Consider the following 72,089-nt stretch of genomic DNA (forward strand, 5'->3'; position numbering starts at 1 on the left):
CCAAATCTCGATTAATCGCCGGACTTTCTGCACCTACATTTTTCTTGGAGAGGGAAATGGTGTGTAGCAAGACGGGCTGAATTCGTAATGACCTGAATGCGTTGTAGAATTCTAAATTTTATTTTTTACTTGCACAAAGCGGGTCGCGATCTCCTATTTTTGCTCCTATCGAACACTTTCTCCTATCGAACGCATCTTGTTGAGCGTCCGACGTGTATTCTTACACAGAAAATGAAGTATCAGAAATATATAGCGGAAGTGTGTTCTACAGTTTACGTCGGCCGTTCTGTTATCTTTCGGGGCTTCTGCTCGGGGACATTCGGACAGTAATATTTTAAAAGCTGTTGAAAACCTATATGCGACTTGAATAGATTTGTCAGGTGTATTGACGGCCAGTGATTCTTTATTATGTTTTAGTAGGCAAAAAGTCTTCGGTCACTGAAAAGTTGCACAAAATAGTGCAATCTAAAAGTACAAATATTCATTATTATAGTTACAATAAACGTTCAACGCTAACCTGTTTTAGGTCTTAAAAATATTATTCATATATCGAGTATGTTTGGTCCACCCGACACTTTGCAAATTCCCCTGAGTGGGTAGCTGCCAATATTCTAAAGAGCATCACGATCATCATCATCATTCATTAAACAGACCGCCCTCCTTGCAGCGCTGCTGAAGTTTTTTTTGTTGTATCTATGTTTTTTTTTGTTCCGAAGAGGGCTGCGTATAAACAAAAAGTACCCTGACGGCCGTTTTTAACGGACTCATTCTGTGTTCACGTGATAGTCAGGCATATTGGCATGTGAAACGCTCGTTATGTGGCACTTTGAGCTGAAATAAAAAAGTGATGCTTATGTCCACCTATATACTGGACATTACGCGGTACAATTGATTAACAGTGCCGAGTTTTCTTGATCGATTCAAGCTTCAACTCTATGATGTGTCTAATATCCCTAAGGAACATTTTGTTTGAATATGTACCTGTTATTTTCCTGATTGTTGTAGTGTTCCACGTTTATTTTTTGTGTGTATGTTATTGAATGTTTCTTTGTACTGTTTCGTTATGTCTGTGTTATTGGTACTGTTTTGGTGTACATCTGTTATTTCGCGCCCTTCGTGGGCATTAAGTGAAAATGCCTAAGTTATTTAAATATGTGAAATTCATTGCAAAATACTAATAAAAATAAGCTGTGGCAATATTTTTTTTGGAAGTGGCAAAATTAATACTGTGCCGCTTTTTTTTTAACGCCAGATATAACGATTGCTTGGTACATATGCCAATAAGGACTGTTAAGTAAATTTTGCTTCAAGGTGAGGAAAAAAATGTCGAACTAGCATTTTTTTCTACTTAGTACATTACTAGACGACATTGAGTCAAATTATTAAACATTGTTTCTGAAAACTACCCTGGTAATGACGAATCCCCCAGCGCCAGTGTGTGCCACTGCCTAGTTCTACCCTGCTCTACTCTATTCGTCCTCCTTCCAGATTTTTTGTTCATTTTTGCGGCAAAATCTTCAGCGATCATTCTAACTCTCCAAAAGTCCCGCACTTCCTTTGCTGGATTCACTATCGTTACCATCCTGCGTCGCTTTCAAAACATTACTTCTGCAACATTAAGGTATGAAGTTGATTTGCAATTAAAAGGAATATCATTGCAATAAATGTCTGATGCACATGCAAAGGCAACATTTAATGGCCTGGTATTAATGTATTTCCATTCATATTCATTAAAAGTGCTAAATTCATGTGAAATGAGTTTTCTGCGCCGTCAATAACAACCGAATTAGAATTTCAGCACTTTGATAGTAAAATGTGTCATACACGAGCAATTGGAGTAGCGATCACTCAATTACACGTCGTCAGACTCCATATCTAAATATTTATTCACCCTACAGATGGTCTGAAAGCATCCCCTGAAATTTAATTTTGAGCAGTACAGGATAGACTAAAGCATTATTGAATTTTTGTTAATGAATATATTAACTTGTGCAAAATTAGCTTGAAGCAGTATTCTCACTTTCGTGTCAGCTGATTTTATCACTGCCTGAACTTGCTTTTTACTGCTCGTCCAGCCACAAATGACCGCTGACCACGCTCTGTATGTCTCCTCTCAAGTGAGTCAGGCGTCCATGCTGGTGTGTCTCGCCCATGTCGCAGTCAACATCGCAAAAACAGCATTGTCAGCGTCTCCTCTAGTTTGGTAGAGTCTCTGTTCAAGGTGAACTTTCAATGTCTCGTGCATACGCATCGAAATACGCACGTACGTTGCTTGGAATTTCCAACCTGCAAGCTTTTACAACCGACGGCAGGAGTTTTCCGCAAGCAAAACATTCTTTCTTGTGATATTTCAAATCAGTAACGCACATCTGTTTAACGACATGCTCGCACGTTCTGCTGTGGACATCGGTGCTCGAAATGTGATAAAATAGAACAAAAACACGAACGCTGACGTGCAAACGAAAGTTCGTTTCGAATTGTGTCGCTACTTCATTGGGACGCGGAGAACACCACATTTTAGACAAACAAACAAAACACAGACAGCAAAAGTGAAGCTGTAAGGTGTCACGGCCAGTCGGCCCCGTGATCACAACAATGAGATCGTTGACGTCTTTACTAGCGGATGGTCAAATAATAACTGGAGAGGCACTTGTGAAATCTCCAGACACGTCATAATCTTCTAGTTGTCGCAGGATGCTGAGACCCCGTTAGCTTGCGCGAGCTGTTCGCCCTCGAATTAAAATAACTTTACGGACCCATTTCATACTGCTCTTAAAAAGATTCGCATATCAAGCAATCAAGTGAGGATCACAACTCTAGCTTGAAATTTCACGTCCCACCACATTCAAGCAGTGCCTTACTCATCTCAGGATTTTTGGAATGTCTTTCATGTATAACTTGCCTTATGCAGCAGAGACTAACTAGACTAATTTATAATTTTCGCCAACCTTTGGCGTCCTGGCCAAGCTTCCACCAGCGAAGCCGCAGGTGGGGGCTAGCTGAGCCACGCGCCAACATGTCGACCGACAATGACCGCATGCCTGCGCGTGCTGGCTACGCGTGTAAACGGTAGAAGACGAAGAAGAGAGCGAGCTCTCACGCGCAGTTCGCACCACTCAACCGACAGACAGGCCGCCTGCTTAGACGCTCGTCTGAGGCTTGAAATCACTGCGGCAGGGTGCCAGTCCTCTGCGCAACCAACTTCGGCCACCGAAACCAGAGGTAAGCGTCGTCCTCTTATAGGGTAGGCGGAGTATTTGACTGCCATCATTGTCAGCACTCGGGCTTTCTTTCGTCCCGCATGCTGCTGAACGCAATAGCCGTCAATATTGAGGCCTTTAGAAGCACTGGACGTATCGCATACGCTGACTAGGCGGCTTACGAGCAATCTTGGGTGGATAGATCGACACTCGCCGATAAAATATGAAGGCTATTTTGTACGGCTGGGACAATTTTTTTCATCAAAAATTGTGGTACTGAATGAGCGCGCGTTCGTGGCATTCACGAGCCACCTTTTTCTTCCTGCACGTGTCACGATGTACGCGCTCGCAATCGGAACTCCAGATCGAACTACAGGTTTTCCCGCTCAATTTATTCCAAGCGCCAGCCAAATTGATCTAGGCGCCAGTCAATTTAATCCAGCCGCCACTGAAATTAATCCAGGTGCCATTCATTTTAATCCAAGTGCCACTGAAATTAATCCAACCGCCAGCCGATTTAATCCGGACGCCAGTGAATTTAATCCTGATGACATTGTGACTTCAAAACGACCCAGAATTTTCGGGAATGCATGGAGTGAATAGCCTTGGAGTGAATTTAACAGAGAAAAACCATGAATGAGTCACTAGTGACACAATGTGACTCGCGCGACTCTATCACGCCTATCACCCGCGTAAGCACTATTCACACCTTTGACATGCATATCAAAGGAAACGCCGTCCACACAGTAATAACTTGATACTTATTAACTAGGCCAATGCTGTCATCACGAGTGACTTAGGTGACGTCCTCGCGCATATCACCCACGCACACACTGTCTTAACCTTCCGTCATGCATATCAAATGAAACGTCTTTGAAAGGGCGGGATCTTGATACCTAAATCTTCGCCAAGTCACCGGATCACCAGTGACTCAGGGGACGTCATAACAAATATCACCCGCGCACGTTATTTACTCGCCTGCCGGCATGCATGCCAAATGAAATGTCTTTGAGAGAGCGATAACGTGGTACCTATGGCTCGGCCAACTGACTTCATCACTTGTGATTTAGGTGACGTCATCACGCCTATCACCCACGCACGCAATGTCTAACCTGCCATCATGTATACCAAACGAAACGTCTTCGAGAGGCTAATAAATTGAACGCCGTCAATCGGCCTAGTGACGTGATTACTAGTGACTCGTGTGACGTCATCGCGTCTGACACCCACGCACGCAGTGTCTAACATGAGATTCATATATATCAAACGAAACATCTTTGAGAGAGTAATTTCAACGCTGTCACAAGGCCCAGTGACGTCATCCCTAGTGACTTGCGTGACGTCATCTCGCCTAAGACTCACGCAAGCACACTTTAATGTGCCTTCATGCATATCAAACAAAACGTCTTTGAAAGGTTAATAACTTGAATGCTGGCACTAGGCCGAGTGACGTCATCACTAGTGACTCACGTGACGTCAACACGCCTATCACACGCACACGCAGTGTCCAAACCTGTCTTCATACATATCAAACGAAACGTCTTTGAGAGAGTAATAACTTGAACGCTGTCACTAGGCCCCGTGACGTCGTCACTAGTGACTCGCGTGGCTTCATCTCACCTAAAAATCATGCAAGCACTCTCTAACGTGCCTTCATGCATATCAAACAAAACGTCTTTGAAAGAGTAATAACTTGAACGATGTTACTAGGCCTAGTGACGTCATCACTAGTGACTCACGTGACGTCATTACGCCAATCACACACGCACGTGGTGTCCTAACCTGTCTTCATGCATGTCAAACAAAACGTCTTTGAGAGAGTAATAACTTGAACGCTGTATTTAGCCTAGTGACGTCATCACTAGTGACTCACGTGACGTCATCACGCCTATCACGCACGCACGTGGTGTCCTAACCTGTCTTCATGCATATCAAACGAAATGTCTTTGAGAGAGTAATAACTTGAACGTTGTCACAAGGTCCAGTGACGTCATCACTAGTGACTAGCGTGACGTCATTTCACCTAAGACTCACGCAAGCACTCTCCAATGTGCATTCGTGCATGTCAAACAAAACGTCTTTCAGAGGGTAATAACTTGAACGCTGTCACTAGGCCCAGTGACGTCATCACTAGTGACTGCCGTGACGTCATCTCACCTAAAAATCATGCAAGCACTCTTTAATGTCCCTTCATGCATATCAAACAAAACGTCTTTGAAAGAGTAATAATTTGAACGATGTTACTAGGCCTAGTGACGTCATCACTACTGACTCACGTGACGTCATCACGCCTATCACACACGCACGTGGTGTCCTAACCTGTCTTCATGCATATCAAACGTAACGTCTTTGAGAGAGTAATAACTTGAACGCTGTCACTAGGCCTAGAGACGTCATCACTAGTGACTCAAGTGACGTAGTCACGCCTATCACACACGCACGTGGTGTCCTAACTTGTCTTCATGCATATCAAACGAAACGTCTTTGAGAGAGTAATAATTTGAACGTTGTCATAAGGTCCAGTGACGTCATCACTAGTGACTAGCGTGACGTCATTTTCCCTAAGACTCACGCAAGCACTCTCTAATGTGCCTTCGTGCATGTCAAACGAAACGTCTTTGAGAGGGTAATAACTTGAACGCTGTCACTAGGCCCAGTGACGTCATCACTAGTGACTGGCGTGGCGTCATCTCACCTAAAACTCAGGCAAGCACTCTTTAATGTGCCTTCATGTATATCAAACAAAACGTCTTTGAAAGAGTAATAACTTGAACGATGTTACTAGGCCTATTGACGTCATCACTAGTAACTCACGTGACGTCATCACGCCTATCACACACTGATGGGGATTGCCCTAATAGAGGGCAATCCCTATACTTGTGATACATACGATTGCTATTTGCAAATGGCCATTTGCTGAGGCGCCATTCAATGCTGTGCCTGGCTCGTGCCTTCCTTTTTACATTCTACGCCACGCCGTTTCTTATAGGTTAGTGTGCTTGGAATAAGCGTACCTGTTTAGTGTAGAACGCCTGTCCGTTCACAGTACTGCGGCCTGTCTGCCCGCATTTTCAAGGCATTCTACGAAACACGAGAAGCAACAAAAAAGACGCGTACATCTACCCACACGACGAGCTGGAGTAAATACGTGGTGGAGAGGTCAGGGTATCGGTTGAATGTTGCGTAATTGAGTATGGTTTGGAAAATGCTTAATTGTCATTCCGCCTTCATTATTCCAATTTATTGAATGAAGGAGAAGCGTTGCCCTCAACGAGTGATGGGACGCTGTTGTTGGGTTGTACCCCACTGCTGCTTGAAGGTACTGTTGCTTCCATCGCATCTACTCGAATCAAGAAAAGCGTCAAGTCAAACAAAAGCCATGTAAAGACGCCTTTGACTGAATTCGAAACGCGTGATCTGGTGCCTACGTATTCTGGGTAGCTGGAGAACGGCTGTGCAGCGCGAGAAGTCAGTTTTTTACTAGCAGACGCTGCCTGTGACGGCCTTCAAGTTAATGTTCTCTCAATGACGTTTCGTTTAATATTCATGAAAGCACGTTAGAGAGCACGTTAGAGACTGTTAGTCGTGATGACGTCACGTAAGTCACTAGTGATCAAGTCGATTGGCCGAGTCATAAGTATAACATTATTGCTCTCTCACAGACGTTTCGATCGATATGCATGAAGAGAGGTTAGGACAGCGCGGGCGTGTGTGATAGACGTGATGACGTCACATGAGTCGCTAGTAATCACGTCGCTAGGCCTAGTGAGAGCATTCAAGTTATTACTCTCTCAAAGACGTTTCGTTTGATATACATGAAGGCAGGTTACAGAGTGCTTGCGTGGGTGTCAGGCGTGATGGCGTCACGCGAGTCACTAGTGATCACGTAACTAGGCCAAGTGACAGCGTTCGAGTTATTACACTCTCAAAGACGTTTCGTTTGATATTTATGAAGACAGGTTAGGACACCGCGTGCGTGTGTGGTAGGCATGATGACGTCGCTTGAGTCCCTAGTGATGACGTCACAAGGCCAGTTGATGGCGTTTGAGTTATTACACTCTCAAAGACGTTTTATTTGATATTTATGAAGACAGGTTAGGACACCGCGTGCGTGTGTGATAGGCATGATGACGTCATTTGAGTCACTAGTGATCACGTCACTAGGAAAAGTGACAGTGTTCGAGTTATTACACTCTCACAGACGTTTCGTTTGCTATTTATGAAGACAGGTTAGGACACCGCGTGCGTGTGTGATAGGCGTGATGACGTGACTTGAGTCACTAGTGATGACGTCACCAGGCCTAGTGACAGCGTTCAAGTTATTACTCTCTCACAGACGTTTCGTTTTATATGCATGAAGACAAGTTTGGACACCGCGTGCGTGTGTGATAGGCATGATGACGTCATTTGAGTCACTAGTGATGACGTCACCAGGCCAAGTGACAGCGTTCAAGTTATTACTCTCTCAAAGACGTTACGTTTGATATGCACGAAGACAGGTTAGGACACCATTTGCGTGTGTGATAGGCGTGATGACGTCACGTGAGTCCCTGTTGATGACGTCACTAGGCCTAGTAACATCGATCAAGTTAGTACTCTTTCAAAGACGTATTGTTTGATATGCATGAAGGCACATTGAAGAGTGTTTGCATGATTTTTAGGGAAGATGACGCCACGCTAGTCACTAGTGATGACGTCACTGGGCCTTGTGACTGCGTTCAAGTTATTACTCTCTCAAAGATGTTTCGTTTGATATATATGAACTCAGGTTAGACACTGCGTGCGCGGGTGTCAGACGCGATGACGTCACACGAGTCACTTGTGATCACGTCACTAGGCCGATTGACAGCGTTCAATTTATGAGCCTCTCGAAGACGTTTTGTTTGGTATACATGATGGCAGGTTAGACATTGCGTGCGTGGGTGATAGGCGTGATGACGTCACCTAAATCACAAGTGTTCAAGTCAGTTGGCCGAGCCATAGGTACCACTTTATTGCTCTCTCAAAAACGTTTCGTTTGGCATGCATGCCGGCAGGCGAGTAAATAACGTGCGCGGGTGATATTTGTGATGACGTCCCCTGAGTCACTGGTGATATGGTGACTTAGCCGAGTTTTAGGTATCAAGATCCCGCCCTTTCAAAGACGTTTCATTTGATATGCATGACGAAAGGTTAAGACAGTGTGTGCGTGGGTGATATGCGCGAGGACGTCACCTAAGTCACTCGTGATGAGATCATTGGCCTAGTTAATAAGTATCAAGTTATTACTGTGTGAACGGCGTTTCTTTTGATATGCATGTCGAAGGTGTGAATAGTGCTTACGCGGGTGATAGGCGTGATAAAATCGCGCGAGTCACATTGTGTCAATAGTGACTCATTCATGGTTCATGGTTTTTCCCTGTCAAATTCACTCCAAAGCTATTCACTTCACGCATTCCCGAAAATTCTGGGTCGTTTTGAAGTCACAATGTCATCGGGATTAAATTCACTGGCGTCCAGAATAAATCGGCTGGCGGTTGGATTAATTTCAGTGGCACTTGGATTAAAATGAATGGCACCTGGATTAATTTCAATGGCGGTGGATTAAATTGACTGGCGCCTAGAATAATTTGGCTGGCGCTTGGAATAAATTGAGCGGGAAAACCTGTATATCCTTTTAAATATACTGCCCAAGTTTTCCTTTATTTCGTCTGACGTACATCAGTGGGTGCTCTAAATGTGTTGTTAAAGGAGCACGCTTCGCCACAACATTAACGTAAGGGCTGTAGATGTTTGCCGCTGTCTTGTCGTTCGCACGCCTTTTTCTCCGTTCGGTCATTGCTCGGGCGCCACACGCCACGTTTTCCTGGAATATGCATTCCGACGGTGATTCGAATTTTAGTCACTTCCGTGGCCTTGATAGTTATGGACTTAGGTCAATCCTGCGCGCTTTATCTATATGAACATAAATATACGAGCCCCCACTTTTTGTTAATAAAAAATGTTTATACAATCGGCGGTGATAACCAACGTTTTTTTTCTGTATAAACTGACCACTGAACAGGCACCTGACTGTCACATAGTATACTTTCATTAGGAAATATAAATTGTGGGGAACATATGTCACGTATCTATTTTGATTACCAGTGCGGGCAATCATCTCGTATCTCAATGTCACGAGATGGCATAGTTTCAGCATTTCGAAACTATAGTGGGCCTTGACCAGTCCGAGTTGTCTTTCTCCTGCCAAGAACACAGCATATGGACTGCCATTCCACAGCTTCTTTTTCTTATCTATATTATTTGAAAGAACTGCAGAATATTCTGCGAGGATTCCATCACTCCGATCATTTTTTCTAAAGTCGCTGCAGTGCAATAAAGCCGCCATTTTGTTTGTCTTTTTCACTTACTGCTTCTAGATGGAAATTTTTGATTAGAATGGTGGATCTGTGAGTTTCTAACCCTGCGCCACTTCAATCCGATTCAAGATTTTCATATAAAAATTACAGTTCTTTGTTTTGCTGTAATATGGCTTGAGTCTACTCACGGGTGCTTCTCGGGGACCCTAGATCACTGGGATCAAGGAAGGTGCTGAACGTCTCCTAACTTCTTGTGCTCTTCACCGCGGTTGGTATGTTTTTTTCGCAATCCTAAAGTGTTTTTTTTTCACTATTGAGGTCAGCATGTACAGAGAGTTTCACCAATTGTGCGAGACGTGAAATAAATTTGACATTCACCTTTGTATATAGGTTTGCTCTAGCGGCAGCACTTATGAATTAGTGAAAATCTCGAATGAGACATTAGGTAAAAAACAACTGTCTCAAGTCGCGCATGTAAGAGGTAGGCTCAATAGAGAGAATCGTAGCCATTTCTTCGAAGAACTGCCTTGATCATTTTCAAATTTGGCCTCTGAGAATTTTAGCAATCTGGCCAATATCACTGTCAAAACATAAAACAAAGAGCGCAGCCGCGAAAGGTCACCATCTTCCTCGCCATCCAAATAGCCATAAGTACTCTACTCTTGCAACGGTCAAGGGATTGAAGCATGAAAGTGACACCTTATGCTGCTACATCGAGGAAAGTACAAAGCACCACCTGAACTTCTCATACGCCAAGTTAGGCGTTTGGCGGTGCACACTAAATTCATTGATAGCGGCGAGCCTGGAAGCTTTGGTGCAGTGCACAGGATGAGGTAAGAGTACTGTTGAAGTAAAGTGCCCATCAACACTGGTCACTCAAGGGCTTCAGGTAGTATACACTAAAGCGTACTTTTGCCTTGAATATGCCAATGAGAATCTGCAGTTAAAACAGACTCTCAGCTATTGTTACCAAATCCAAACGCAAATATCTGTAATTGGAGCTGAATACTGCAATTGTGTTGTTCGGTCGCCTCCATTTTCGCACATCGAGAGAATACCTCGAGACATCGGCCTTTTTGAAGGTGTGCTGCCACAGGCTAAGAAGTTTTTTAGCCATGTGATCTTTCCAGAGCTTTTCGTAGAGCGTTTTTTCAAGAAAGGAAACTGTGGACACTTCAAACAGAACTGATGCAGAAGCCTTCTGCTGCTGTGGAGGCCCTGAAGCATGCATGATGCTAGGATGTGATGGGGGCAAATACAGATATAAAAGGTTTCACTACAGCTCCCTAGGAATCAAGCGTGCTCCAAAGCTAAACACTTGGTTGTGTTCTGATTGTGCTACTCAGAAGAGTCGCAGAGAATGTTTCCAGCAGATGTCCAAAATACCAGTTGTTTGAAAGAAATAACGTTATGCATTTCGCTTAACAAATAAATAACCTTTGAGAAGCCTACCAACATATTGATGGTGACTTGTACCCACAGATGTCTTCCTCTTTATTTATGCATCAGTATAGCACGAGGCAGAGCCTTCCTGCGTATCACTCAGATATGGTAATTGTAATACATTCCGCAACATTTCGGTGCGAACAAGTACAAAATTAGTCGCACAGGAAGGAAAATGCATAGCCTCAACAACATGCAATGTATCTGCCATAGGTTTCTGCTGAAAAGCAATCACCTACGTTTACTTGACAGGCTTACATTTACTTGGCACCAACAAAAACATGATATAATAGAATGTCTAATGAAAACTTTTGCATGCAGCAAGTATTTTTAAAAGAACATTGGGGTGAGTTAGTGATTGCATTTGCAGCAACTAAAGATCATCGCTTTGGTTCATTGGCACTACAGATAGGCAGAAATTTGCAAGCGCGCAGCACACATTAAAAATCTTGTCCAATGCAGTATATTTGTCACCTGAATTGCTTGTGACAAAATCTATTGGCTGAACAGCTTTCACGATATTGAACTTGTTTCGAACTACACCGAAGACCCTATCCACGTGTATACGCACGGTGACAAGCTTGCGGGTGCTGGCAAATTCAAGTGCCGAGAGTTCAATTTTGCCTTTTGTGAAAGCCGGGATGTGAGAGTGGAACCATAGAGGCCCACAGTGTCTGTGATCTCAAAGCCCCTGTCTGGGAGCACGACGTCCCCATGTGCAAGTTTTCAAGTAGGCCACATTGCTGCGGGATGTTTTTGTCACTCGATTTTCCTCCCACCCTTCTGGAAGGAATGTTATTGCGTTTTGGGCACTAATAAAAATTAGAAATTTATTAATGTTACTCGCTTCATATTGGGACGACGTCTCGCTCCTTGTCAGCAAAGATGATGGCCGTTCAGTCGTAATATCAAAACAGTCTATCACGACAGCCAGCTTATTTCCAAAAGAGTCTACAAATGCCTGTGGCATTGTCCTCTGAAGTTTGCTTCTCTCTGGGCATACTATTATAAACTTAAGTCTCCAAACTTCCCCATGCAGCAATCTTTCCAGGATTCTGCTTGCTGTGGAGTGTGAGATCCCAAACAACAATGTCAGACAAAACTTGTTGCTGCCTTGGGGAAGCCAAAAAACTACAGGCCTGCGCGGAAGGCACAGCACAGTTACAGCAAAAGGTAGAAGAGCGGTCTTTCAGGGCCTTTTCAAAACACTCATTGGGTAACTGCTCCAAGAATGCACACTTGCTGGGTACCAACTACGGCATTAATGATAATTTCTGGGTAGTAGGCCGGCATTCGCTATGCTATTTTTCGTCATTCTTCTGAAAAGCGTGGTATCCGCTAAACACTTGCAAGGAATTTTGTGCCAATTGTTCATGCAGTGGCTGACGACGAGGAATAATGGTTGAAGTGGATATGTGCCACAGTTAATAGGGGAATGAAAACAAGCTTTTGTAATGGGTTGGAGCATTGAACGACCCACTCCTTCAATATTGGCATTGTGTGACAAGTGGTTGTTCTTTTGCTCTTCTAAAACACTTTATTACTCATATCCATGCGATTCTTTTCCTGACATCAAAGCTGCCTAAGGCAAGTTTGCAAACAAGTCCCAAGCACTGGCATGGCTCAGTGGCAGAATACTGGGCTGGCGCGCAGTGGACCAAGGTTCGAGCCCTACTGTGTCCTTAGGAGCAGGTTTTTTTTTACTTCATGCTATAGTGGTTTCGGACACAGGCGGCGGCAGTAGTGGACAACTATACGGCACCACACGTGACCCGAGTTGTGATCTTATGAAAACAGCTTTCGCTGTAAAATGCAAGGCAGCAACTATTAGCTTCCTTACGGAAGGCAACGCTACTATTTGAAACATTGGCTCCAACAACATTCGCTCCCTGTTCAAGGATTGTACATTTCCGTGTGCTCAGATTTGTGTGCTTGTTAAGAACCCCAGGTGGTTGAAATTTTTGGAGTTCTCCACTACGATATCTCTCATAATTATAAGGGGTTTTGGGACGTTAAACGCCATATATCAATCAATCGAGGATCGTACATCTCTTCAAGCCTCAATTTTCCACTGAACTTGTGCGTTTTCGAGGGGGGTTAGCAAATATAGTAACGTTCATTCAAGTGTTCGAAGGGATAGAATATTTGTAGGGCCTAATTTGCACCAGTCTCACATAGGCTATGGAGTGTAAAATGACACGCATGCAATGGCACAGCCAGAAATATTATTTTTGCAAGGGAAACCACTTGACTCCTATGGTAACGACGTGGGCTAAGTGAGCGCATTCACCCATCGCATTGCATCAAGCATCCCTGTTATAGACAAATTCCATAACACTGATCTCAACACATCTCAACACTGATCCCAGTTTCAAATGCATGGTCGCACTCTACTGGCACTCAGTCAGCCTCACTGGTAGCCCGAAACGGTTTCAACTGGACCTTGTTGGTGAATCATCTGATGGGTTGTGATGCGCACAAAGGATGGGACACAGAAGAAACACAGGTAGACAGACAAAGCGCCACTAACAACAGTTTATTGAGGCGAAATGAGACCTTTTTTATAGCAACCGCTAACACTCATTTCACATTAAGAAGCCAAGCAAACACGAAACTAACATATATGTGTCTTACTAGTGAGATATGCAATTTATTGGGCCGATAAAGAGACGGATGGCACAATTAGGCATTTATCTTTGAGAGATGAGACATTGTGAGCTTCAATATTTAGGCGTCTAATTTCACTTTTGTTCTTTGCAATTACAGTAAAAAGTGTGGTTGCAAACTTGAATTTCAACGTTCCACTGTATGTTACAGATCCCCCCCCCCCCCCGCTCTTAGCGCCACCGTGAGTACGGATTCGTAACTAGTTACTTCGCTCATAGTGGAGCAAGCTATCGACATGCTTCGAGTAATCTTGTATATCTATAATACATGCATCAGTGGCGGGCCTGCGTGACATTTCGATAAAAGCGATAATTCAAATAAATCGACTTCGTTGTAACGAGGATTTACTGTGTCATACAACTCGCACGGTACTCCGAAACATTAAAAACAACAGACACGAAACACAACACGAGCATCAATGCAATCTCATGCATTAACTATCCAAGCACACTTATGGACTAGAATGTTCGTCAAATGAATTCAGTCCAGAATTCTTGGAACAAAGCTTGAATGCTTCTCTTCCAGGAAACACTTGCTCAAAGTCGAGCACCGGTAGTCCTCCTGCTGTGTCCAAGGTATCTCTTCCTGAAAACTCTCGCGTCGTCAACTGACCGCACTTCAATAACAAAACTTGCTCACCGGCATCCTATCGGCCATTCACGTGTTTCCACTGCAGGGCACGCCTTCAACCACTGGCGGAATCATACACTTCATCTCCTGTTGCAACTCCCTCCGCTACTTGCTTATATTCACGAGCCGTTGGGTTTCTGAAACTTCTAGGCATACCGCACAGCCAAGGCTGTGGAAAGAGTGGGACCTTACTCGTAATTTCCCCGCCCCGTGACGCAACCTGAGAGTGACTCACTAACTCCTTCTTTCTCGATATTTGAGTTTGCTCGGCATTCCATCCGTGACTTGGTCGGCGTGGCAGCGGCTCTTTCAAGGAAGAGAGGGAGGTGCTCGCAAGGTGTCTTTTTACGCTTGTTTGTTCATTGCGCCGGCTTCTGTCATGTCTGACTAGCGCCTGCTTATTCCCGTAGGTGATGAAAATCAGAGGCGTGGGCTTTCTTGAACACTCATTTGTGGCAATCACATGATTAAAATACTAAATCATTTGATAGCGATGCTTCGACCTAAGCTAAAATTATCTGCAGCCACCAGTCTAAGCAAACCACAAATAAAAATATTTGATATGTGGGTTTAACGTCCCAAAACTGATTGTGAGAGACGCCGTAGTGGAGGGCTCTGAAGATTTCGACCACCTGGGGTTGTTCAACGTGCAGCCAAATCTGAGCACATGGGCCTACAGCATTTTCACCTCCATCGAAAACGCAGCCACCGCAGCCGGGATTCGATCTCGCGACCTGCAGGTCAGCACCATAGCCACTAGACCACCGTGGCGAGGTAAAAATGAAAAAAAAATAGGTGCCTTAAATATTTTCGAGAGCCCGTTAACTTCTTACACGAAATGCGACCCCCCTGGATCAATTTTTTGTGTGTGCGCTAATTTAAATTTTCCAGGCAAATATACTGCAGAACGAAATTGTGTAAATTTTGGGGGGGTGACCACAAAGAGACAAAAATTATTTCTGTTGTTATATACTCAGTGGCCCAGCCAGTTTGTCATTTGGAGCAAATTTGGAGCAGGAAAAAGTGCTTTGCAGTGGAATAAGATTGAAGCATGAGGAGCTGTTTTTTGGAGCATACTTGGAGCAGACAACACAATCATTTGGAGCAGAATATGTCTAAATTTCCAATTAACACCCTTCATGCACATGCTGGAAATGCTGCTGCAATGTAAACAAGGAGACGAAGCCGACGTCCACGTCTTAATCAAGGTCTTAGCACAAAAGAGTTTCGCACTCTGGCTCCACTGCACTGCACGAGATGTGAACTGAAGTGAAGCATTCATAACAAAGCAAACATGCAACAATGGTTTCTGCGAATGACAGGAGTCATAATGTCATTTTAAAAAAAGTCCTGACTGAAAAACAAGCTGTCAGCAATTAAAGGAGACTAAGAAAGCTTGTTGCAACCTAAAATACACTGTCTGAAGTTACCTGCAAACGTAGTGCATCAGTAATCGTCACAATTCACTATGAATGATGCTCCATCATGTTAAATAATTTTTTGAGGCATCAGCACCAAGCAACATGTTCCTTCAACTTTTAAGAAATTCGAATGGAGCACTTACTATTCTTGGTCTTCCAAATAATTAGCAATAGTCCTAAAGAAATAAGACTGGTACAAAGTAAACCACCATGAAAATGACAGGGTCAGTGGTAAATCTAAGAATGAAGAAGAGAAAGCCTCTTCTTCAAGGCAGCCTTGAAGAAGAAAAGTCTGCTAGTCAAAATGTTGGCTTCTGCGGTGACACCCCGTTTTCACGAATTTTTTCCCCCTAATATGCCATCGAGGTGCATACGAGTCCCCATGCTACTCACACGGTTAGGAAATAACCATGGCTTTGCATGAACAGGCCAGATGACAGAGGACAACCGACTGGTTCAGTGGGTGAACCGGGTTTTTTTTTGGGTGGGGGGTGGGAATGAGAGTTTTTCTTTCAATTCTTTTCGCTTACTCGGTAATGAATCTGCCTGACCGCGCTCTTTCTGGGCCCAAGGGACGACAACGAAATGAATTATATCAAAATTACTAGCACACACAAGACACTCATTCTTTTAGCATTTGTCTTGAGCGTTTAAATAAGCAGTCACAAGTGAATGAAACCACGGCATTGTTTAAGAACCTCATTATATGATTTGACCGGTTTGGCCAGTGAGCGACTCTTCCGACAATCTCGCCGCGCGTATGTTGACCTTGATGACCGCCGCAACAGCGCGCCCATTTGTTCTGTTAATTGTCATCTGCTCTCGTTTCGTCCGAGGCATCACCTGTTTTATCCACTGCCATGCGGAGAAGGGATCCCTTCCGCCGCTCTTCCTGAACGACGGTTTGAAAGTAAACAAGTCGCTTGGTGACATTTGAACGGAACGGAACGAGTCTGTTCCGCACCGTTTTACCATAATACTAGGGAGTTTTAGTGCTGGGTGCGCATTCTCTTGGGGCGTTGCGGGCTTGGGGTGCGCGGCGTTGCGTGCCAGTGTGTGCATTCCTATATAGATGTATTTCTATATATTGCTTATTGTGACATTGCTGGTATATGCCACAAAACTTGTGATGCCTTAAGTAGTGTATTTGGTTATACACTTGCAAAAACTTGTCTACCTCTCGTGGTAACCTGCAAGGAAATGCTATGCTATGCATGTTCTTAAGCCAGAGAGGATGCTTTAGGAACATTCTTATACTGCTTGAACCTAATCTTTAGACAAACGTATGTTATTCTCGGCTAGTAGATTGTTGAGGGAACTCTTCTGTTTTCTTTTGACTGAATAGGAATTGGATGTTCTTTCAGGCATTGCGTACATTAAAAATTGAAAAATGTGTCATCTTACTTGAAACCGACGGTTTATAATGACATTGTATTTAGTGGGAACGTTTCTTGCTGCACCAGCTTTTACTGAGAATTTCTTATTGGAATAGCCACATCTTTACACGTAGTGGTTATGCAAAAGCCAATTTTTTTATCGGAACTGGCCTTCAGAATCATTAAACAAGCTTTGAAAAAATCTTTCGTGTTAGTGAATCTACCATAAATATGGTGTTTCCAATTGTGATGCAGTGATGGACTGCTTTCTGGTAATATCTGCATGCATAAAAGAAATATATTGTGCAATGTACTGATTTATGCAAATTTACTTTTCAACTTGCTCTCTTGTAGGAGTGGTCAAGAGTGCCTAGTAAACAAAGCCTTTTAACCTATAATGCTTTGAATGAAGAATACCCTTTACAGTACCATGCATTTTTCATGCGCTTTATTCGCGTTTATTGGAATGGGTTGCGAAGATGCAGGCAGTCAAGCAAGTTCACGCCGATTTGTATCAAAGGGATGAATTGTTTTCATACTCCCGACACTTTCAGCCTGAAATGCTTTTGTACCCTACTGCTGGTGGTGCTAATTTTAGGTAGTTTTCATAGAAAACAAAACTCTTTATTTTTTAGCCTTATGTTCCATTGCTGTCTGTGCTTTTGTACAATCACAGTTGTTGCTAATATTTACTTTCATGGCTTTGCTGCTTTTATTTCAGACAGTTCTAAATTGAAAACATGGCTGATGACACTGAATATTTGAAGCTGTCTGTGGAGGACCGTTGTCAGCATAAGGTATTACTACTGTTCACTTCATTCACTACTCTTGGCTGACAAAACAAGACTCTACTAATAAGAAATATAGAAAGACAGGGCATTGTGCTTTTATACCAATTCTGTTTTGTTCGTATTCCTGGCACTGTGATCAAACTGTGAAAACTGTTTTCTGTGTTGACATCGATCTCAGCATTGGTAACTGTGATGCTAGTTTATAAGATAGGCATGCATAGTACTTCTAATAACTTGGGCATTGCACCGAAATAACAATGTGTGAACAAAGCTTTTTTGAATTCAATGTCAAATCAAGCATTAGTCGCATATTGACAGCTTTTTTTCAAGTTGTGTTGCTGACAGCATTGCACAAGACTGGAACACTGTACACTAACTACTGCCCACCAGTGGCATAGTATTCAACGTGATGTCACTACCTCCAAGTAAATTTGACATTAAAATTTTAGATGCTTAGAAACCACCAATGTCTATCAGATTGTTGGCTCCGTATCATGAGACATCCTCGTACTACATCCACAGGGTTATAAAAGCTTTACCTGTGGGTTATATTTTGATAGAAAAGGGATGTAAATTGAAAAAAAAATGAATCTTGCTTCACATGAAATAGACATACGATTTTGTATTTGAAAATTTCTGACATCTATACACACGTACAACACATCCTTGATATAAGTAGTAAGTACAGATTGTCTTTTGCATACTTATAGAGAATGTGAAGCCTAACTTCTTTGAGCAAAGTAACATATTCACCAATAACGTGTTTGCTTGCTTCTTCCTGTGTTTGTTTTTAAATGTGGTGGCACTTTTCACTATCAGTGTCTGTGTTATTGCTGAAAATGTGCAATGCTGTATCTGCCTCTTGCATTGTTGGGTTTAATTTTGCTTGATTTGAAGCCACTGTTCGAAAAGCCTGTTATTAACATTGAAGTGTATAGTCTGCCAAGCTATCGCTAAAACAAAGATTTCACATATTGTACAACCCCCAATGTTTCAAAAATACTTCCTTACATGTATTGCTGTTTAGTTCACTTACTACGATTTTTCTTTGTTCTTTCTTTCAGCTGTGGAAAGCTCGTCTTAGTGGGTATGAAGATGCCACCAAGCTTTTCGGTTCCGTCACAGACCCCAAGAGTCCAGAGTTTCAGAAGTTTTTGCCTCTCATAAAGAACTTCGTCACAGATAGCAATGCTGTGTCTCAGGAAAAGGGACTCGCAGCTGTCCTGTCGTTTGTTGAAAATGCCCACCTGGCCAATCGCATATGTGGCGACGTCCTCACCGGGCTCGTCACCAAGTGCATCGCCGCTCCGAAGCAGAAGACACGGGAACTGGCGCAAGAGATCATCTACATGTACGTCGAAATTGAGAAGCAAGATGTGGTTGTGGAGGAACTTGTCAAGGCACTGGATAGCAAGAACCCGAAAATAGTGGCGGCATGCGTGGCAACACTGCGAGAGTGCTTGCGTCTGTACGGTGCCCGCGTTGTAGCCGTAAAGCCTCTCTTCAAAGCACTTCCGAAACTCCTCGAGGACAGGGACAAGACAGTGCGTGAAAAAAGCAAGCTGCTGACTGTCGAGATCTATCGATGGATTGGAGATGCCCTGAAACCAATGCTGCAATCTCTGAAGCCCATTCAGGTGTCCGAGCTTGAAGCAGAGTTTGCCAACGTGGAGAAAGGCACTGCTACTGCCGAGCGTTACATCCGTTCGGAGCAGGCACGAAGGGCACAGGCAGCTGAGACTGGCACCAATGGCGTGGATTGTGTCGAAGAGGTAGAGGAGTGCGGTGGTGATGGGGGTGCCACTGTTGATGCGTACGAACTGCTAGAAGCTGTCGACATTCTCTCCAAGCTGCCCAAGGACTTCTACGAGCAGTGCGAGGCGAAGAAGTGGCAAGAGCGAAAAGAGGCGCTAGAGAAGCTCCTTGAGCTCGTGAGCAATCCTAAGCTCGAACCTGGTGACTATGACGATCTCGTCAAGGCACTGAAGAGGATTGTGGCCAAGGACAGTAACGTAATTGTAGTGGCGCTCGCAGCCAAATGCTTGGCAGGGCTGGCAGCTGGTCTGAGGCAGAAGTTTCACCCATATGCGAATTTGTGCATTTCGGCGTACTTAGAAAAGTTCAAGGAGAAGAAGCAGAACGTGGTGACTGCTCTGAGGGAGGCTCTGGACAATGCATTCCAGGCCACAAACTTGGAAGCAATCCTGGAGAATGTGACGGGGGCCCTGAGCAACAAGAATCCACAGATAAAGGCGGAGACGACCCTGTTCTTAGCACGTGTCTTCTCGAAATCTACGCCGGCCTTGTTGAACAAGAAGCTGCTGAAAGCATTAGTGACGTCGTTGCTCAAGACTCTGACTGACTCTGACCCAGCTGTGAGGGAAGGTGCAAGCATGGCCTTGGGGACAGCGATGAAAGTGGTCGGCGAAAGGGTGATAGCACCTTTTCTTGGTGACCTGGACAATCCCAAGATGGAAAAGGTAAGCTTAATATATTCGATAACTTTCTGTTCATTTCACAGGCACAAGGGGGGCATCCAACTGTACATACGAGGCCTGCTTTGTGCACGGCTGATACAGGGTAGGGTTGTGTAGCTGAAGTTAGGGATGCATGCAGCCACTCGCTCTAGGGGGAGGGTGCCTGAAGTAACATTAAAAAAGGAAGAGGGGGGCGTGGTCATGACTTTGTTAGCAGAAAAACCATTTCAGCAGAAAAACCATTTCATAGCTTAAATACTGTTTATGTGTGCCCCCAGTGGCTTCACTCATTTCTCCTAATTGCTGATAGGAGGTGGAGTACAAGCACTGAAGTGGGGGGGGGGCTGACACAAGCTTTGGGGGGATCGCTCCTACTGCCCCCCCCCTTTGGATCCGCCACTGGCTGAAGTGCTACAGTTGTTCCTGACTAGCCAGCCTTTCTCCCTCTCTCCATTTGTATTGTTTTCTGATAGCTAATATTTTTCATGCCATGAGAACAAATCAGTGTTAACAAACATAACCTGGATGACAAGGAACTTTATTACTTGGGAGGTATAGTCTGTACTTGAAGTCTGGATTGGTGTGGTAGAAGGCTTTTAAGGGTTATTGCTTTATTAGATGTCGCCTAACTAAACTGATAGTGACATCAACGGAGCCATGGAGAAAATTATTCATATAGTTTTTCAGCAGTGGTGTGGTGATTTATAGAAAAGGAAGTAAAGTGGAAGAAAAAACACCTCGCTGCTGGTTAACCTAGGCTTTAATTAGCAAAGCACACTTTTCCCCCCTTTGTTTTTAATGTATGTTTGCTATGTTTACCTCATTTCGTCCTTAGTTTTATTTGTTTCCTATTTATTTTATTACCTTGTTCTGGGTCAGATATAAGATTCAGATATACGTCGGCTCTCATCGGGTGTGCTCAATGTTTCTTTTACTTAATCTCCGCTATCTTGTATCGTTTTTTCCTAATTCATAATCCACCCAGCTTTCCACCGTATTGCTTAAGGAAGTACATGGATACCTCGGTAAGCCATCGCAAGATTTTCATGTGAAGCAATTTGCTTGGGATTTGGCTAAGAAATTTCTCATATAGCAAACAATTCATGCAGTTCCTGGTCTCTTTAGTTACAACTATATGTGTAGGCCCCACCACAGTACAGCAAAACTGTAAACGGGTGTTAAGCATAAGTACAGTAAAACCTCCATAATTCAAACTCGGTTATTTTAAAGTCATGCCTAATTTGAAGTTTTTCCGCGCGCCCGTATTTTACAGTGGAAGTTTAAGCAGATAGTTTGAAGCGGCGGTCAGCATAAGTTGGGTTAAGTCAAAAACTTCGGCTGCAGTGTGCCAATTCTTTCTGATCCTGATTCCAGCGCAAGTCCGCAGAAACGACAGCCCTTAAGAGCCATTAGGCAATCTAGTTTAGCAATGCTAATGAGTGACAGCTGAACCACCTCAGCCTTGCTACTTCCAGCACAAAAAATATAATTAAAAATAAAATACGGTCTTGTAATCGACTTAAATGTGTGCCCACGGATAAAAAAGATTGGCTTCACTGCAATACAGTAAAGATGCACGGGCAGCAAGTTTTATGCTTTTTGCAACGTCGGCACGTCATGATTTACCTATTCTTTCTGGGAATTCAAAGAAATTAATAAAAGTGAGTCTGGTGGCATTCGCGATATATGCGACTCTCCGATTGGTGGTTGCTGGAGCGATTTGTGCACTTGATCTGCTAGCTGTGTTCTCGCCTACAATGCCTACTTTGATAACTCTGTTTGCAAGCTTCAAAGATGACGTTTCTGAGCCAGAACACTTAGCGAATTTTGTCACTGTTTATTATTAAGTTCTTTATTTTACGTGCTAACGCAGGGAGGAGCAGGCGACATGCTGTCCGCATGTCACTGTTCTGTTGTAGTGAAGAAGTCTTTTTTTTTCAGTTGATCACCCCCTTTTTTATTATTATTTTTTTGTGATGGCAGCAGCGAGGCCTGGAATTGCCCTTTGTTTTCGGCAATATTGTGGCCAGGTATTGCTGGAAAACATAACCCTTGGAACCGCAAACTCGCCGACACAGCAAACGACCAGCCCTGATTACTTTGAATAATTTCAAGTCCCTTTCGTCGCACTTTTTGTATGTTCCGTTAATTCAAAAATGGGCTTAATTCAAAGAATTCTCACAGTCCCAGTGACTTTGAATTAACGAGGTTTTACACATGTAGAAGCGAGGAACTGTGATTATCAACATTATTGTGCTAGCTCTTTTTCATGTCCTCGGTCACGTGCCCTAACTCGGCATATCGGCAGCCTGCGAGGTTTGATGTTGAGCTCTGTAACTGAAACATTTCCCTTTCAAAACAGGTAAAAGAGTGCTGTGAGAAAGCAGAAGTGGTTGCTGCACCACCTCAAAAGGCCCGTCGCAAGCCTGCTGCTGCTGCTGCGTCCTCGGGCACGAGTAGCACAGAGTCAAAGCCGGAAGCACAAGCCGCCCCAGAGAGGAAGGCTGCAACTGCACTGGCCAAACCTCGTGGTGGTGCCCGGGTCGTGAGACCGGGGGCTGCTTCTTCTGCTGCGCCATCGTCTGCCCCTGCAAGAGCCACGCAAAAGGCTAAAGCGCCTGGACCTGCGAAAGCACAGTCGGGCAGCAGTGCTTCTTCCAAGGTTTGTGCCACCCCGGCCTCGGTTATTAACTGGAATGGCAGCTTTGCCATTGAGCTGGAGGTTGCATGTGCGGCACCAGTCGCAACAACCACATCTTCAATGCATTGTGATGCAAGACGACTTGTGTTTATAAACGTTAAAAATCTTGGGCGAGGAAAAAATTAATTCAGAGGTCCTGATTCATGCCTTGTAATAAAGTCTTTGTAATTGCCACATAAAAAAAACCTGGATTAGTTATGGTTTCCAGGTATGTTTTCTTCTCTGCTTTTCCTGTGATGGGGGTCAGTAGCTACACCATTCCTATTGCTTAGCACAAGAATGCTTTTTATTTATTGCTTTTCTAAAACATGACTGCTATGGGCACATTGGCCCACCGCCGCGGTGGTCTAGTGGCTAAGATACTCGGCTGCTGACCCGCAGGTCGCGGGTTCGAATCCCGGCTGCGGCGGCTGTATTTGCGAGGTGGGCGGAAATGTTGTAGGCCCGTGTGCTCTGATTTGGGTGCACGTTAAAGAATCCCAGGTGGTCGAAATTTCCGGATCCCTCCACTACGACGTCTCTCATAATCATATAGTGGTTTTGGGACATTAAACTTCACATATCAATCAATACGGGCACATTGGCATCCCATCATGTGCTGAGTGTATTTTATTTTTCTAAGAGTGTTGCGTTAAAGTGCTCATTATGCAGAAATATCAGTGTCTGCATCTTTGGTATTGACCAAATAATCAGTATTGTCTTTTGAGAAAACTCGAGATAGATGAAAACAAGTATAATAAAACTGTTTTGTTCAGGTGTGAATCGAACGCAGGTTTTCTGTGTGGCTAGAAGGTGCTCTACCATGGAACCACTGGAGTTTTTGAAATTGCTTCGAAAAAAATTGATAAAAAATGTTGTGTAGTGGGTGGAGTCCCTCACACACGTAATATACTGTACCTAGTGTACTTTTAGTCTGTCCTCGATTGCGACTGCATTTTCTCCCTTTTTTATTGCATATTTTGTAACGCAACCACCCTGTAACGGCCTTCGGCCAACCGTATTGATAAATAAATAAATAAACAAACAAATAAAAATTTCGCATGGCAGAATCGTACTCGAATCACACCAGGTGTCGAAAAAAAAAAGAGAATTGTAGAACGAGTTGGCGGTTCAAAGCTGCCAATCCCTTACAAAGTGTGCACGGCACCTTTCGGGCGATTAGCTTATTTCGCCTATTTGTAAAAGGAAGAATTGTGGCCTAATGGACACTTGGCAACTGTTCATCCAGCAAACATTCTAGAATGGTTTGAAACAGCCAGTCTTACTGTTGAAGATGAAGCTCAGGCGTTCTCCTAGATTTTTTCTTTTTTCTTTTTTAAGGCAGGGAGTTCGCCTCATTAATGGTGGTGTGATAGTGATGACGATTGAATGGATACTTAGATTAACAGGCTAGTTCGTATCACCTGTTGGCATTCTAAGAACACAGTATTAACTGGGAAGGCCTTCACAAGCTTTTTCATGTGCTGAACATCTGTGCACAAAGTGAGGGTAAATTTTGTATGCACACGCACACACACATGCACCCTATATCTGCACATCCATCTATTTCAGTGGTGTTGCACTCCTTGACTAGTTTTGTTTCGTACCCCTTTTATTCTTACGAAGGTCTCCTTGTTTCACATTCTCTGCTGTTTTTGTCTTTGCAGCCTGTGTTCTCCGAAATGGCTCTGGCAGACGAAGAGGTTCAAGGCCGAGCAGCAGCCTTGTTCCCAGAGGAAACGCTTGCGGCTTTGGGGAGCGCAAACTGGAAAGATCGTTTGTCTGCCGTTGAGAAGATGAAGGAAGTTGTCGAGGCTATGGAAGGAAGCCTGCCTGTTCAAGTCATTGCGAAGACGCTGTGCCGTAAACCTGGACTTCGAGACACAAACTTCCAGGTTTTTCATTTTCTTTAATATTCGTATGAAAGCTTTCTCTTCTATATACACACGAAGCGCATTCTAACAAAATTGCATCTTGCACGAATGTTCGTAATGTTCGAAAATTTGTTATAAAAGTTTATTTCCAACACTATGTATCTATTGCAAGACAATTTTCCTTTATTTTGTTGTAACGGGTATTTATTTTTATCTGTGTTCATTATATTTTAGTTTCGAGTTTGTATAAAGCATCGGTTATATTACCAGGTGTGTTGATGTGTGTGCAGATGTACAACTGTATAACTGTAAGACTAGAGCTGTATAACTTCTTGCAATTATACTGTAACTTCGATTTCCAGATTTTCAGACTCTCGATATAGAGTCTAGGGTTTCGTTGCTGTTTCTTCTTCGATCTCTCTGCATGCCAACCTATGCATGTCTGCGCAGGTGCTGAAGCTGAAGCTGGAAACCTTATTGGTGGTACTGGGTGGTGGGCCTGTGTCCCTGTGCGTGGCCGATTGCATGTTGGCAGACTTGGTGGACAAGGTCGGGGACATCAAGAATGGCCAGGGCGCCACATCTGCCCTGACGGCCTTAGCTGAGGCCACCTCCCTAGACCATGTTGGCCAGGAGGTACTGGAGCATGTCTCCTACTCGCATTCATTTGATTCTTGCGCTTTAGAAATTCACAATTCATGTGGACGTCGTAGTTTACATCCATTTGTGGCATTTGGCACCTTCTGGGCCAAATTGCTATTCAACAAAATTGCTATTCACCGAATTCACCTTTAGTCAAAAATTTATGCACAAGCCTACTTTATTCACTAAATAAGGTGCTCCGACTTTTCTTTTTTTCTAGCATTAACTTTCTCGGTCAGTGTTTGCAGTTCAAACTTGGCAATGTGATGTTCACTTTTTCCACATTTTAAAATTTAAAGAAAAGATTGTGAACTTCACTGGCTCTTCCCTGGTTCTTAGTGCGACAGGTTAACCAAAAACAATAGCTGCGCATTCTGGTATTCATCGACGCATGCTCAAGGCAAGCATTGCAATGCACTTGTGAAATTAATCTACACATGCTCATTGTAATGAAACATGTAAGCTAGGCAATGTACCTTGGTGTGATATATATATTGATTTCATTTAATTTTTGCCTTTCATAAAAACCGTGATTGCCAACAGTGTTTTTTAAGAGTAAAATGCCACAAAATTCTTCAAATAATAGGGCAGTATGAAGAGATATAGTGTTGGTCATGAAAAAAAAGCTTTGTAGTTTTTAACATGAGAGCCCTTGACAAAAGTTTACTCCTTCATCCTACCCCCACAATGTCTTCCTTACAGCTGGCCTATACCTTGTGAAGAGCCGAAACTGGGTCAACCTACACAGCTATACTCAGCCTAAGCACCTGAGTTGTCAGGTGCTATTACTCGTAGTTTGCTTTACTGTCATGACTAGCATAGTCTCTTGTGCATTTGCTAAGCATAGTAACTGTGTTAACACAGGAAGTAGATTACAAACTCTGCTTTGCTGCAGCATCTTAGGCAAACTGGGTTTTAGCTTGAAGCCCTTTTAGAGCATGTGTTTATTTTAAACTTTTAGTTAAAATATGCTAGATACTGAAGCTTTCAGGTTGCTTTGTGAGTTTCTCTTGTATGTTAGTACCACTTTATTTTTTTCCTTCTCCAGGTTCTCCAGCTTTGTTTTGCCCAGAAGAATCCGAAAAACCAAAGTGAGAGCCTGATGTGGCTGGCCAATGCTATCAAAGAGTTCGGGCTCAAGTAAGTTTTTTCAAAAACTGGGCAACTATGCATTTCAGACACACTGGGTTTTAAGTGTGGAGCACTATAGATGCTCGAGATGTCGTATACTGCCACTGCATTGTGTAACGCAGGCAAAACCACGTATAGCATAGCCATCTGTAACACCAAGAAGTCTTCCTCTTCTTGTTCTTTGGGTGCCGCGATGATGATAATAAGTGTGGAGGAAATCAGGAACCCGGGACGTCGTATGCTGTCACAAGCTGTCACCACTTAGCATAATGCACGCAAACCCGCATTTAAAAAATAAAAGAAAAAGGGGGAAAGCAAGGGATACATAGAAGAAAAGAGGGAGAAGGGAATAGAAAAAAAGAAAAAGTAAATGCAGAAAACTTCAAAGAAGACAGGAAAAAAAGAGGGAAGAAATAAAACCGAAGAAAAGCAAGAAATGCCGCCCAGCTCTGCAAATCCTTCGGAATTTGCACAACTAGTGTGAAATCACCTTAATTTTTTGCCAGAGCAGTCAACGATCTAGTGTTGTTTGAAGCATTGCAATGTACTTCACTTGTCTGATGTTCACATACTTGTTATTTTGCAGGGTTCCAGTGAAACCAGTCATTGAAAGCATAAAAAAAGGTCTGGCTGCTTCGAACCCTGTGAGTATGAGCCAGAGCTTTTTTTTTGTGCTGTACAGTGCGACTGTTCACCACTGTTGTTGCGTAAATGTTGCATTTTGCGTGTGAGGACTTGTCTGAGGAAAGTGCAAAGAGGGTGCAAATGACGGATGGTGAGACAGCAAAGCCAGGTGTTTCCGCAGTGCAGGGCTTGCGATTACCACCATGGCTGTGGAAGCTTCCTATTGCTTTTGTGTGAAGGTTTCTCTGCGCATCACTAGCGACTGTTGGGTATTGTGAACAGAAGTGGCTCCATCCTTGTAAACTGTTTGTTAATGGAGACCTTTTAATTTTACATTTTCTTCTCAGTGTTAATGTAGACGTCCTAGCTGCATTTTGCGATGTCAGACGATCACTTCAGTAATATTCAATGAGTGAATTTGACTCTTGTATGAACAGGCAGTGAGAACAGCGTCCATCACTCTGGCTGGTGTTCTGTACCTCTACATGGGCAAGACGCTGAGGACCTTGTTTGAAGGGGAGAAGGCCGTCCTTGTGCAGCAGCTTGATGCGGAACTTGCAAAGGTTGGTGGCGTCATTATACACCTCATGCATGTTGATGGCGTTTAGCCAGTGTTGTTTTAAGCTCTTATGAAAAGAAAGTGCCATTGCGGAAATTCGCCGATTACCTTTCAAGTATGGATGTGCGAATATTTGAAAGTTTTGAATATTCATCAAATATTGCATTTGTGATGTTAGTATTCAATTCGATAATGCATATTCGATAATTTAAAATATTTGAACAATTCACAATATTCTTCAAATATTCTATCTTCACGAATATTCTGTCACATGTCTCGCTGTGAAGAACTTCAGATTTGGCACATTTCCAATAACAGCAGTGTTTACTTCATGCAGTGATTACTAAGTTAATGCAGTTCATGCAGTGATTACTAAGACTTCGGCACGAGTATTATATCGCCTGCACAGCAATTCATGGAAGCTTGGTGACGGCTATCGATGAATGCGGTGACAGGTCATCGTGACAAACCTACCAATGATAAATATCTCAGTTTAAATTGTGTACTGCTTGCTCGGCAGTATGTGGGGCTTGGTTGTTTAGCGCTGTTACTGTTCGTGTAAGCGTACCAACCACTCCATCTGTTGCTGCATTGCTCATCGAAACGAAAGCAACTCGTCAATGCTGCATTGGGTCGACAAAATAGCTGTTGTAGCATATATCGGTTCCGTGGCGAGCGAGTACGAAGAAAAAACGTCTCTGCACAAGCGCAAGTGCACGCGTATAACAGAGAGCGGCACGGACTAAGTGAGCTTGGTAGGCGACGCACTGCACGCAAGTATAGCACTCGGCTTGACGTGATGATAACGCGTTTTGTGTGTAGCTGGGCCATTTTTCACTAATGAATGGCCTTGCGAACATGCGCAACAAAGCCTTACAAGTCGTCAATCGGCTGTGCCGCTACTTCAGCATGTATTCTCTTCATAGTTCCCAAATTATTTCATGGTCGCACATATGGTCATGTGAATAAGTTGGTGTTTCTCCGTGCAGTGGCAAACAAAAGGCCACGCACTTTTTTGTGCAGCAGCTTACAATGGCGTCATAACATATAGTTCTGTAATGTAAAGCGGCAGGCGGAAATTTGAGGCACTTAATGCGTAGTTTCACTGTGTTCCCGACAGCACCTTCGGGAATGCGTCGTATACACATCGCACTCGCGCGGCAGCGTCTCCTGCAATCAATCCTCTATAGCTTCGTCTGTGTGATCTCGCTCTTTTGCCAATATCAGTTAACTGCCATTAGCAGCCAGTGCGCCGAAAGGGGTCGCGATGCAGCTTAACAGTGCCCTCGTCGCTGGGAGTTGTGGCTGCGTTAACAAAAAGGTGTGATTGGGGTGTCTTTCTACCGCACATCAATAATCGCCTATCTCACATGTGCGTCTTGTGCTATCACAGCGCCTGGTACACCTTGGCAACGATCGTGTAGCTATCAGCGTGACAGAGTACTCTTGATCGGAAAATGGGGAGTGGGCAGTCCTCGAGAAAGGGAACAAAAACAAGTCAAATAACGAGTATTGCTGTGTAGTTGAAAGACTCCCCAAGTTCTCCTATTTGCCTCAGTGGCTTGACCGGAGAGAACAGGAGCACAAATTAAAAAGAAAATGATAAAATCTGGGGTTTTACGAGTCAAAACTGATAGTGTGAGATACTGGCTGAATTGTGACCACCTAGGCTGCTTTATAAATCGCTTAGTCTTAGGTACGCGTGTGAACTGTTACATTTCACCTCATCAGGATATGGCTGCCATGGAGGAATTAAACCAGGGGCCTCATGCTCACTACCACTAGTCATCATGGCAGGTAGAAAACCTTTCTTTTTTTTGTAAGAGCAACCACAAAAAATAATTAAAAAGCAGTACGAAAATTTTGTTCAACATGAGAGTTGAACACAAGACATCAGAGTCGCAAGCTCAATTATTAGTCATATGCTTCCTGGCAAGTACTGGTGGTGAGCATTTTCGTTTTTTGTGCAATAACAGACTACCGTATTTACTCGCGTTATGATCGCACCCCTAATTTTTGTCATCTAAATTCGACTTTTTTTTCCCCCGCGTAATGATCGCACCCTGAACTTGCCGTATCGATATGTCATGTGCCAAGTCTAGCTGAACACGTCTATCATTATTTATGTGATCTGAAAGAGGGCATCACTATGCTAATGTCGTAACATTACTGAAATAAATGAAAGCATTCCTTATTTAGATGGAAGAAGCTGTTTTGACGCACGTGACGCACTCAAAACCTCCATAGCTGACGCAAATAAGAAAAAGAATGGGTAGCCTTGCTCCACGGAGTGCTTCGCTCCGTCAGCCATGTTTGTTTTGACATCCCGCACTGTTACAGCGGCGGCCACATGTTGGTCGACCTGTGTTCATCCCGCAGCAATGTTTTTTTTTCTCTGAGACCACATTTTTTTTGTGTGTGTGCCTTGTGATCGTCTGTTGAAGCACCAGTTCACCATGGGGCGGTATGCGAGCTTTACTGCCGCGTTCAAGCTGAGGGCGCTTGACTACCCGCTAGAGCACGGCCACCGCGCTGCCGGCAGACATTTCGGCGTCGACGAAATCTGGATCCGATATTGGAAAAAACAGCGTGACATGCTCATGGCTACTAACAGCACGCGATGGGCTTTCCGTAGAGCCAAATCTGGCAAGTTCCCTGACATTGAAAAGGCAGTCCTCGGATACGTGAAGGACATGAGCAAGGACGGTTTTGCAGTGTCATTAGACATGATACGGACACAGGCGTGCACAGTTTCCCGGAGGCTGGGAATAGCCACAAAGGACTTCCGCGCCAGTTCAGGCTGGACGACACGCTTCATGCGGCGGAATGGACTATCGCTGGCATTTCCAACGCGCTCGACGGAACGGAAGATGACCCTCTGTGGGACAGTGAAGACACTGCCGGCTCCGACAGGGAATCGTGTGGCGACGGCCCTGCCGCCAGTGATGCTTTGGAGTCTGAATGTACGTTAGGGGGTCAGTAAGGGAAAAAAATAAAAGGGCAGTGTGCCATGCATGTATCTCCTGCGTAATGTGTGCATTTTATTACAAAGGTAAGCCTTAATTTACTTTTATTTTTAATTAAGTTCATGATAGCTACCGTAAGAATTCTGATAAGCGACTTTTTTTGCGTTTCCTGTGCTCAGAATATTTTTTCACGGAAAATTTACCCCGCGTAATGATCGCATCCTGAAGTTGGAGTAAATTTTTTTGAAAAAACAAAGTGCGATCATTATGTGAATATATACGGTAGAGTAGCTACCATTGGTACTGTTTCCAGCAGAAATATATGATTGAGTGAAAGAATACTGGTGAAAAAAATTGCATCTTTTTATTATTCGATTCTTATTTGGAACTATGTATTCATATTCAGAAATTTTGATATTCGCGCACTTCTAGTTTCAAACTACCACTGAAATTTTGTGCGCTGAATAGTACTGGCTGTTCGATTTCACTAGCTCTCACCGTATATCTAAAGACATTGCAATCGCATCGTGAACCACCATTCGAGTGCTACAAGCACCACCCACACCCCATTTTCTTCAAGTGAAGCCACCTCAAGCACTTGCGTTGATTTCGTACGAAACCGCAACTTTGATTGCTCGCGGCCACCTATGGTTCTGCATGTTGCGGGCACTTTGTACAAGACATTAAGATTGGGCGCCGAAAAGATCACACTCGAGCATGGATCCAGGAGTAGCTCGCGTGATACAATGTTTAGGTTTGCGGCCTGTCTACGGCGACAAAAGTCCACAGCGATAGTGCAAGTCTGCGTATAGTGATAGCGAAGGCCAAAACTCGCGTCGGAAAGCCGAAAAGTTTCTAAATTTGTGAAGGAGGTAGCAAACACGATAATGACCACACTTTTCCTAACAGGAAACTGAAAACGCACTTGATGGGGACGCAATCACATGATCTATGAGGAGCGCGCACAGCCGAAGCCACGCCAGCACTAAGGTTACCCCGATATCCAGGCAACCGCCCTTCATCCTCACTTGGCGAGCGCGGCAGCTCTGCCATGGTCTTTCTTCTTTTATTTTTCCTCGCTCCAGTTAACATAATAGGGCATCGAATCGCAACCGTGCAAGTGCGATACCAAGCTACTGATTTCGTCCAACTATTATGGGGTGCACCTATTATGTGCGGGAGTAAGAAAATCTTATTTCTCATGACCAAACTGGGTGTGCGTCTATTATGCGAGTAAATACGATACTCCAAAAGCGGCCCTGCCCTACTTCACCCTTTCCTTCGCTACGCTTCGTTCATAGGCTCGTCTATCCTCCTCGTTATGCGAGGGCAAGAGGGAGGGGTGCACGTACCTGCAAGCAGACAAATTTTTGTGTGTGTGTGTGTGTTGCGGGGGGGATACTCAAGTGGCGACATTGTTCAGTGCGGAGGATAATTAGATCGGGGGGGGGGGGGACAAAAAATTGTTTCTTGAAATAATTGGTTCGCCCACGGCTCGGGGAACTGCCAGATTTGGCACTGTTGATCTTAATGGCATTCTGAACTCAATGCGCGAATTTACTTTAAATCTTGAAAAAAAAATGATTGGAGATGTTTTAAAGGCCCTTTAAGTAGCACATTTTGGATATGAATGCTCTTTTGGACCTGCCAGGTTAACCTAATCTTTTCGTGAATTATAAATTCGCCTTTCAAGAAGGTCCTGCTCTTCACTGTTTCACTGTACCTTAGGGAGTTCTCGGCTTGTGAAAAAACACTTGGTGCCTCTGTGGAGTCATCGTAGATTTACGGCGTTTGAGTAAAGGAAACTGCAATGGATTACTGTGCGTTAAAGGAGATTGAAAGCAGTTCAGGGTGTGCCTTTTATGTGTAACAATTCAAAAATGTTTCAATGAGAAAGGAAAAAGCTCAGAACAGCTGTTCTGGTGCAAGATGCATTGTTTCGTCCAAGTGTTCATAGCTTTGCACTTTCGATCCTCCAATTGCAATGTTATCTTTCACACGTCCAGCTGGAAGGTCAAAAACCTCCCGCGCCCATTCGAGGTGTGCCAACTTCCTCGGTCAACGAAGGTGGAGGTGATGCCCCGGAGAGTGCACAGGAGGCGCAAGAGGCTGCCCTCGATATGGAGGACTTGGTTCCTCGAACTGACATCAGGCAAGTTGTTAGAAGGCATGCTGGACTGATGCTTTGCTGCTGTTTACCTTGGGAACATTGTGAGCAATTAAAGTATTTGGAAACGTTCAATTTTTCAAATTCGCATTTATTGAAGAAAAGAACTGGTAAACAGAGAGAAACCATACTTAAAGTTGTTCAATTGAATTACAGAAGGTAACTTTAAATTTGTAGACAAGTTAGCTCTGCAAGTGGAAGCCAAACCCACATCTGTGGCATTTTACTAGCAGCGTCTTTTCCATTCAGCTACTCACCATTAGCATTATGGGTGTTGATGTACAATATGGGAGTGCCTTGCCAGGGCTGTTCATGGCCATGAGGGCCGATAAGGTGCTTTCTCCACGCATCAGGTCAATGCTTGTTAAAATGCAAAGGCTGGTATGTATAGTATGATTTGAACGGCAGCATGCAGTCATTCGAAAACTGGCCGCATGAACTGCTGCCATATGTGTGTACGTGTGCATGTGTGAGAGAAAGTGCATACTCGCTCTGTTACACGTACATTATTATTCCGTGTCTAATGAGAAGCCCAAATTGCGAGCTTCATTTCAGCTAGTGTGCCGCTGCTGTAGCAAAGTTTTTTAAATAAAGGTGGTACGGTTTAAAAACAAACTAAATAAAGCTGTTAGTTACAGTGAGGAACAATATTCGTTGCTTGGCAGCCCAAGATGCATGTTGAATGTTTGCAGTGCGGAGATAATCGCACTTGGTCTGAACGCTTGTAAACTGGTTCCCTCTGTCATTGGAGGTTCTCCATTCATGCCAAAATATCTACGTTCTATTTATTTATCCCAGCTTGTACGCATCTTAAAGGGACTCTAAAGAGATCTAAAAAGATCAATGACTAGTTAAATGTTGAAACTACGCTACATCACCACTCAACTACCCTACGCTCACCAAAAAATTTCTAAAATACCCTAAAAGTAGGGAAATTACCCTATGGTTGGCAACCCTGGTCCACTTGTCGAAACTCATGCTCGAGCTCACAACCCCTCTTTACGGATTTTATCCTCGCAAGCCTCCATCATCCCCTTCCTGCCGTCTCTAACTCGTTAAAAAGCTCGTTTCGCAGAAATTATGGCGTCAGCGTGGCCGTCGTTGGTTGAGTGAAAAATCAAGTTGCAAGTAAAAAAATGACAAAAAAAAGAATTCCAGATCCGAGTGATGATTGAACCAGGTCGTTTGTGTGACAAGCAGCTGTTCGACCACACATCCATGCACCTGCTTGGATATGCAGTGAAAATAACTTCCTCTGCTTGGAAAATCAGTAAAGATTACCTTCATGGTTTACAGACATCCTGTATATTATAATGTCACCGTAATATTGTGTGTTAGAAGTGTACACTGCCATCGGGTGTCGGAACACGCGATTATCATAACAACTATGTGGTTTAAAGGTGGCACCCCATTATGAAAGGCGCACATGTTGCTATGCATATTTCCTTAACACCACGTAGTGCGTCCGCAGCAAGTTAAAAAACATTACACGCGCGTTTGCTCGTGGTTCAAAGCGTGCCACTGATCACACAGAATGTGGCCATATGCGATAGCTTCACTCGTACAAGCCACTTTCAACTTTATCGATTGCATTATATAATCCACATTTTAAACTTTTCGAGCAAGATGAAACAATAAAGGTAGCATTAAGTTGTTGAAGTACGCACTAGAGATAGGATATCTCTATGCACTCAAACATTGTTATAACGAAGTTTAAGGGGAGCCACAATTATTTCATTATATTCATTATTGCGTTATATCGATCATAACAGTTTCTGGCAGTGTATGCTCAGATGGGCGCATACCTATAAGCATGCAAAGAAGGAAACCGCCTTGCGGTCCGATTTACCGCAGCGCGACTACGCGTGCCACGGAAAATAAACTTAGTCAAATCTCATTAACTCGAACTTTCGGGTAATTCCAACTCACACTGAGGTCCCGTAAAAGCTATGTGTATTCCCATGGGCGAAAACGCCCTGTAATTCGAACGGGCAAGCACTTCCGACGGTTCCGCGCTCCGAAAATGCTCTCGGCACCATGTCCAATGTCGCGGCGGCACCTCTAAACGCTGCGCGCGAAGAAGGAAAAGAAGAAAAGGAAAGAAAAGACTATGGCGGATTGTTTGCTCTTCTCAAATGCCGCTCTGCTACACGCCTGTTCCACGCTTCTCCCTTTTCAGTCTCTGCACGTAGAGACCCTTCTCCTTCCAAGGCCGGGCGCGCAGAGAGAGGGAAAAAAAGAAAGCTGTCGCGGAGAGTCCACCTTTCTCGGTGCAGATAAGCAGCCATTGTAGCAGCAGAGACTCAGTCGTTGCCGTTGTGAAAGGGAAATCGCTTTACACGGCAGCGCCGCTTCTCTGTCATGTGGCCCGCTGAGCGGTTCCTCAATCGTCTCCGCTGGCTGTGTGAGGAGGTCGGCTCTCTTGGCCACGCGGGGCGTGGCTGTAGGTAGGCGCGGAAGTTTTGAAAGAGCCGTGCCGAACGAGCGTCAAACTTCGCAGAAAACGCTATACAGTCGAGCCCACTTAAAACGGCCCCACCTAAAACGAACTTTCGCTTAAAAGAAACAATATCCGTGTGACCGTGAAAATATACATTGGTTCAATGGCACAAAACACACAACGATTGTCCCCGAGCGCCGCTGGTCGGGTACAGCAAATGGAGTCAGCGGTCTGCCGATTTTTCGGGAAACAAATTTCGAGCACAGATCAGGCATCGGCGATGTGCCCATACCTTCTTATTGTCAAACGCCGACCCTGCCTCCGTGACCTTCTAGTTGCCGCTCTCCCCAACCCATGGAAGAAGGAAAGCTGTTTCCTTCCTCCATGCCCCGACTGCTTTTTGTTATGCACCCCTCCGTCCTTTGTCCCCCCGCTACTCTGAGCACCCCGCATCGCCAGACGAGGACAGAGTTTTTCACACTGCCACCGATCTTTCGAAGACAGGTCGGCCATCTACCCTGTTTTTGATCGCTGGTTGGCGTCGCCGGCCTGGAGGGACCAGACCATTTGCCAACATTGTCAGCCACCGACTGTATACGATAGTCTGCGTCTAGTGCACGCGCGTACTCTACCCCACCGACTCTGCGATTTGTTTCGTGTTTAGGACTTGTTCTCGCTCACTTCGCACTCTGCCCAGCATGCCTTCCGGGCGCGTGCGGAAGAGCGAAAATGGCTGTTAATTTGCGTGGAACAAATTGCGAAATATCGAAGTTCGTGAAGCCACGCAAGCCCGCCTGTGCAACAAAACGATTTTTTTACCACGGCCGCGCGTACAGATCCCGTTGGCCATGCTTTGACTTTTGCGCATGCAGGCACTCTTTCCAAGTTTTTCTACGTGTGAGTTTCGCGGACCTTTCAAGCAAGCTACCCAATCTCCTTCCTTCGTGTGTGTTTCGGTTTTCAAGGTCGCCCATCCCGCCGCATCATCCCCTCTTTTTATCGCAACTCCTTGCCCTTCTCTCGCAAGTCTGCTCTCCTTTCTTTATCACAGCCCCTTCGCCCACGAAGGAAGGTTCCTCCGTGCCTTCGCCTGTCTCCGCGAAGGAAGGTTCCTCCGTGCCTTCGCCTGTCTCCGCCGCTCCGCGACGCCCGCCACGCTGGCTTGAATTAGTTTCGTTTTCTGGCTGAAAACGGGCCCAGAGCTGTTCCACGCGTTCTGACACGTGTGTCGCGTGTGCACCCCTTGATTGCTCTTGGTGTGCGTATGTAGTCGGGATGGCAGACGGTAAGACTAGCACGCTTTTTCCTGCCGCTCAACAAAACCTCAAGCCAAGTGTGACCGCTTGGCTTGAGCGTAATCCGCGCGTTTTGTGCCGCGTTGCTGAGTGCTTGCTGATAGCTGTTGGCCATCTGGCAGCCAACTTGCCGCTTCGGGCGTCCCAGTATTCAGCTGTGGAGATGATGAACATTTCGTGGGCGGTGGTGGCGGCTTCTTGCGCGCGAAACCGTTTTCGCGAGGCCGACTTCGTCGACGTCGGTGTTACGTCCTAACAGGACCACTGCGGCGGGGGTTTGTGGCATTGCATCGTCGGCTCCGACCTGGTAGAGGTGGTGGACAATCTGTTGAGATTGTTTAATTACGGCGGATGATGATGCCGAAACTGCGGAACCATGCACTAGTTGGGACATTGTGAATGAAGTACGTGGCTAGAGCGATTTTGAGGAATCGGATTGCGAGAACGACGAAACTTTGGAGCCACTGCCTCATGCAGCTTATGCCACGGGCCTCGGCGAACGAGTACCCTGCCGTCTTAAATGAACTCCAGGCCGCCCTTATCGCTTCTGCTCTTCGAAACAAGTGCATCACGGACTTTTTTGGGGAGAAAATTGTTTTCACTCGCAACTTTTTTCAAGAGATGTGTTTAATTTACTACGAACTTCGGGATACAGCGAACGGATGCCGCGTCACACTCAGGTTTGTTATAAGCGAGCTTGACAGTACCTGACACACTAAGGTTGATTTTTTATAGACTATTTGATAGACTAATTTAGTTTGTTATATCTATTTACCAGTCAATTTTAGTTCGTTAAAATAAGGTTTAAAATGTATGGTTCTTAAAGGAGATTTCAAGAGAAACTTTGTTTACTTCGTTATATCCATTATTTTCTTATATCCAGGTACTTTAAAAGGAGGTTTGAGAGTAGTGCTCAGCTCTTAAAGGTGAAGCTTAGGGTTCCCCCAATTTTTTGTAAAAGCGCTTCAGTATTTTCGCAGTCGAACCTTCTGCAATGAAATTCATAGTGCTTTGTCTTTTTCAAAATTAACTGAACCCTTCAAATTATAAATCAAACCGATTTTTAAGTTAAAATTGTAGTTACCTCGCTTCTCACAGTAGCAAACGATCACCGCTGGTTCGCGCTTAGCGAGCCACAGGGCCGCGTCTTCATCACCTACTCGCGTGTAGCGCACCACTCTGCGCGCGCTCAACTAACAAGGCGTTTAGCGCGGCGCGGCAAAACAGACAGTGTTCTAATAAAAGAAATACACAAACACTTTATTGCCTTTGGCGGCACCCCGAACAACAGTACAACGTCCGCTCCCGGGATGCGGGGAGTAAAGGCTCCGGCACGTGGACGTTCACGATAAGGGGAAACCGCGAGCACGTCACAGCTGGCAATGGCAAGCTTTGACACGGCGGTCGGGTAAAGGTTCCTTGCGGCTGTGCTGCGCACTCTCATGATGGCCACTGGGCCTGGTCGCGAGAGTTATGGCAAATTTTGTACGCGTAGGCCTATGGCAAGTGCTGCTTGATGTGGTGCGACCACACCAAGCCGCACTTGCCGTAGGCCTACGCGTACTCAGGCTAGCACTCAAGTAAAAACGCCTGCCTGGGATGCTAAGGCCCCCCAGGCAGGCTACAAAGGAGACGCCGTCGAAGAAAACACGTGCTTACCAGGCGCCGACGAACAGAGGAGAGAGACTTTCCGGCGCGCACATGACTTGGCCTCGCTGATTCTCGCAGCCCCCGAGAACACGCGCCCATGCGGGGCGCCATCTATCACCACACACCGTTACCAGAGCACGGGAAAGGGAAAAGGAGCGGCCGTACGCTGGGATGCCCTCGAAAAGGTCGCGGGCGCGCTTCAGATCCCCACACAATCAATCCCATAAAATCGTCAGACATAAGCCTCTTTCATTAACTTACATAATGTTCCAAGTTTGAGCATACTTGTGCCGGCAGATTTTGTTAAAACTAACTTTAACGTATTCTTAAGGGCTGTATCATTTCACTGGAGAGTGCAGTGCTGCTTGGGAGTGTGGCATCATTATGTCAATTTAATCTCCAGAGATTGCGGCTCTTTGAGCTCACGGACAGTCATGCCATCAGGCAACAAACACGTGTACATTTATTATCCTGCTTTTAAATCGCAACGAGGTTACGAGCCGAAACTAAAACATCACTAGCGACAGGCATAAATAACCTTACAAAATATGCCAAATAGCACAAGCAACATCATGCTTGCAAAGTAGGCTTGTGCGAATTGTAAATTTTTTGTTCAAAGTGAATACTGATCTGATTAGAATTATTTTGAATTGAATTTTAGTAGTATATAGCGCATATTATGAAGAAAAATGAGCATATTTGTCATGATCTGACCAACCTGCAAATTTTTTAATTGAAACGAAGCATGTCAAATGACAATCGTATTGGTTCACTGGGAAGTTGAACAAACTTTGAATAGCAGCAGGATTTGACCATCGATAGAATGCAAGTGACTTCCAAAATGTGTTATGCTTTAAAACTTCTAATACCGAAAGAATATGAGCCATTATAACAAGCTTTTAAACTTCAAAAACGAATGGATGCGAAGTTAATACATCTACAAGTGGGGCTTCGCGGCATTCCAGATTTTTTTTTTCGAAAAGATGTTTTTTCGTTATAGCACTTCTTTACTGCAATGGAACCACCTTTACAGGCAGGTTACACTTAGAATAATTTATTCGTTCATTTCGATCTTCAAAACTTTAAATAAGTTCAATTCGAATTGAAGGGCATCTGAACATGTTAATATTTGTTTGAATATATGCACAACCCTAATGTACAAAGTACCACGAATGCAGTGTCACCAACCTTCAACTCGTCGGGAGGAGTCCACGAGAAACGAGCTGTGGTACTGTCTCTATGGGCCCACTGCAGGAGACGTCCGTTCCTACCAAACCGTAAAGACTCTTTACTGTTTCCTGTGTGCCGACCTAACCTCTCCTGCCAGGTGGTGCCACCGACATCACTGTGCTAATTCTATCTCGCGCGACCACACAGCCACCTCTCCTTGGCCGCTGTCAAACCTAGCTGCGGCTAATATGCTAGACACGCGTGCGTCATCAGGCGCAAAGACTTTAATATGGGTGATAGCACCTCCGCATTATACATGTCCCCATGCGCTGTTTTATTCCTAGAAAGGCCATTTTCACGAAAAGGAATATCGAGGGACAGCTACAGTGTCCATATAAAGGGAAATCCCAGCTTTTGAATATTATCGTGCATTTTTTACAAAAAAAGTTACCAAGAGCTGTCTTTCAGTTTTAGCTGGATGCTGTCGCCACTATTTTCTTGGCAGAAGTGACCTGAAAGAGACCGCAAACATTCAAATCCTAGGTAATGAACCAGGAAAGTGGTCTTCATATTTTAACCTTATGCCTTCCAAATTATACATTTTTTAAATAGAGAAGCAATTATGAATGACTTTTTTGATTTTCCTCTGTAAAACGGCATTAAGCAAAGTAGATGCATTAAAAAGTATTTTGTATTGCAGAACACGCAGACGAAAGATGACAATAAGAGAGAGTTGGCTTTTCTGCCAAGTGGACAGGGTTGCACTTTTCCTTGAAGTATTTTGTGGAAAATAATAAAATGGTAATGCAATCTGTGCATGAAGAGGATAACTAAAATGCACTGACCTGATCAGTCTTTGGTAAGGGACGACCTCTGCTAGCTCGTGCTAGTTGGCATGTGAAATTTTTGGTTCAGCCAAGCTAGTCTAGGTAGGGCGAAAGGTTAATGAAAGTGAACACATGCATTCATGTTGTAAATGGCGGCAAACATTCGAGAGGTTCAGTATCTTGTGACACACTGCTACGTGCCAAAATATAGCGGAGCTAGGCTTCTTTCGTAGTGAGCTTAGTGGCATTTCGCTTGAAAAATAGGGACAAAGCCTCAAGGAGGTTGCTGCAATTGGATTGGAGAATCCGGTCAAAATGATCGATTTATGGATATTTTTTTCTGATCGTAGTAAAGTATTATAATTATTTACGCTGGTAAAATCAAGGAAAAATCACTTTATCAGCGTGTTATCGTCGAAACCCACAAAAAATGTCTTCAGGAAGTAGACTAAAATGTAAGTGAAGTAAATCCTGAATTAAAGAGGGGTCATCTGCAAGGCGTTCTGGTCCTCAGTGTTAGGTTATCGTGTTTGTGTATAGGGGGGGGGGGGGGGCTGACGCAGACGCGCTTCGCTATCAGCGGTGACCCGGACTCGGACTGTTGGGCTTCGTGATGTCAATGCTCGGTGTGATAGTGGCTCGATCATGTATACAAGCAACCGCCCCTTTTCCTTCCGGGTGGTAAAACAGTTGGTTGTGTGACCGAATAAACATTTGTTGCACTTAGCCACCGTGTGCTACCTGCCGGTCTCGCTCCTGTTTAGACGAAGATATAATAGTGGCGACAATGATGGGATCCGAGTGAATCAGCACTGCCGACAGACGCCAGGCACTTTTGGGAACGGAAGATTTCAACATGGCAGCGGCTGGCAATTTGAACCCTTCCTCGAGGACGGAGACGAGGCTTTCGAATCGTACATCGAACGGTTCGAGCACTTCCTTCGGGTGACCCAGGTGAGCGACGACCTCAAAGTTTTGATGCTGGTTATCGCTATTGGGAAGAAAACCTATCGCACGCTTAAAAATCTACCAGCTCCCGCGAAGCCCGAGGAGATAGAATATGCGCAACTAATTCAAGCCCTCAAGAAGCATTATGCTCCGGAACCCATGGTCATAGCGAAACGTTTCCGCTTCAACCGCCAGATTCAGCAGGACACAGAACTGGTGGCTTTGCGTTGGAATTAAAGAGTCTGGCTGCCTTCTGCAATTTAGGGGCATTTTTGAATGAATCTTGGCGGGACCGTTTCGTTGCCGGGCTGAAAGACGAGACAACGCAAGCAGAGCTTCCGAAGAGGGCCACACTGACGTTTGCAGAGGCGTGCGAACTAGCCCGAAGTATTGAACTAGCCCGTTCCGAGACGAAAAAATTCCAGCCCGAGGGGCAAGAACTGGGTGTCCACGCCGTTCAACGACAAGCTCCGAGTTCAATGTCGAGACCGCCGCGTGGAGATTACATGGAAACCAGAGCAACGAAAGAAACCACCGGTTGGGCTTGCTACTGCTGCGGAGCCACCTCCCACACCGACGAAAGGTGCCCATTCAGGAAATACCGCTGCCGCGCCAGCAAAAGAGTGGGCCACTTGGCAAGAGCGTGCCGATCGTCCGCCAGCACAGCGCACTATGCGGAGGAGAGTAGTGGTGAGGACAATATTTTGCTACAAAATATATTTTCGTGTGACGAGAGTGTCCGAAACTATACTGTAAACGGAGGGGTCGGGGGTCGTAATGTGCCGACGCAGATAGATACGGGCGCGTCTGTTTCTATCGTCCTCGAGACTCTCTATCAGCGACACTGGGCCGGGAGACCGTTGTTGCCGTGTAGCATAAAGCTAAAAGCCTATGGGGGAACGCCGTTAGCGGTTCTGGGCAAGCTGGTGATGCCGGTAGAGCACAACTACCAGACAGCGACGCTGCCTCTGATCGTGGTCCGTACGTTGCGAAAGAGTGAGACTGCGTTGCTAGGGCGAGACTGGTTGGAATCTCTTAAATTGGAGTGGTTGAGTGTGAGTGGGGTGGGGATCGATCGAGTAGCTTGCTTGCTTGAAAGGCTCTCGGAAGTGTTTGAACTAGAGCTCGGACAGATAATGGATTTTCAAGTAAGCTTGTTGCTGAAGGATGGCACAACACCGGTCTTTTGTAAACCTCGACCGGTGCCCTTCGCACTTCGAGGTCCCGTTTCCCAACAATTGAGGGCCTGGCAGAACGCAGGGGTGATTGTTCCCATTCTAAAAAGCGACTGGGCCACGCCACTAGTGGTGGTTCCAAAAGGAGACAAAAACGGTCAGGATTTGCGGAGACTACAGAATGACGGTGAATCCCTGCTTGCGCACCGATCATTATTCGCTGCCAGTCATGGAAGATTTGTTTGTAGCCTTGCATGTGTGCAAATATTTCACTGTGCTTGACCTTTCAACCGCGTATCAGCAGCTGCAGTTGCACCCTGACTCGCAGTCTTTGCTCACAATAAATACGCCCATGGGGCTGTTAAAGTTTACGCGCCTACCATATGGTATAACCAGTGTACCCTCGATATTCCAGGCAGTCATGGATGATGTTCTAGGAGGCCTAGATATAGTCGCCTGCTACCTGGGTGATGTGTTGATTGCCGGGGAAAGTTTTGAGGAATGTTGGGAAAAGGTGGAAAGCGTGCTGACAAGGTTCAAGAAACGAGGCGTTAAATTGCGCAAAGAAAAGTGCAAGTTTTTCGAAACATCGGTGGCGTATCTGAGTGACGTGCTGGACGAAAATGGCATTCGACCATCCGAGGATAAGGTGCGCGCTATCAAAGACGCGCCAACACCCAAGAACAAACAGGAGCTTCGAGCATATTTGGGCATGCTCAATTTTTATGCCAAATTTGTTCCGAACATGTCAGCAGAGATGAAACCATTGTACGCGTTGTTGGGCGAAAATGTTAAGTGGCAATGAACGGACCGGGTGGCGGATACTTTTAAGAGATCTAAGGATTGGCTTATGCATCCCAGAGTACTAACACACTACAATCTGGATCAGGAACTGGGTATGGTATGCGATGCCTCGGCATATGGACTAGGGGCGATTTTATTCCATAAAATCGCAGGGGTCGAAAGACCGATAGCGTTCGCATCGAGGACACTAAGTCAGGCAGAGCAGGGCTACGCCCACCTGGAGAAAGAGGCTCTTGCAGTTATTTTCGGTCTAAAGAAGTTCCACAAATTTTTGTTTGGTTGAAAATTTTCCGTTTATTCAGATCACCAACCCGTGGTTGAAATTCGCGGGCATGGCTAGCCAATCTCTACAATGGCAGCAGCACGGATACAGCGGGGGGCCTTCATCCTTGCAGCGTATGACTACCGATGGGTCTACCGAAAGGCAAGCAAAATCCAAAATGCCGATGCCCTTTCACGGCTACCGCTCCGAGACAAAGCAGAGGAGTCAGAGGGCGTTTATTTAATTTCAGTGCTAGACGAGGCTCCATTGTCGGCAAAGGAAATCAGATCGGAAACGCGTAAAGATCGATTGCTGTCCAAAGTGCTGTTTTTTACGCAGAACGGGTGGCCTGCGCATGTGTCGGACGACGATCTCTCATCATACTTCGTTCGCCGTAACGAACTGTCGGTAGACCAAGAGTGCGTAGCTAGGGGCAATCGCGTGGTTATACCAGTTTCGTTGCGACAGAAAGATTTAGAAATGCTGCGCGAGGAAACGCAGAGATGACTCGAATGAAAATGCTGTCAAGGAGTCATGTCTGGTGGCCTCGCTTGATGCTAGACATAGAGCAAGCGGTGAAAGAGTGCATCACTTGTCAGTGGTCACAGAATGCGGCAGCTAGAGTGCCACTAATGTCATGGGGCTGGCCAACGCGTAGATGGCAGCGAGTTCATCTGGATTTTGCGCAAAGGGACCAGTATTACTTTTTGGTCCTAATGGATGCTCATTCGAAGTGGGTTGAGGTGTTTGTCATGACAACAACAACAAGTAAAAAGACAGTAGAGAAATTGCGAGGTGTTTTTGCGGCCCACGGACGACCAGAGGAGATCGTGACCGACAACGGGCCCCAATTCACATCGCAGGACTTCGGAACATTCCTGAGCAGGAATGGAATTCGTCATTCCAAATCTCTTCTCTATCACCCAGCTTCGAATGGTAGCGCCGAATGGTGCGTTCAGACCATCAAGAAGAACTTGTTTAAACAGATACTAGACGAAGAAAGAAAAGGAGACAAGAAGTCCATACAACATCGCATAGACCAATTTCTCTTCAGTTATCGCAACACCCCGTCCAGCACCACTGGTGAGACCCCAGCCCAGATCTTCTTGTCGTGGCAGCCAAGAACCAGGCTGAGTCTGCTGCACCCTGCAATGAAACAACGCATGCGCGAAAGGGGGAGCAGGCGAAGCTCCACGCAGACCAGAAACGAGGGCCATGGAGAGACTTATCGGAAGGCGACCAGGTTTTGGTAAAAGGGCTCCGCCCGGACGACGACAAATGGTTGTTGGGTACAATTGCTCAGCGGTGCAGCGCCTGACGCAACTTTTGCAACACTCGCTGCAGCCACAGATTCACGAGCAGCTGACGAAAGGAAGTCTGCTAGAGAAAATGAGGCAATAAAAAAAGAAATGGAGGCTGTCACATCATCATCATAACATCATGATAAAGTGAGGAAAGAAAGGAGAGTTGCCATGGGGTCACTTTTGAAGGTGTCAATAGCGCGTGCACGCAAATTTTACAATTTGTGTAAAATACCTTTCAAGGTGTTCTGGCTGCATGATATGCACATGTTCGCGGGAATGCATCCCACAGGCTATCTCGGCTGCTAAATTTTGTGTCTGTACCCTTTAACTTCTTGCCCGACCATTGACGAGTGTAGTCGAGATTTTCTAACAGTGACCGATGACCACTATAGTCATCGGTCATTTAATTTGTTTGAAAATTTCGTGACAACTCCCAAGAATTAGGCGTGACCGAAATAATGCTCACTATACTTGCCACATTTTTGTTTGTTGACGCTAGATTGCCGCACATCTAAGACATTTGTGTCCCAGCTTTAATTTATTGCTTTTTTTCATTCTATTGTATCTCAGTGAAGCCACCTTTTATCATTTTCCACACAATTAGTGAATCATTGCTATTGAATTGAAAGACTGGTACCTTTATTTACAAATAAAAAATCTTTACAAATTGAGCAAAATTTTTTTTTCAATGATTCCTGCAAGTTTGTTTTTTCTGTTGTGAAAGGGTTAAATTGACGGCCATACACTTAGTAATTACCGCCTCACCCTACTTCTTTGTATCACTTGCTCAAACAGTGAATGTCGGTACTGCTTCATGTCTTGATAATAGGCTACAAGCGACCACGCAGGCTCGTTATTAAGAGGGATGAGGGTCTTAAAAAGTTTATTTGTTCTATTGTCATGAAAAATGCCATGCATGTGTATCACTGAACGGAGATTTCAAATGTGGAAGCAGATTTCAAATATCTCGCTTAGAAAAGAAGTAATGACAAATTTTCACAATATAATTTGGTAATTTCTTATGGGTGATTATAGTAACTTGCAATAAAAAATTAGTTTTTGAAACTTCATAGTTCCTCTACAAGGTTCATTCCACAAACTAAAGCGAACTAGACTTTAAAACGACTATTCAGAAATCGGGAATTCAGGATCAGGAATAATATATAAACATGGAAGGTAAAAATGACCTTCCAGTAATCGGCTGCTTTTTATCATATGGTTACATTTTCATCAAGGTTGAGAGAGAAAGAAAAGCTTTCACTTGCAGTTCAAGTGCTGTGGAAAAGAGTGGAGCCAAGTTTGTTTAGATATCTTCACAGAAACTTTCGCAAAACTTTCGTAAGGCAGATCCACTCCAAATAACAATGCCAAAAAAGTTAGGTTTCAAGTTTTAAAAACATTTGTAATTTTGTCTATCAAGTTTTTACCAAAAAGAAATGGTTTTCTGCCAATTGAAAATTTTGCCAAAACAGAATTTGGACTATAAATACCACAAATCGCAATTTCCGAAAGTCCAAGTTTGTCATGGCCCTGCAACACTTTTTGAACATGATCGGGAAACGCTGCTGATAGGTGGTAGAGACTCCCGAGAATACTCAAGCATAATATTATAGCGCAGCACACAGCACCTGGAATTCACATAAATTCTCAGTCAGCTAAAGATCCCTTTCTTCTCTCTAGAGTTGATAAAAGAAGCCAAAAATCACTTGTCAAACCTGTTCTACCATCATTGGTCTAATTGAACCGGGCATGTTCTGTCGTCAGAGATCGTTGTCGGAGGCCAAAACTTGTCCACGCGTGCGCATGCGATTGCACTTAAAAAGCTGCGTATTCGGGGGAGAAAAAAGTGCTCTAGGTCAGGAGGCTTGTGTGACTTGGGTATTTTCTCTACTCGTGTCATGTCTCCCTGCTTAGCTTCCAGCGCTTTCGTCGGGAGGAGAGAAGAGAGCATGCAATTGCAACGTGCATCCAATCTTTGCAACTCCGCTCGTACTGGACGGATTGATTCGAAAAATCTTTGCGGTGAAGTTTTTGTGAGAAAATAAGCTTTTTTTAATAAACTCCTTAGATGGCTACTTGAAAAGTGTTGCAGGGACCCTTTATTAATCGATTCTCTGTTTAGCACGCTCCTGTTCTTTCAAAATTTTACACTTTATCGGTCACACCTATGCTTGTTTCCACTATTCTACATCTTTTTCACACAGGATTTCACGAAGACTTGACGTACAGAATGCGGAAATGCAAATATTTTACTGTACTCTTTAGAGGGTGCATTGTAACAGTGGTGCGCGCTGTGGACACTTGCGACTGCTAACTACTGCAGTGGCGTCTTGTCCACGTTTACGTTGGCGCAGGCGTCCCAAGAGTGGCACACCTTCTGGAGCACGTCCGCGGTCACTGGGCGTCACTCTGAGCTCCGACTTGGAACGCATGCTGGAGGAAGCAGCGGTGGTGCCGTCCAAAGCTTCAGACATTCAAGAGGTGGATGTTGACGCCATTCTGGCGGAACCGTCCGTTCAGCTGCCTCCCCGCAGGCAAGCCCACTTATCGAACCCCTTGCATTTTTTGTCGTTGCATCCTGGATCTTTCGCATTTGTCACCAGGCTGGCATTGCCATCTTGTTCTTTGTTACTGTAAAAGCTCAATAATTCGGGTTTCATGGAACTGGAAGAAACTGTCCAAGTACAACATTGGTGAATTGTCTACGCGATAAGGAACCAAAAAAGCATACTAAATCAATACACTTTCATTTTCTTGAGGATTATCTTCAACTCTTAAAGTTCATGATAACAAAGTTACATGTTTCATGAAAATAAATTCGTTATATCGGGAAATTCGTTGCTAAAAGTATATTCTTACTGCTGTATCTATTTTAATACTGTTCTTCATTTGCTTCGTTATATTAACATTTACTTCGTTTTAATGACCAATATTTCATTATGTTCTGGCTTGTTACCGAGGTTTGAGTGTATATCTAGCACCTATTTTGAAAATTAGTTATGTAGGCTGTAATTTTCTTCATTTGCAACATCACAATGATACCTTACTCTTGAGCCGAAATGTGCTCTGAATTCATGCCTTATTACGTATCAGTAATGGGATCATATACTCCTTTCAGAAAGCCTGCAGCTGTTTCAGTTGTCTGGAATGCTGTTTTTGTTCCTTTGCGTCTCACAATTGCAGTGCTTTGCAGGTGGAGAATGCACGTCGACACGTGTTTATGTGACGCATGTTTATCTCTGCTCTAGCTTGGCTGCGGTTTTTATCAGGACAGGCGTGAGCGGAGACCACGGTGTTAAAGCCAGGCGATGGATGCGTGCCTCGCAGCGTTACTTTTAGTATGAATGAATGCTACAAGTGTGGCTGAGGCTTGGGTTAAGGGGCCAACATCTAGGCGTGTTGGAGCGTTGACAAAAATGCACTTCTTGCATTAGAAATGCGGCCGAATGGGATAGGTGCGCAGCAATGGTGCATTGCAAGAGTTAATGACTTAGGCCACGGTCATGATGCATTGCTTCACTTTGCCACTACCAGAGGCCACGACACCCCGTCAAAAAAGAGCACTGTCGGAGAAAAGTGGTGTATATAAAAGATGCGATTATAAAGCTTCTGCAGTGTGTGACCAAGGCACCGTGAATAGCGTGCCTGGAATCTGTTGTGACTGAAGGAGAGATTGTGGGTACGACTCCTGCTGATATAACTTTTTCTTTTCATCATTTCCGGGACAGAAGTAAGTCGCTGCAGCCTTACGGGCATAAAACACTTTCGTGTTAAAAAATATATATATAAAATTTCTTCACCTTTTCATAAACGCCTCCCTGGGCGCCGCCATAGCCCTCCTTGGGCTGTGCAAATTGGCGCGTCCCCTCGAAAATGCACTGACAACGGTGCGTCCTTAGCCTTTGTACACCCGCGCACAGCCCATCATGGCAGTGGGACAGTCTTTTTCACTTCTTATTGGAGATGGCTTTCTGGTTGTCGCAAGAATATGTTTCACATTGTTCTATTTTGGAGAAATCCTTCAGGCTCCTGCAGTTTAGTCGAGAGTTGTGGAAATTTTAGTTCCATTTGGTGATAATTCTTTTTAATGACAATGTACCAAACCAACCAATTAAGAACTTTTAGTTCAATTTGTAAATTTTTAAGTTGGGGAGATTTTACTGTACAACGTTCTACTAAAAGATTTAAACACTGACCTATTTACACAGCAGGCTCAGTAGCTCATTAGCGCAGACTGTGCTGACAAGTTTTTCGTATTGTGTACTAGTATGAAAGAGTGGGCTGTAATATTGATGCAATATGTTCAGTCTTCACTGCGAGCTGATTCTTGTAGCTTTAGAGATCTAAGCCCACTCGCTCATTCAGTTACCCTGCTCTCTATGCATATGTAGATGTGCATTCTAAAGTTCAGCAAAAAGATTGTTTGATATAGTAAATGCACCTTGCTCTGAGCAGTAGCTTAATAGTGTTTCTTAATCCTATATGAAATATGGGTGCACTGTACAGTGTGTAGCTTGCTTGATGGCTGTGTGGGGACCGGAAAGAATGCATGGACGACACGAGTGCAATATTCCCGATACTAAAGGAACCCACACAAAGGGGGGAGACAATGCATGACAGCATGAAGAATTGTGCCTCTGTTCGACAGGATAAAGTGGGACCGGATGAGTATGTTTTGGGCTTTGTGCTTTCTCCTGAAGTTTTTTGTTCTTGCTAAATAAATTCTAATTCAAATTATTCATTTAATATGTTCGCGCTAGTATATATTGACTTTGCTCTTCTCAGCCTCTGCAGTTGTTACATTGCTGTGGTTGTTTCACTTCACAAGTGCCCTCAACTCTTCCTCAATTCGCTCGTTCTTTTACAGATGTCTCAAGAAAAGTGCCAGCCCCCCCAGCCATACCCGCAGGCTGCCCCTCGACACTGATTCCCTGGGCCTCATATCGCGGTTGTCGTCGCAGGAGATTCCCGTTGTGCTCGAAGGATTGGCAGAGGTACGCTGCATGTAACATTGCTCATCAAAGTGCTTTGTTCCCGCTATTGATAACAACAGTATGTTCTCAGATTAAAAAAAAAACTACTCTGCCTGAAATAAGCCTGTTAACAGTTCCCCAGCTAACATTGATTGCCTTTCGATGAAGTGACCTCTACTGTACAGAGGGCATACATGTATGAAGTCTGAATGCATTGCACAAAGGTGAAATGCTCAATTCTCATCACGTGCAACATTATGGCTGGTAGTGCATCAAATCTTAATCTTTCAGCCTCAGCTTGTAAAAAGGGCCCTGTATTACATTTTCAGCATGATCAGAAAACACTAGTCGACACCAATGAAAACACAATAGCGAAACATTGCCTTATAGCACACCAAGCAGCATTTCGCAATTAATTTTCAGTCAACTATAAATTGTTCTCTCTCCTTTCTGCAAACAATGCCATATGACTGCGCAGTGTCCCCAACTGCACGACCATCAGCCGATTTTAGCAGTGTGAACTTCATAGTCACTAAAGCGGCCACATGCCTGCCCGTGCAATTCCACTGCAAGAATGCTGTGCATTCAGATCATGACAGGCCTGCAACATCATTTTGTTTTTTTTCATACTATTTCTCCCACTTAGCAACAGGTAGTTGTCTTCAAAATGTGTTGTTATTTCAATAACAGCTCACACTTTCCCTTTGCCATTGTAACTTACAAGGTATTTCTTTTTGTTGCAGATATTCAGTGAACCGCTGCATGTAACTGAGGCAAGGTATCAGCAGATGATACAGCGATCCGAAGAGATGACGAAAACAGCGTTGCAGATAATCGCCGACTTTTGGAGTCGTGATAGAAGTCAGGAAGACTCTGAATGCTGAGCAGCAGTGCAGTCGAGTTCTTCTTTTAGGGTTGACAGGCGGGCTGGGCTAGTTGGTACAATTGTCCCCAGTTGTTTCCCTTTCTTATCTTTCTGGCATATAACTTCTTTTCTGAATAAACTGAGTTTCAGTCTGCGCTTGTTTGTATCTTCTCCCGTGTCCCGTTGGTTTGCGCTTCTAATTATTCCATTATGAGTTCTTGTTTAGCAGACAGCGGACAGTTTCGTCTGCAGCACGCATTTGACGAATAAACTACGCATCATGTGTAAATACGTGTTGTACCGATTACGTTAGTTTTTTGTGAACGTGCTTTTAGTTTATCTGCTTTTAAATGTGCTTTTAATCGCGTGAATAAATTATTCCACCGATGGAGTGTTAGTGTTTATTTTGTGCTTTGAAGGCGTTAAGCATGGAAAGAATGTATTGGTGCTGAAAACTGTTAAGATAAATTATTTAAGTTATTTCAGAGGGTTCGAGAGTTATTTTTTTCGAATATGTGAAAACAAGGACTGTGTTGTTTTGAAAACCTTTGCTGTTGTGGTAGTTTTTTGTGCACTTTGACCTCTTGCCCTGTGTATTCTCAAGTCCCTTGGATTTAGCATTAATAGGTCAATTGACTCGAAGGTCATGCGATTGAATCCCGGATGCTATTTCTGCATTATATGTGAAAATACTTGTTGCCGATGTACTTAGATTTAGATGCATGTTGGAGAACTCCAGTTGGTTGAAATTCCCAGAGCCATCCTCTACGGCATTTCATGCTGTGGTTTTCATGCTCATTCATGCTCATTATCACTATATCAACCACAGTATGATAATGAGCATTTCATGCTCATTATCATGCTGTTGTTTTGAGATGTTAACATCAAGAGTTATTACTAATAAAGTAATTTTAGGGCAACAATGAGGCCACCAATGCTATGCTTGCCTCTAATAAAGCTTCAATAATCTTTCGAGTTGTAGTATATGACACGACCAGGTGTGTGTTTACAGGTGTTATGAGCAAAAATGTTTTGCCTAAACTTCTGCCCACCACTGGTCTGATCCATACTTCATTCTAACATGCCGAGCGAAAGTGCAATGGCTTATGTGAGCAGACTGCAAGATATTAAATGCGGAGCATTTCTTAGTCGCATGATGTTGCGCTTCGGCGTTGGCGTTGTCCACTCCCCCACTTCCCATACTCTCATCTTGTGCTGGCCCAGGAAGACACCTGCAAAACTGTCGCTCCCTTCACCCTCTCTCGCCTTCCAAGGCTGACGCAGAGAGTGTCTGCTAGTAAAATGACTGCTCGTGCTGCACAACCATTCACTGGCCACCCCGTATCATTAGGCACTGGATCGCACGTTTGGAATTCAGTCAAGGGCATCTTTACTTGTCTTTCGCTCGACGTTGAAGGCAACGATTTTTCTTCTTCATTCAATAAACAAGAACAATAAAGAACAATAACGATTAAGTATTCCCAAGCTATACCCAACTGCGCAACATTCACCTGATACCCCCCAACTCTGCGACCCATTTACTCGCGTTCCGTCGTGGGAGGATGCAAGCGGCATTTTTTTTCCAGTTATTCAACCGTACCTAGAAATGCGTGGTAATGCTAGGTTTGAGATTAGGTCTTTCGGGACAGGTAGGTGCCCACTTTGGAAGCTGCCATTTGCCGTGTTTTATTCACGATTCCTGTCATCGGAGCACTCATCTGATCAGCTTTCTTTTTTGTCAGATGGGAGAACCTGACTGGGAGAACCTGAGCTCAACAAGCGATCTTAGTTCCTCAGTTGGAATAGTATCCTGACGCCAACTTCTAAGCAGCCTGTGCAAACCTATCTGACACAGCCCACCGGTCGGGCAACAATGACTTTCTTTGGCATTGATTTCGTCTACTAACATGTTATACTTGTGATATAATCCCTGTGATATATTTACTAACTGTTCCTGTTGCAGCTGTGTAAGTTATCCTGCTGCTGAAGACAATATTTACCTGTGACCTCAAAGTAGTTTTTTATCTGTTCGTTACCACATTACCTGAGCTTATTAAACAGACTTGCTCATGTACATGTCAACTCTCTTTTGCATGATCAATGTTATCAAAGTTTAGTCGGACATCTGCTGTTACTGAAAGCACCAATTGCTATGTTATGTGTGAATGAATATCCGAAACTTCTAACTGAAATCAGATACGCTTTGCCATTCAATATGTGAACTAAGTATTATAAATTGTTAAATGTCTAATTTATTTTAGTACCACAGATAAGACTTGCGGTCGTCTTCAGGGGCAATGACTGATGCAAGGATTGTTTCTGAACAATTCTGCTGTATTGCACCAGCGCAGTGAGCTTCAGCATGTGCAGTGAGCTTCAGTACATTAGCTTCAAGCCACTGAAATAGAAAATCATTTTGCAACCTGAAGAGTTAGTTCTAATTAGGCTAATGCGTCTATGTAAGCCACACCATGTTTGTACCTATTTGGGAAAAATATGCAGCAGTGTTGTATTGGACACAGGCTGCAACCAGATTGGAGGAATACTTCCACCTGTCGTGGGGATAATGCCCTAGACATGACCACCATGTCGGTTCCATACTTACAAGCTCCTAATCTGTATGACATAACAATACCGTTTGCTTTCTTTTTTTATCAAATTCAATATGCACAGCCTCTATTTAATCACCTGTTTACAAACGACTTATTCAATCAACTAATGTAATGCATTTTACCTTATATTATTCTTGGAAAAAAATGTTAGACTAACACCCCTCATCACTGCACAGTGCGAACATAAACACAATGCTGAAGCTTTGAGGAGGATTTTTAAAAAATGAGCAAATGTTAAGGCAGTGCAGCGTGCAATGAAATGAAAAATGACTGGCGTAAAGAAACTAGCCATCCTTCTGTTTACGAATACAACTGATGAGCGAAGCTCCTTGGAAGTGGGACGCAAACGACTATGCGGCTCATTTTACTGCTCACTTCCATGAAAGCGGTAGGGTGGGGAAACGTATTTAGAACCAGTATAGTTTCACATCTCCGCTCGCGAGCCAGCACACATGCCTGATGCGTGAACACAGAAGCGACGCGCATGCTGTGGCGAGCTGAGCCGCGCGAAGAGTAGCGTCCACACGAGCGATCGCACTTAAAATAAGTCGCATATGCAAAGAAAAAAAAGGAAGAGGTGCTCAAGGTCACTGCCTGCGCACGACATAATTTTTTTACCCGTGCTTCACTCGCTGCTCAGCTTCCTGTGCTTTTGTCGAGACGAAAAGTTAGAATGGGCATTTGTTTTCCAAGTGCTTTCATGTGGACATCATGAGCAACATGCGAGTCACAAAGGATGGCTTTTTCGGCAAGAAACACCACAAACTAAAAACGAAAAAATGAAGGAGCACGAGAAAAGTGGATAGAAAAAGAGAAAGGAAAGAAAGAAGAAAAAAAAAACAAAAACCTATGCGAGAAAACAAAAAAAGAGACAGAAAGAAAGAAGCAAAGAAATAAAAAGGCCACCCAGCTGAGTTTTTCCTTCGGGCCTGGTATTGCTAGTGCGAAGCTGCCATAATGCTTCTTTATTTTTTCGCTCTATGCTTCGTGCCATGCAATACCACTTACCAATTACAATACCAATTAAACCAAAAAATATAGACAAAAAAAAATATCCACGACACCTCCTGAAAGCGTATACAAAATCAAGTGAAATGCCTATCTACTTTCTTGGATAAGCGCCATCCAAGATTTGGCGAGGTCACCAAATCTAATTGGAGGCTCTAGAGCGGTCAAGCGTTCCTAGGCGATTTGCGCCCACATTTATATATGCGCGGCTTGATACCGTGAATGAACGGCGCCATTTCTGCCCACAAACGCCATTGGTAAATCACCGCTCAGCTTAAAATAGTTATATCTTTGTAAATTTAAGGCATCTTTGTGCAATATGCCTGCCGTGATAGCTTATAGGGGCTCAAGTTTTCAACTGTTAAGCTCGAGAACACCGTTTCCTTCTTTTACAGTCCCGGCGGCCTCATTTAAATGGTTGCAACTGCAAGAACAGCCTTGTACTGGCACTCGGGTGGACGTTAGAGAGCTACAGGTGGGCCAAAGTTCAATCCCAACTTCCTTTCTTTGTCATATCACGATTGAATGAATGTCTAGCAGGTAACACTTGCCAGAATGCAATTGACCTTTAAAAAAGGTGAACCGGTATTCTAATCAACTATTTTCCAAATAAATAAATAAGCAATGTGACGTGTTATTTTTTGGTTCAAGCCTTTACTTGCCAGCTAGCTCGGATTGCGAATGACTACACTAAAGTAAATCAGAAATGAACATGCGACTACCACTTCACTTTTCCTTCCTTTTTTTGTTCTTTGCTTTTGGATTAGTGGTTTTTGTTAGCCATTGCGCTCGTCTTGAATATTTTGTTTTATCCTCATAGGGTAATTTGCACTGGTTTTCAAAGTGTGTGCGACACGATCACATCATACGTACTCCATACCTATGTGATAAAAAAAGAAAATGAAATGGCGTAAGATATTCACAAGACGCGCCGCGCCTCCTGGACACATCTCTTTGTAGTGACACTGTCTCGTGCACCCAGCAGTACTGCATGCAACATTAAAAATGAAGAGGTAAAGAAAATCAAGTGTACATAACAAAAGAATAATCGCAGGTTCCCGTGCAAGAGCAGATCCACCTCCAAAATTTCGATGTCGCGCGGCACCACGTTGCAGTTTGTTTAGCAGGAAAAGATTAAAGCATCAAAAAGTTCAAGCCTTTTCACAGACTTGTAACTACAGTAGATATTTTCGCATTTTTTTCTTTCTCTGATGAACTGCTCACTTTTATTTGGTTAAGCATTAAAAAAGAAGACAGCAATGGGAGAGATAATCTTCCTACAGAAATGATTCAGCCTTTTGTTTTTTGAGATACAGTAAGCATGCATATACGTGCATGCGCGAGTGAGCTGTGATTGACAAATTTCGTTCTAGAGAGAAATGCAAATGTGAGCTACAATGAGGCCATTCTACTACTGCTTTTTTTTCTTAGTTTGGTTACAATGCGATGGTGTCTGACACGATAGGTCATGCATCACCACCATTACTTCTTCGTACCAAGCGACCCTGCAAATTAAATCCTGTGCAACTCGCATACTAAATAAAATGAATTATATTATTTACAACATTTTTTTACCCTAGGAAATCGTACCACGGCAATTCAGAAAAGCCATTGTGTTCGTTACGGTGGCACAAGTCTTGAGTGTGGTTTCGAAAAAGAAAAATACAGCAAAGCTCGCACTGTGCAGTGGAAGCCTTGAAACAGCAAAACTGGACGATTATGCAGACTATTCTGGGTTGTTTCTATGCCTTAGTTAGGTCATCAGTTTGTTTCTAAGTCGTCACCAGGTTGTAGCTAGGGGATTCTAAGTTGTGTGTATGTTGAGTCTCAGCGACGATAGGTTCGAGTTAAAGCACAGACTCATAAAAGACACGACACGGACACATTGTCATTTAATGCCAAATGTTGCAAAGTTCTATTTGAGACCAGCACAGGCACCTTTAGTCATTTTGGCCGTCCACGGCATTGTATACGGCTGGAACAGCGAGCATAAATGGCTCGACTTTGCACATTCATCAGGAAAGGCCATGTGAAAAGTCAGCGGGATTGCCTGGGCCGTCTGAGATGGCCAGTTCGAACGTACAGGGCAGGAATCGTCCCATAGTCGCAACGTAACAGCGGCATTCCCAATGCACTGGAATCCCAGGCAGCTACCCAGGGACCAGCTGAAAACAATGTAACAGCCCGGAAAATGCTGCGCCCGGCAACGTAACAGCAGGATTCTTGTATAACATAAATAGGCAAATCATGCACCGAGTAGTAAATAGTGGGTGCAATGTTTGCTTTATTTTTGCCAGTGGTCCAGCCTTCTTCTTTTGCCAGTTTTTCACTCGTATAAATACTGCAGCCATTTGACAGACAGGCACAGGAGCCACTCAAAAAATATGCAGACTGGGTCGCAAATACAATATTTTCTCTATTCTGAGCACCGTTCCACCCCCACCCACCTCTTTTTTTACACAAATGTGGGAAAATACACACAAACCTGAGCAGCCCTTTTCAGCAAGAAAGAGCACTCAAGCAAGTCCACCAAGCGCATTTTGTCATTCCGTCGTTGAGCCAGATTTTTATTTTTATTATTTTTTCCCCGGGTTTTCAGGTGGTTCGACATCTCAGGCACCACGACATCATCTTGATTGATATGTGGGGTTTAACGTCCCAAAACCACCATATGATTATGAGAGACGCCGTAGTGAAGGACTCTGAAAACTTCGACCACCTGGGGTTCTTTAACATTCACCCAAATCTGAGCACACGGGCCTACAGCATTTTTGCCCGCATCAAAAATGCAGCCGCCGCAGCCGGGATTCGATCCCGCGACCTGTGGGTCGCAGCCGTACCTAAGCCACTAGACCACCATGGCGGGGCACGACATCATTTTCAGAAAAAAAAAGCCAGGAAATGATTTTTTTCCTAAATATGCTATAGTAGAGTCAAAGTTAAACGGTAATGACAATGGAGCTGATGCCAGCCTCAATTTTGAGTCGTGTAGCAGCACCACCTGGGAGCATTGCTCGATGAACCTGTTGGCACGCTGTGGAAGCTTTTGTTGAAAACATTTCAAGGCAATCTTACACCAGAGTTAACGTCAAGTTTCAAAGCAGCAAATGTGACTTGGTCGTGATTCAAGATGGCACAATGCCTGTGCTGCAACAGCAAAACGTTGCAGCCAACAAAACTTTTAAAAGTAACCTTCGACAGAAGTACATACAGTCGGTGCACATCCTCAACCAAAAGGAGATGCCGATGCGCAAGCTGCAGAAAGCGTCCCTGCCAACCATCGCAGGGTGGATTTCAGATGCATGAAAGCCGGTCAAAGGTGATGATGTGGCCAAGTAATTTAAAATGAATGTAATTACAAAAGGTTTTGACAGAATGGAAGGCAACCTACTATGGCATAGCGAGATTGTAGCCTCAAGCGGTGCATCAGACTACAGTCAGTGAGCGACGGAGTGCCAGACACAAGCAGTCGGCTCACTGTCTGCACCAATTTTTTCTTTTTAATATAAGCCAAATAAAATGATTTATGTTTTATCTTGTTCCCACCGTAATGTTGCTGCGTGAAAGTAAAAAGGGGTGAAGTCAATTTACACTTTTTAAATCTGAGAATCAACCCCCTCCATTCGGGCATCACAATCATAAAAAAGTGTGATTTAAATAACATAAATGTGGTACGTGCCCAGTGAAACAAACCGCATGAAATGCAAGCCTAAATAGCACACAAGTTATGTTAGCACATGCAATGAGCAGATTGACGAATTTCGTCTACACCAAACTGATGTTTGCTTGGCAGCTGCAGGAATCATACCATAAATTACTCTTATTTTAACCAAGGGGTTGAAAATAAGTAAAATTACACCGATGTAAGAGTCAGTGTTAGGTTTACGAAATATCTTGCATTGCATTGTTACATTCAAAGCAGGATCACATACTCAACAAGGATATGTAAGTATCATCGGCCGAACAGACACAAGTGCACAGAAGAGCTAGTTTGAAACATGTACCAAAATGTTTCAAACTAGCAGAAATACAAACAGTAGGCAATCAAACATTGACAGACTTCAGGTAAAGATGAAATCTTGAATTGAAAAGAAATTGTCGAACTGGAAACGTTGCAGCACTAAAACATGGCTTTTCCAACAAAATCACATTCAAGACAGCCCAGCCTATAAACAAAAAAAAAACTGAAGACAACTTTGTGTTTGTTAAATAATAATTGCTGAGATTTCACTAGCCAAAGCCTTGATGTGACTATGCGGCACGTTGTAATGAGGGGCCCCTTGTAGTGCCTGCCACATGTTTTTTTTAACAAGCATTGATATCACACGGTGCCTCTAGCATCTAAGTGATTGTGAAACTCAAGTGTCACACATACAAATGACTCATTAAATCACTCCTTGCAGCTGCTGCATAATGACATACAGCACACTCTCAATGACATTGTTAACCCGTTCACTGGGTTCATGGCAGGAAAAAGGCCTCCCTGTCGGCGATTTCCAGTCGGCCCGGACTGCCTCTATGATCGACTCACTCCACCTGCCGATCTCGCCATTTGATATTCGGGCACACTAGGCTTCACTTTCCTTACCCTGGTGTCCATATGATGGTGTTCACAGTAGAAAACAGTTCATCGATCATGGTAGTCCTTCAGCTCGTTGTTAGGCTCCTTCGGATTCCACAGTCCCTGATAACAGAGTTGGCGTGAACCACGGTGACCGGCGAATGAAATGTCCTGCAAGAACAGAAAGAAAAGGCCAATTGAAGTTTCCTTTAGTCTACCACTTCCCAAGGCAGCTGCAACGCCAGCCTCTGCTACAGGTTACGTGCAGCCATTGCTGCACACCTGGGCACTCAACCAGACCTGCACACAAACACCGCGAAAAATGAAGACCTGTTTGGTACAAGCGATGACCCGAGTGATCTTACATGGCAGCACCCAACTGTTCACCTGCAAGCAGTCTCAAATGGAGGACATGCTTTCACAGTGTACGGGCACCAAGCGGCACGAAATGCATGAGCAAAATTGAGTGACATGTTGAATTCTTGGACCAGACTCTAAACGGTGTAACTATCCTATCTGAAGTGCAGCCAGTTGTGGAATAAATGGTGTCTTCAATAGTATAGCAGAGTAGAAAAAGGTTTTCATACATCACAGACACCAACCCATCTGTGACCCGCATGTCTTACAAGCTGCACACTTGCGTCTCGTGCCAACAGTTGTTTCTTCCGCTTTTCTTTCAACAACATATTTTCCATACAAACATCCTTCATGCGGCAAGAAAGACACAACTGCACCAAATTTGGAAAATTCATACAAAAAATGTGTAAAAAGGAATAATGAGCACAAACATGCCACTTTTTTTTCTCACTGCTAGCAGATTGCAATAAGCCAACCCAAATTCATTGTGGCACATTGTCAGGATACAATAACAAGCAGATGTACTGAATGCGATTCCCGCTGAAGGCTTTATAGAAATGCTTCAACAAATAGCGCTATCCTTGGAAATTGACATATGTTCCCCAAAGCAAGTAGAACACTGGGCCGCATGCCAGAATTTCATCTACTGCGTGATTATTCTGCATGATTGGTGAAGAAGCATTGTGCTTAAATGAGCCAATTTTTAACATGCTGCCTATATGTTTTGTAATTTTTCTGACCGTGCACTCACTCAGTGCAACTCATCACGGTTAAGTCTAATTCAGTTTCCTTTCCAAACAGTTTTCTGCAATATTTCTATGAACACTTGCAGATTCCTATTTGGCACAAACCAATCACGTTTCACAGAGTCTGCAAGTAATCAAGCTCAGCTGTCCGAGAGCATAGCAGAGCGTCTTTTGAAGTGACGAACCTTTCAGTCGAGTTGGACACCCACCAAGCCGCACCGATCACATTTCCTGGTGAATGCGCTCACTGGCACTCATGCCCCCGTCCCCAGCCAGTGGCTGGAAGGCCCAGAAGGAAGAAAGAAAGACGGCGGGCCATTGACATCACGGTGGCGCTTGACAAAGGCACTGAACGATGACACACAGTTGCCCACAAAGTGGTAGGCCAGACCTAGGATGGCCAAGTCCACATGTGGCTCACTGGGCTCACGCTGCACAGCTAATGCCTGCACACATCTGGGTATCTATTAATCTTACAAGCCAAAAAAGAGAGTTTTTTGCATGCCACCCTTGCCCTACCGAGGTTTTTGGTCAAACATGATGCAAAAGCACATTTTCTTTTATTTCCCATTTTGTTCTTCATCTCTTGAAACAACTAAAAACTTTTGAAAGCCACTTTATTCACAAACTTCAATAACTAAGAGAGCGCTGGGCACTCTCTTTGAGAGAGTACTGTCTTGTCCCATATTTCACTCTCTTTTTCAAAGTAAATCACCTCTTTGTAAGCCAGAGTAGAGTGACTCCCCCAGAATGGGCGAAAGCACCCCCCCCCCCCCTCAATAGAGTAATGTAACGCTGCCCAAAGCAGAATACCATAACCCCACCGAAGAGAGTTGCAGTCGACCTCACAGAAAAAAAAGCTGAAGTTGGGCCTTTTTATTGTTTTTGATGGATTTCATAGCACGTACAATGCCATCATCATCATCATCATCATTATCAGCCTGACTACGTCCACTGCAGGACAAAGGCCTCTCCCATGTTCCGCCAGTCAACTTGGTCCTGTGCTTGCTGCTGTCATTTTACACCCGCAAACTTCCTATTCTCATCTGCCCACCTAACCGTCTGTCTCCCCCTAACCTGCTTGCCTTCTCTGGGAATCCAGTTAATTACCCTAATGACCAGCAGTTATCCTGTCTACGCACTACATGCCTGGCCCATGTCCATTTCCTCTTCTTGATTTCAACTATGATATCCTAAACCCCGGTTTGTACCCTGATCCACTCTGCTCTCTTCTTGTTTCTTAAGGTTACGCCTATCATTTTTTTCCATTGCTCGCTGCGTCATGCTCAACTTGAACTGAACCCTCTTTGTAAGTCTCCAGGTTTCTGCTCCGTAGCTAAGTACCGGCAAGATGCAGCTGTTATATACCTTCCTCTTGAAGAATAGTGGCAATCTATCTGTCATGAATTGAGAGTACTTGCCAAATGTGCTCCATCACATTCTTATTCTTCTAGTTACTTCAATTTCGTGGTTCGGCTCCACGGTTATTACCTACCCTAAGTAGACATAGTCTTTTACAACTTGAAGTGTACTATTACGTATCTCGAAGCGCTGCTCTCTTCTGAGGTTGTATATTACTTTCGTTTTCTGCTGATAAATTTTAAAACCTACCTTTCTGCTCTCCATGTCTAACTTCGTAATCATTAATTGCGATTCGTCCCCTGAGTTACTCAGCAGTGCATTGTCATTCACAAAGCACCCAATATAAGGTACTCTCCATACACTCTTAACCCTAACTTTTCCCATTCTAGGCCTCGGAAAACCTCCTGTAAGCATGTGGTAAATAGCATTGGGGAGATTCTATCCCCCTGCCTTACACTCTTCTTGATTGGTATTCTATTGCTTTTTTTATAAAGCACAAAGGTAGCAGTTGATCCTCTGCAGATTTCTTTCAAGATGTTTATATATGCTTCGTCGACGCCCCGATTCTGGAGTGTGTGCATGACTTCTGATAATTCTACTGAAGCAAACGCCTTCTCGTAATCTATGAAGGCTATGTACAGTGGCTGGCTATATTATGAGCTCTTCTATATTACCTGATTGAGTAGCCTGTTCGAAATCCTGCTTGTTCCTTTGGTTCGTTGTATTCCAATTTTGTCTAATTCTATTAGCAAATACCTTTGTAAGTAGCTTGTATACGACAAAGAGCGAGCTGATCAGCCTTTAGTTCTTCAAGTCCTTGTCATCTCTTTTCTTGTGCATTAAGATGGTGTTAGCATTCTTCCAAGATTCTGGTGGTGTTCCCGTGAGGAGACAACTCGTAAACAAGGTGGCTTGTTTTTCCAACTCAATCTGTCCTCCATCTTTCAGCAGATCTGATGTTACCTGATCCTAACCAGAAGTTTTGCCTTTTTGCATTTCCTCCAAGGCTTTTCTGACTTTTTCTATCATTACTGGTGGGATGCCATCTGGGGTACTGCTAGTTCTTATAATGAGGCCATGGGTGTTCCGGCTACTGTACAGATTTCTGTAAAACTCCTCTGCTGTTTGAACTATCCTATGCATATTGGTAGTTATTTTGCCTTCCTTGTCTATTAGTGCATACATTCGATTTTTGCCTATGCCAAGTTTCCTCTTTACTGCTCCGATGCTTCCTCCCTTTTTTAGAGCGTGTTCAATTCTCTCCATGTTATACCGTCTTACATCGGATACCTTACGCTTATTAGTCAACTTCAAAAGCTCTACCAACTCTATTTTGTCTGTTATAGTTTAGGCTTGCATGCTTTGACATTTCTAGATGAAATTGTTCATCTACTGGGACAGCTTCTCAGTGTCCAGTCTAACTACTGTAACTAACGTAGATACGTACGTTACCCGTACCGCTTACCATACGCACGCTATTTTTCAGATTTAAGGTTACCGTAGTAGCGTAAGGGTATGTAGTGTACGTAAACATGGTGGCGCTCTCGAACGCCTGCTTCGAAGTGATTTTGGCGTAGTTGTTGAAAGATTTACCTTGGTCGCAGCAAAAGACTGTTTAAATTGGCTTCCCTTGCCTTCAGTTAGCTTTGTTGACCGAGTATAACAGATAAGATGGCGTAATTTTTTAGATAGCTTCCCTTTTCGAACTCATCTAGGTCTAACTACAAGATTGATGTAAACAAATCAGCAACATAATTTTTTCGCGTTTTGTGCGTGGTTCATATTTATTTGCTTTTATTATGAGAAAAATAAACTTGTAACAATGCTTCACGCGGTGGCATAGGCAAACATTCTCGTTTTCTTTTACGTTTCACTGTCTTTACCTTATTAACCATCTGATAGGTGGCGCCACCATCCGAGCTGGGGCACGTTAACGCTATCCCGCCAAACTATACGACACTGTCCCCAACTTACATTTGCTGCACGGTAACGTCGTTCCCTTAACCTCCGCTATCACGCTAACAGTAGACTATAACTGTCTAATACTCGTCAAATTATCATTCATTGCGACAGCGCTAAGGCTGGTTTCCTCAATAAGAGCTGAGTACCTGTTCTGAAGCGAGACTCTGAATTCCTGTACTTTCCCTCTCAGTACTACTGGCTCATTGATTAGCTTCTTGCATATCAGTTTCTGTCGTTCTTTCTTCAAGTCTAGGCGAATTCGAGACCGTACCATTCTATGGTCACTGCATCATACCTTGCCAAGCACTTCCATTGATGATTGATTGATTTCTTGGGCTTAACGTGCCAAAACCACTACATGATTATGAGAGACGCCGCAGTGGAGGGCTCCGAAAATTTCGACCACCTGGGGTTCTTTAACGTGCACCCAAATCTGAGCAACTGGGCCTATGACATTATTGCCTCCATCGGAAATGCAGCCGCTGCAGCCGGGATTTGATCCCGCGACCTGCGAATCAGCAGCCGTGTACCTTAGCCACTAGACCACCGCGGCGGGGCGCCAAGCACTTCCACATCCTGCATAATGCCTGGGTGTGCACTCAGTGTAAAGTATATTTCGTTCTTATCTTCGCCATGAGAGCTCCTCCATGTCCACTTTCGGTTCCCTTGTTTTCAGTAGAAGATATTCAAAATCTGCAAATTGTCGCGTTTTGCGAATTCTACTAGTAGATCCCCTGCGGCATTTCTAGTACCGATGCCATAATCTTCTTCTACCTGGTCTTCAGCCTGCTTCTTCCGTACCTTTGCATTGAAGTCTCCCATCAGTATAGTATACTGTGTTTTTTTACATTACTCATTGTCAATTCACATTTTCATAGAAGCTTTCAACCGACGCGTCATCATGGCTGGATGTATCCATGTAAGCCTGTATCACCTTATATCTTGAATCTCTAACTGAGTTTAATTATAATACCTACCACCCTTTCAATAATGCTATTTTATTCCTTTGTGTTGCCAGCCACATTTCTGTGGATAAGGAACCCCACACCAAGTTTTCTTCTGCCAGCCAAGCCCAGATAGCAAAGGACGTGCCCATTATGTAGCACCGTATACGCCTCATCTGTCCTGCTAACCTCACTGAGCCCTATTACATCCCATTTAACACCCTCTAGCTCTTCGAATAGTACAGCTAGACTTGCCTCACTAGATAAAGTTCTTGCGTTAAACGTTGCCAAGTTCTGGTTCCAATGGTGGCCTGTCTGGACCCATAGATTCTTAGCACCCTCTGCTGCATTGCAGATCTGACTGCCGCGGTACTCGGTTGCTTCGTAGCTGCTGGGGACTGAGGGCTGTGAGTTAATTGACGTACGCCTGTAGGAGGTAGTGGCCACGTAATGCACCAGGGTGGCCAATTCTTCTCTGTTGAGGGAATGCATTACCGGCAGTGGTCACCGGTGAGGTCGCAGCCCAGGCCTCTTAATGCAGTTCCATCACCACGCAGAATTTTTTAAAAATCTGGTTGGGAACTGCGCGGCACCGGGATTCGAGCCATGGATATTTTGCATGAGAGGCTGATGCACTAACCACTACGCCATCACAACACTGTAAAGATGGCTAAATACGAGCACTTCGACAAAAAAAAGAAGAAATAAAACTTTTTTTAAAAGTGTGCGAGTGAGACTTGAACCTGCGACTTCTAGACGCATTGTACATGACAAGCCCGACACGGTAACTACTGCACCACACTGAAAGACGCTATGTTAGTGTATAAATCTTCATGTCAAAAGCAATATTTATCTGCATTTTCTTACAGATTACGTGCAGATTTAAGTGCCTCAGTGCTTTACAAAAACAGCCAGACTGTAGCTAACGTGTTTATTGTGTTTGTTTCGTGCTTCGTAAAATCAGAACGTCTATTCGAAACGTTTTTTACCGTAGAAAAAACAGGATTAGTACGACCAATTATATTTACGGCATTTGCACTTACTCGCTAAGTGGTTAGCCACTTATGCGTACAAAATATCGCGCTTCTGAAGAGTACTCTAAACAATTTAGTTGCTTTTTGTTGTCCCCCTTGGAAATATTTTCAGTTTTTCTTGTTCGCGTTCTTCTTCACATTCTATGACTAGCCGTACAGTACGTTAGGCTTCAACAGCATCCCCATGCACAATGGTCGTAGCGAAAACCACGAATATTATTATAAGGAGAACGTCACAGTCGTTTGCGTTGAGTTTCGATCGTGACCGATCGAATAAAGTGGTATTCACTTATTTCACTGTCCTGAAAATGTATGCGCAGGCGAACAAGGACAAAGAAAGGAATACAAACTGGCGCAATCTAACAACTGATTTATTAATCGAAAAACATTGACTCTTTTTAACCCTTCTTTGTCCTTGTTCGCCTGCGCATACATTTTCAGGATGGATAGATTCCAACTAGGCCGAATCGCAGTTTTGCTTATTTCACTGTACACATACGAAACTAAAAACGCGGATATTAAGAGTTCCAAGTGCCCTCCAGTGCACTGACATTCACTGGCGCAGACTGGAAAGGCTGTTCTTATTGTTCATTGACTCTAACGCCTCAAGAAACAAATGCAGTACATTTTACTGCAGATATGTGTGGTTACTAGGTAGTGCTAATCAATCGCACTGTGCCAGCGCATATAAATATACTCAAGACCAGGAGTATAACCACGTTTTACGCGTTCAAAGCGAGGTAGAGTATAAAGCTGTTTCACTGACTCATCTCATAGAGAGTGAAAATGTGTTTCACTCTATCTGATATTTTGCAAGAGTTGAAGAACACTGTGAAGAGTAACTTGGCATGTTTACTCTTGCGATACCCTCCACAGTTTTTAGAGTGCATGATAGAAGCATTACATTATTGCCAAATATGCAAAGGATTTCATTTACTACACTGCAACATGAAAAATGCCTTAATGTCTGCAGTCTTCAGTGTAGTAATTATGTCTATGAAGTTTTAAAAATAAAGTGCAAAGACAAGCAAGTCCGTAAAAAAAGACACCTTGGATGTGTTGCTGTGTGGTTTTGTCTACATCTGTAGGATTCTACCGTCCATGCGTCAGGAGGTTAAGAATTAATAGATTAAGCGTGAGCTGGGCTTCGGCCTTGTGCTGCGGTCTAACCAGAACAACTCTACCAATGTTTTTTTGAACAGCTTGTAAATTACACATTTACAGAGGGGCAGAAAAAATCAGCAAAACAGAAAAACACTGCTGATCAGCAATCCATGCCTACTGAGCTGATTACATGCAGACATAAGTATAGGTTGCCAAACACCAGAACCCCTCCTGTTGCTTGTGTTTCGACAATAAGATAGAAATTACGACATTATCAACAAAAACAGCTAGAGCAACGTCACAACTTTTTTTCAGTGAGCACCAGAGTGAATAAAATATTCAGCATCATAAATGTGGGAGCCCCTGCAATGACATTGTGGTAAATGTACTCTGCTTACCAATACCTTGCCTACGCATTCCTTATGTTCATTCACAAAATGGCGACCGAAAGATCTGTTTCGAAGCACACTGCATTACATTGAAAGCTAGAACAGACATTTCTGTTTAATAACATTATGTAACTACGTTTTTGGCTAACAGGTGAATTGAACGGTGAATTTTATATTCAAAGCAAACAGTGATTTTGGTGGAATAATTTCGAATAGATTTGAATAGTGTACATATATCACATATTATGAAGAAAAATGGACATATTTGTCATGTCAAGAAAAGCTTCATTGTCGAGAAAAGCAGCTATGTCAGCATTGTCGAGAAAAGCAGCATTCTCAGCATAGTCGAGAAAATGTCATCATTGTCAGCATTGTCGAGAAAAGCTTCAACAAAATGGGGCATTCAAACACGCTCGCCAAAACATCTGGACGACGCGCATTGGGAGGGCGCTGACAGTGGCCAGGACCATGATGCCCAATCAGACATCTTGACTAGTGATTTCTACCTCACCGCGCATGACCGGATCTGGCTGGTTAAAGCACGTGCTGATTCTGTTAAACAAACAAGTGAGCTTTCTTTGTGCTCCATTTTTTCATGTATAATCGGGCCCGTTAGGACCATATACTATTACAGATTAGGGAGTTTTAAAATAGCATACCCGAAGCTTTGCATTAGTGTTTGTTGCCAATGTGCATGCGCCGTATGCTATCCTCTTGCGGGCTCCCGTTAAGTGACGAAAATAGTGGGCGACCACAACAAACGCAAGCTTAGTGTACACTAATGTAAAACTGCCTGTTATTTCAGATGAGTTTACAAAATCTCCATGTAATTTGCGCATGCCTTTGTGAAGCCCCAAATCTGATAAAAAAGTGCGCAAGTTATGCGAGCAAATAAAGTACGTCAGGCACCTGTCGGCAACCTCCACTTAACTTCATACTAACTGACAACTGCCAATTTTCATCTCAATAAATGACATCAATACCAACAAAGCACAGAATTATGGCCATGGCACGGAACACAAAGGCTTAAGGTGAATTGTCCAGCTTTCCTCAGTGCGTGTGCATGCATATTAAAGACAAAACATTGTGCAAAATCTGTGCCACTTCTTTGAAACACAGCCTTTCCTGCCATATATAGCCAATCATTTATACTGTACAGCACATCGCTTTAAGCTCATGCCATCACTGCTAGCATGCTTGCTTCAATATACAGTCGATTCCTGATAATTCAGTCACTTAATTGCAATTTCCAGTTAATTAGAAGTCAACAAGTGGTCTCATCAATTTTGCATGCACGCCTATAAAAATGCGCAGTAATTCGAAGTTCAAAGTCTGTAAGTATGGTTGATTAGAAGTTAATTTTCAGTTGAGAGCCTCTAGGTGACCGTAATGTTTCAATAAAATGAAAAACTTTTCACTGCAAAGACAGCTGTCAGACCGGCTGTTGTCGCCATCACCACTGCCCGCAGCACCACGGTTCATGAAGGGGTCACCTTGTTTAGTCAATACAAGGGCATCCCATTGATCACATCAGCTGACTAGGTCTTTTATTGTGACGTGTCGAGTGCTTCATCCGCACGCTGGGTTGATGTCTGGTTGAATTTGGTTGAAGCCTGGGTGATGTCTATTTGAACAGCGACACTGGATGCTGGCGGAAAAGAACGCTTAAAACACACGGGGCTGTGTGTGTGTTTATGTGTTCTGTTCCATCCGCGTCCCGTTGAGCTGTTCTAATATAACATGATAAACCAACTAGCCGAACACTTGACCTGGCGACGAAAGTCGAAAAATCTTGAAAGAACTTGACCAGGGAGACACCCCCATGCTGGAAATCGCACGAAAGTATGGTATTAGGCCTATCAAGTGCAAACAGGAGAACTCCACGATGATAGTTTTGGGGCCCTTCTTAGTGACGTCCATTTAGAAAAATTCGTTGCCGTGGACAGCAACATCGATACATGCAGTCCACTAATGAACTGAAAAATTGTGCAATTGGTCCGGCTAGTGAACAACGACGTAAAAACGAATGGCCACCGAGGAGTATATCGATGTTGCTGCCGGTCTTGCACAATGGTTTTCGAGTTTTGTTGAAGAAGACAATGTTGTAGAAGCACACTAGCAGGTGTAGTGCTTAGAAAACTTGCTAGCAGCAGCCACGTTCGGCAAGAGAAGATGACAGACATTTTTCATAAAGAACTGTCAGGTTTGAAGCAATAAATGTGCTGAATTCTGTGCATTTTGCCTAATTGGAAGCTAGTTTAATTTGATGTTTCTTGCTTTTTTCGTGAACCTATTAACGGAAGTCGACTGTACACCCAAGTTTGCCATGGTAGTATTTGTCGTGCCCACTCCATTACCAAACGCACATTGACACAGGGATGGTGAGCAGCTTTAATTCCAGAAAAAACAAATCTGTAGGGCACACGTAGCAGTTTCATACAAAGAGGTAACAGTGAATGGCGGTGCAGTGAGTTTGGGTTTTTGCCTATTCAAAGCGAAACGTACGCTTACAACCACACAAGGCCGCAAGTACTACCAAGCAGTTAGCTCAAGACGCTTATCGTTACAGGGTTGTTGGTGCTAAAATCATGCTGACCCATTGCCACCAGCCACCATTCCAGTGCTTATCTAAAAGCATCACAACACTCGCACTGTGAAAATAGCCCTTTAAAATTCTCAATAGCTTTATCGCTTGACACTTTGGCATTACGGCAACGTGACTTTGGAGTCTGCTACACCCGTTAACGGATTGACTCACAAAAACATTGCTTCAGGCATGCGATAGTGACACGCAACAGTGATGGCTTCAATTATTACTGTTTTGGAACTGAAACAAGATCAATATGTTTGAAAAATTGAACCCCAGACGATTTCAGCACCAAAAATGTCAGACTATATTAAGAATAATTGGTGGGGTTTTACTTTCAAAAAGCTAAGATATGATTATGAGACATACAGTACTGGAGGGCTCTGAAAGTTTCGACCAGCTGGAGTTGTTTAACGTGTACCTAAATCAAAGCACATGGGCCTTAGCATTTTTAGCTCCATCACAAATGGGGCTACCACGACCAAGATTCAATTCAGCGATGTGCGGGTCAACATAAACACTAGAATACCCATGACGGACACACAATATCAGATATTCTTATGCACAGATTCTATGGGGCTCTTGCCGTGCTGTGAAAGCGTCTGAATTTTCAAGCATGCCTTAAAAATTGGCTGTTCACTGCATAACTAAATTTCATTGAGGCATGAGTGTACAGTGCAAACTCAGCAATAATTAATTCAAGAATAAACAAGACAAAAAATTTTCCTCACATAAGAACCTTGCTGTCCAAAAGAGATAGTACAGACAGGTAGTATGCTGCAAAATGAAATTTACTATTGAAATTCTTCTAGCCTGCATAGACAAGCATTGCTCAAAGCTATCCAGAGCGGCATTGCTGACGACAGCACAAAGTGGGCCATTCTGAATCCATTCTGAATAACACTCGTGAGCCTTGCCTCTGTAAGCCCCATCATAGGATTTTTGACTGACTCGCTTGCAGAAGCTCAAGAACCCGGTTTCGCCGGTCAAGCATAGCGTCACGGTCTGTGGCCACAAAAACGGAGCATGCTCGCAGGGCTCGGACAACACGCACCACCTGTCACAAGATAAACGAGTGTTTTGTCCAGCGAGTGACACTGCGCTCATTCGAAACACGGCATCTAAAATCATGAGGACACTTGTGTATGCACCAAGCCCTCTTCCGACCCATTTCCTAACCCTTGGTATCCATTTTACTGCTCTAATTGATCAGCAAGATACTCTCTCACCTAAATTAGTCTATAATGACCACATGCCCGCTGAAACAAAGAAAACTAGTTACAAGCTCAAGGGATCACGTGCCTTACATAAACAAGAATACTCCTCCTTTTTCAATTTACTTTACACAAAGTGCTTTATTGTTTAAGTTAGGATGAAGAATGATGATTGAGTACTATCATGTTTTCATATCACCTCAGAGCTCAGTTTTTTTAAACATCATACCATCAATTTTTTAATTATTTTCCACAAGTGCTTTGTTAAATCACAGTCAAAATAAATACAATGTCTGGATTATGCAGATTTCACAGATGTCAAAGAGTGCAACAAAAATAAGTTTATTTAATAATATCAGGGGCTTTACATCCCAAAGCCAAGAGATGATTATGAGAGACGCCGTAGTCGAGGGCTCCGGAAACCTCAACCATCTGGTGTTCTTTAACCTGCACTGACCGCATAGTATACACGAGCCTCTACCAATTCGCCTCCATTGAAATGTCACCGCCACGGCCGGCATCAAACCCGCCATCTTCAGGTCAGCAGCCGAGCACCGTAGCTACTCTTCACAGTAAAAAGTTTTACACGAAGAAGGGTGTAAATGAGTTTGTTCCATGAACGGCACCTTAAGGGTGTTAATTCAGCACCTTCCAAAAAGGGTGCTTTTCCAGGCACCCTTAGAATAAGGTGTACATGTAAAAAACTGTGGGGTGTTAGAAAAACACTCTTAAAGAAGGGTGCCTTCAATGTCCATCACTTTTTAACACCCATTGAGGAGGGTGCGAGAAGGGTGCACAAGGGTGTTGAGTGCCCGTGGCAGGGGTGCCACTATTCTTTTAGACTGCACTAATAGATATCAGCATGCACTGAATACGCACTACTTGAAGAAAGTGGCCCTGATTATCAATGGTGCACCACCTGTCGAGCTCCATTCATTGCGTGTGGGCAAAAATATAAACACGTACAATCGTGTATGAACTTCCGCCTGATCTATATATACTTCACAGTATATGCATAATGCGCGTTACAGAAAACTAAGCCTTGCTGCTCTTGCATGTTGCATTTATTTAATAGGCAAATAAGACTTATAATCTTTTCTTCTGCCACACAACTTTGTCACCAGATGTGTAACATGTTCACGTATACGTACACTACAGACACAACACCTCAAACGTTTATTATATTTTTCAGTTTCACTTTATGGACAATTCTTTGAAACATACAATTACACTGGTTTCAGTGTAGTATACTGCTTCTAGTACATAGAGACTACAAATGAAATACACGCTAATATATCCCTATAATTCTTTCACGTGTCCACAATCTCAGTGGTTTCCAGTTTAACACTCCTTCATGTACACAATCGGTTAATAGGAATGAAATACAGGCACATATATACTTATAATTCTTTCAAATATATACAATCACCATGATTTCACTATATACGCCTTCATGTACACAATCGTTTCCAAGAAGTGATGCACGCGAAAATATATACGGATAGTGTTT

At 43.9% G+C, this 72,089-nt stretch overlaps 1 protein-coding gene across 1 annotated transcript; it reads left to right on the forward strand.

Moving 5' to 3' along the window:
• Positions 1-17,762: 17,762 nt before the first annotated feature.
• LOC119161524 (cytoskeleton-associated protein 5-A-like) lies at positions 17,763-50,789 on the forward strand. Its single transcript, XM_075876686.1, has 12 exons — positions 17,763-17,872; positions 18,931-20,346; positions 22,706-23,005; positions 24,691-24,918; positions 25,348-25,533; positions 26,588-26,679; positions 27,257-27,314; positions 27,732-27,857; positions 32,826-32,971; positions 47,216-47,395; positions 49,729-49,855; positions 50,578-50,789. The coding sequence occupies exons 1-12, from the start codon at positions 17,816-17,818 to the stop codon at positions 50,716-50,718; spliced, it is 3,057 nt and encodes a 1,018-aa protein (XP_075732801.1). The 5' UTR covers positions 17,763-17,815; the 3' UTR covers positions 50,719-50,789.
• Positions 50,790-72,089: the final 21,300 nt, after the last annotated feature.

This window comes from Rhipicephalus microplus, chromosome X, assembly GCF_043290135.1.
Source record: "Rhipicephalus microplus isolate Deutch F79 chromosome X, USDA_Rmic, whole genome shotgun sequence".
NCBI classification, from domain to species: domain Eukaryota; kingdom Metazoa; phylum Arthropoda; class Arachnida; order Ixodida; family Ixodidae; genus Rhipicephalus; species Rhipicephalus microplus.

Excerpts from the sequence above, each read along its gene's own strand:
- LOC119161524 (XM_075876686.1), top strand. The coding sequence starts at position 17,816 with ATGGCTGATGACACTGAATATTTGAAGCTGTCTGTGGAGGACCGTTGT. Across the intron at positions 17,873-18,930 it reads AGGACCGTTGTCAGCATAAG|CTGTGGAAAGCTCGTCTTAG; the intron begins GTATTACTACTG and ends TCTTTCTTTCAG. Across the intron at positions 47,396-49,728 it reads GTTCAGCTGCCTCCCCGCAG|ATGTCTCAAGAAAAGTGCCA; the intron begins GCAAGCCCACTT and ends GTTCTTTTACAG.